Source organism: Myripristis murdjan, chromosome 22 (genome assembly GCF_902150065.1).
Source record: "Myripristis murdjan chromosome 22, fMyrMur1.1, whole genome shotgun sequence".
Classification (NCBI taxonomy): domain Eukaryota; kingdom Metazoa; phylum Chordata; class Actinopteri; order Holocentriformes; family Holocentridae; genus Myripristis; species Myripristis murdjan.
In genome coordinates this window covers 5,452,043-5,524,131 of record NC_044001.1, presented here as the reverse complement: position 1 = coordinate 5,524,131, position 72,089 = coordinate 5,452,043, and positions in this window count along the sequence as shown.

The following is a 72,089-nucleotide window of genomic DNA, read 5'->3' as shown; positions in this document are numbered from 1 at the left end:
AATGTACAACCTATGTGCAATATACAACAATATACTGAAGATGCGACTAAATGACTTGTATAAAATGTCAATGATTAAGAAAGAAAGAAAGACAAAGAAAACTCCCGGTTAAAGAGTTGCTTTGGATAAACGATGAGAAAATGCCTAAAATGGATTGTGAGTCATGATATCTCTCTCTTCAAATCCCAAAACACATTTTTCATGATGCGCTTTGAAGACGAAAAGCATTAAAACACCAAAAACACATTTGCTTTTCGGTCGACGATTTCACATCAGCTCAGGGTGAAAAATCCGGCCCTTCGCTGCGTGATTTTTTGTCCGGGTGACGGTGAGATTCGGATCTCAAGCGTTTTTTTCGGCGGAGGCAGACGGGAAGAGGGGTTAAATGCCTGCGCGCTGCTGTTTAATTCAGCCTTGGATGAATATTTCATATTTTTCTGTGGTGCTGCGGCGTGAGGGTCTGTGTGCAGCCGAGGCAGAGGTGGAGACTCCACCAACGCTCCCGTTTGATGGGAGTTCAGCTCGCTTTCATCGCGATGAATCATGCATTTGTCACGACCCTGCAGCACGGAGCACATACTATGGCGAAGATAATGTCAGAGATATAGTGAATTTTTTTTTTTTTTGCACGTTTTTAACCGATGCTCTGATTTACAGCGACGTCAACAAGATCAACGCGCTTCGCTTCCCTTCAGCTGCAGTCCAAGCGTCAAGCGTCATCAGCAAGTGTTGGAGACGAGCCGCGGCGTTGGCGATGTGACGCTCAAACCCAATTACGTCACCGTGTCGCGGGATAAAAGCGCACGCGTCGTAGTTTCACGAGACTAATGAGGCAGTTATATCAGCCGTGACAGCGCGCCGCTAATTACCGTCCCCCCGCGAATCGACGTCTGTGTGAAGTTTGCCTTGAGAGCACGAGGCCCGTCCGGATTCATAAATTACCCGGGCATCGTTAAAGGCGCTCAGATTAATGGAGGTTAATGCGAGTGGGTGCTGGGAAGTTTGGGAGATGGATGGCAGGCTCTTACGCGGTGAGTCCGCATCAGCTCCCTGTGTGTGTGTGTGTGTTTATGTGTGTGTGTGTGTGTGTGCCGAAAATGAAAACTTGACATAAGCTTCCAGAATCCAGTTTTTAATGGTATTTCTGCTTGGCTGGAGAGCACAGCGGAGAGTGACAGGGATCACAGAGGAGAGTGAGAGGTGCATGATGGGAGTGGATGGTAAGCAGCACGGCCCGCTGAGCTGCCAGAACACCTGCCTCGCAGAAACAGAGCGCCGCAGACGCCGCAGCCGTTTCCTTTAATGAGCGAGCCGGCGTTAAAAAAAAAAAAAAAAAAACGCCGGCGCTGCAAGGAAACGGTAATCGTCCTTGAGGCCGTTGCATCCCTCCGCTCAGCTCCGGCCGGCCCACGCGCTCTGCAGCTCTCGCCGAGTGCGAGCGGCCGTGCATCAGAGCCTGCAAACGCCATGCAAACACCGATTATTCCAGGTGAGCTCCCCGCCAAAACTCAAATCGCTGTGGAGGAATCACAACCGGCAAGGATGGAACAGTTTGAGGAGAGACGACCTGCAGGAGCCTCTATAGGTGGGTTTCCATCCAAATATATTGAAATTTCTGAGCGAATTTTGTCAAAATGCGCAAAAGAAAATGCGAATTTATGCCTGTTTTCCATTAGTTTTGTTATTAACAGCTGATTAGGGACAGATTCCTGCTGAACTTGTCGGCTCTTGGGAGAAGTCTGCTTACTATTTTGGCAGCACTAACTTCGTACCAAACCATCCTAAATAAGGAATAAGAGACTAATAATAATAATAATAATAATAACTAATAATAAGACTGTAGCGTAGAAGTGTGACGTGGTATCCGGTCCAGTCATCGTTTATTCGCAAAACCTGTTTCCACAGCAAAAAGTCACATTTTCTTTTATCGATACGCTGAGAAATCCCCCCCTCCAAGCGTAAAAACTTTTTGTGACTTTTTGGCCGTTTTTCGAATTCCTGCCGTTTCCATCCAAGTTTTTTTTTTTTTTTTTCGCAATTTCTGAAAATGCGAATAGAAAAAGGTGGATGGAAACCCGGCCACTGATTCATGATGTTTTGGAAGCCACAACTGTAAAAAAAAAAAAAAAAAAAAAAAAAAAAAAAAAAAAAAGTGCGTTTTAGAAAATGAAGAATGCAAAAATGCACAGCCCAGCAAAGAAGCCGAGCAGTGACTGGAGCGATTCGTTGATATCGCCGAGTTGCAGTTGCAAGAACTACAGAAAACAAGTCGAATGAAAAAACAAGATACGCCGTTCAAATTCGGTGACCCAAAATGCTGTTTTTACTGTGAGCATGAGGTCAAAACACAGAGAGAAGGTTCAAAAAGGAAAGTTAGCCCTGCATGCATCTTTTAATGCGCCCGCCAAGCTTGTGCATGCAGCCGCTCTCGTATTAGTTTCAAGCCGTTTTCCTCGGTGGAGTGAATTTGCATTTAAGTCTAATAACATGCACACATCTGCTGTGCACAAGACCAACAAAACTGATGTCACACAGGTGAAAAAAAACAAAAAAAAAAGCTCAAGTGACCAAAAAAAAAAAACTCTCAGGATTGTGCATTCCTGAAGAGGCGAGCAGGCACAGTTGGTACTTTTGTTTTGGGAAAGAGACGCTGCATTCCAGTACACTACCTGTCAAATCTGAAAAAGAAAGAAAGGAAAAAAAAGAAAGAAAATACTGTAGTGCCAACTGATACTCTCAGATTCTCTTGTACTTAAAAAAAAAAACAAAAACAAAAAAAAACACAGATGTGCACTAGACTGTGGCACTCGAGAGGTAAAAATCTTTGAGAACCTCCAAAAGTGAGTCTTATGTTGTCAGCGCAAGAATCGAACCGACATGACATTTTTTTTTTCTTTTTCTTTTTTGTCCAAACGGTGAATGAGTCATTTTGAAACGAAGCTCTTCAGTCTCTGTCTTGTGTTGTGGGATGGAGTGGTTGGGGTGGATGGGACAGGGTGGGGTGGTGGGTGTGTGTGTGGGGGGGGGGCGAGGACACAAGGTGAAATGGAACCCACGCAAAAACCGCCGCCGAATGAAAGGAGGCGGGAGCGCCCGAGGTGGACGGCGGTTTTCCGTCCCATCACACCTGTTTACAAGAGGAAGCGGTGATGTCATCCACTTCACACTTGGGACAATGGTGGCTGGAAGAAAGCAACAGGTCACGAGGGGTGCCGGGAGGAAGGAGGGGGGGGGGGGGGGGGGGGGGTGGAGGGCGGAGGGGAGTTGCGGGTTAGCCGAGGGGGGGCCTGAAGAAGCTCTCTGTTTTATTTACCATGGATCCTATGTTTTGGCCCCCTCGCCTCGAGCACAATAACACTTACGGGTTCAAGTTCCTGCCGTCCCCCTATTCTCTCTTAATTCTGTACCAGCCCCTCGCTCTCCCTCTCATACATCATATGGCCCCGGCTCAAAGACATGAATTTCCCATCTATTGAGACTTCTCTGTAATTACCTTGAGGAGAGGAGCGGGCGAGAGGATGGTGGTGGGGAGGGGGGTGGAGCTGGTGGGGGGGGGGGGGGGCATATTAAAAGTGCCTGAAAAAGAAATACTCTGCATTCTTCTATCACTCTTCACAAATGCAATAAAAGAATGAAGAGGAGGAGGAGGGGGAGGAGGGGGAGGGGAGGGTGTGAGGGTACATAAAAATGGGGTGCGTTCCAGGATAGTCGGTCCCCGGAGGGGAATCTGAATAAATTAATCACAGCGATTGGCTTTTTTTTTTTTTTTTTTCCCTCCCTCTCTCTCTCTCTCTCTCCCCTTCTGGCAGGACGTTGGAGTCTAATTGGGCCCTGCCACCGCGCCGCGCTCCCATTGGTCGAGAGGGAATGTGAGAACCTGAAGACCCCGGCCAACCAGGCTGACAGGGGCTCAAAGGGCAACCTCTCTCCTCCCGTCTGAATGGAGAGGAGCAGGAGAGAGGGGTGGGAGGGGTTGGGGGGGGGGTCGTGGGGTGCAGGGGTGTGGGGGGCGAGGGGGGGGGGTGGCGGCACCATTATACAGCTACTAATGGAGCCGCAGATTTGGAGTGGGATAATTAAAACCAATGGAGTCGGAGGGGGGGGGGAAGGGTGTGTATGCCTCTCTCTCTCCCTCTGTGTGTGTGTGTGTGCAATGTGCAATATGCATGCATGGAAATGTGAGTGTATGTGTGTGTATGCATATGTGCGCATGTGTGAAGGAGTAAGCACGGGCGCATATAAGAAATGTGCATGTTAATGTGTGTGTTTGTCAGAGGGAGAGAAAGAACAACAAGAACAGCAAAGAAGAGAGAGAAAGAGAAAGAGAGAGAGAGAGAGAGAGAGAGAGGGAAAGCCATAGAGCCCCAGCAACAAAAGCAGAGATATGCCCACCCACCGCCCCCCCGCCCGCTGGGTGCTCCCAATAGCCAGACATCTGCCTCATTATAGCCTGCACTTCACTGCATGCTGCCCATTGTCCGCAGCCTTTCTGTTTGTGCACACCATTCTGGGCCGGCAGAAATAGCTGCACAGCCACACTGTCTCTTCATACGGAGCGAGGGCTGGCCCGGAGGAAGTGTTTTGTTTTGAAAAAGCAGCCTTGAAATCGGCCATGCCTGGGTAGAGACAGCGATACCGGGGAGGGAAATGAGCGGGGAAGCGATGCGGGTTTGTTCAGCGGACTAAAAAAAAAAAAAAACAATAAAACAATAAAACAACACAGACTTTTGTATTTTTACCTCGTGTTCAATCGCACTCAGGTTTGTCCGGGGGCGATGAGAGCTGAGAGCTGAGAGCTGAGAGCTGAGAGCGGTAAAGGTTCAAAAGTCTGTAGGTTTTCACTCCGAATGAAGACGACATCAGGGGGTTTCGCTTGGCCCATCCTCAGCCAGAGAGGTGAACTCACCTGTTGAGGTCTGTAGTTAGAAACCTGCAGGATCTCAGCTCCTCATGGCACACAGCTGAAGAGGTGTGGATTAGATGACGTGGATGAAAAATAAAAATAATTCAGCACTGTTGTCTTGTGTGATATTTGGAAATCGGAGTCTTTTTTTTTTGCAGAAAGGGGATGAAGAAAAGCCTGAATTTCAGAAAACTCACCGGCTCACTGCAGTTTGGCCTCTCTGGGAGAACCAGCATGGCAGAGGGTTGCCAGTTTGGGTTTTGTACTACCAGCAAAACCAGCTGTGGTCATCTGCATAAAAACAGACCTACATTTCGGCTTATATATAACTTTAAGTCAGACTTGCGATAGACATTTCAGTTTACCTGGTGCATAAAGCTTCCCCCTTACTTCTCTTATGACCTGCCACACAATTCACTCTGGGGAAAATAAGACACTTCTCACCAAAAAAAAAAAAAAAAGTTATTAGTCAATAATTAAGTGTTATTTACTAGTTTTAATCCACTTATAGAAATCTGAAGCGACACCAAGTGGGAGACCATAGCCAAAAAAGTAAACAGCATTGTTGCTACCTGCCTGATCGGTGCTGCACGTGCGATTCTCATTTGATCTGATAAAACCCTCAATAAAACAGTGAAAACCTAATTATTAGCTAAAAAAAAAAAAAAAAAAAATACAGCATTGCCTTTGTGTGTTTTTGCAAATCAGACGCAGGAAAATAGACTAAGTTAGCTCACGTGAGTTAACAGTTTTTCATTGTTTCACTGACACAACTATAAAACAAAGCCTTTTAATTAGTTCATATTGAATCTGTTCATCTGTAAGACTTTGTAATCTGTTGATATTGGAAGCATTGTGAACTTTTTGTTACAACAGAGTTTTTTTCCCCACTAAATTACAGAGTGACATGAGGAATTAAGACTGATTAGTCACTGATTAACTTCGTGCTTTGTTGCTCGCTCATGTGCACGCAAGCCAACAGCTATGAGTTTAAAAAACGATCAATACACCTGCGTCTTTATGTCCTGTAACTGATGTTGTAACAGGTTGTTCCCATGGCAACGGAGCTCTCACTTCAGGCTTAGCCAGGGGGAGAGGTGGCCGAGCTTCCTACCTCAAATGAAGTCAGTCTTAATCTTCATGCCACCGACAGGCTTAATTAGACGAGTCTGATGTGACGAGTGTGAGGCTGGGCCGCTGATCACACACACACACACACTGCTGTCAGGTTTATCAGGTGCACACCTCCAACTGTCCACGTGGCCATGTTTGGTGTAGAAACTAAGCTAATGTAAATACTACAGAAAACTGCACGTAGTCCTACAGGGAATATCCATGTCTCCTAAATTTGTCTTTTTGCGATTCATTTTTGACTCTTTTGCGCGAAATGTACCTTTCTGTGCTCTGTCCTGCCATGTCGGAAAAAGCAATTCGCTCACAATGCACGAGGCAGCATGTGCTTCATCTATAATCCAGATTATTCCGATTTGAACGTCAAACGCGGGAGGCGATTCATGCGGCACTCCCTGCTGGGAAACAGACAGCACTCACCAAGTTCCCGCCCATGTTAAACACAGTACAAATGAATACATCAGGAAATAAATACATTAAACATCCAACGAGTGACATAATCTTGTGTTGGCTCGTGTTTCCGAGCAGGACGTCCTGCGGAGACGAGTGCACCGAGCTCAGACATGAAGATCACACCATGCAGCGGAGCGTCTGTCAGCTGCTTATTAACGACTCCAGATTTGAAGATATAGCCCGAGCGCTCCCATTCTGTCTGCGCCGATCAGAAATGACACACCAAAGTCAGATAAACATCACTGGAAAAACATGATTAAAAAAAATAAAAAAATAAAAATCATTAATTAGGAGAATGAATAAACAAATGCACGATCTGTGCTGCGATTTAAAGGACAAGGAGTGTGGCGGAGGTTGATGAATAATCAAGCTTTTACAGCCTGGGTCCTGAGTTTTCCACACACACAAAAAAAAAAAAACGATGCACAGAATATGGAAAAGAAAATAACACTGTAAACCTATGAATGTTAATTACACTTAATTATAGAATTCCCACTTTTTCCTTCCTCGCCTCATTTCTTCACTGTTAATCCAACTGGAGATGCTATTGCATTGCAGGAAATTGCATTGCTGTTTTTTTTTTTTATTTATTTATTTTTTTTATTGGCAACCGCTGTATATAAAAGTATGGTGGGGACTATTTTGTTGGAAACACAAACTGAAGCGGTTGTGTGTTGGCGTGTGTTGCCGCTGTCACTGGTTTACAAAACCCCCTGGAAGATCTGCGGCTTTCCAATGGAGGCAGAGCTGGAAAACAGGAGGCCCTCAGTCAGCCTGTGTACACTGTTTGTGTGTGTGTGTGTGTGTGTGTGTGTGTGTGGCAATGGTATTGGGTGACAAAAACACATCTGCAAAAACACACACGGTACCCGCTCTCTCTTTCTCAACACACACACACTCATCCATGTGCATGTGGGTGCTCATCCACATGATAATGCACATGTGTTTTGGTGTGCATGCAGAGTGTGTTTATACATGGGTGTCAGCATACACACACTAAAATATCTGTCAAAGATATTAAGTATAGTAATAATGTATAGATGGATAGGTAGACAGGCTTCTTTAACTTTAGATAAATCATATTACTGTCTGTTTAAAATACAAATACTGTCAGTGTCCATATTTTTTTGCAGCTTTACCCTGAGTGCATTTAGCCTCTTTGTGCAGTCTAACATTTGGAAAACTGTGAAAGTCGGGACTCCAAATTTGAGCGTTTAGCACCGGCGCTCCAGTTCTGTGTGAATAAATCAGAATAATCAGCTTTGAAGCGACACCAAATGAGCATCGCTTGAAAAAGATGACACGTAACGTTACAAAATCATCAATATCAGGAACTTGAAAGGCATGATGCAACGCTGGCCGCACCACATGTCACACTGGTACACCATTGTTTTCTAAGAGGTTTTTTTTTTTTTAATTGTTGGATATTAGATTCCCGTTGCACTGTGGGCAGCTGTCGGTGGAAATGCGTCTGCCGTGTGTGTGTTAGTGGGCACTGGCAGCTTGTTTTTTAAGGAAGGGGCTAAACGTTTGGGTCGATGTTCACTTTTCCAGAAAGACCTGGAGGCTCGGCTGCACTGGTGGTCTGTGCTGCAAATGTAAGGCAGCGTCCTCAGCACCACAGCTGGACTCGGCTCCGTTCACACTGCCGCTCACACTGCCACCGTTAGTTTTTGACTTGCTTGTATTGTACTGTTGTGTTGTTGTAATGTTTGTTTATTTGTTTGTTTGTTTGTTTGTTTGTTTTGTAGTGATTTTCTCTTGTGATTTTAACTCTTTCTGTCGTGTCTCTGTCTGTAACTTTGTGTTTTTGCTGCTGACCGTCTTGGCCAGGTCTCTCTTGAAAAAGAGATTTTTAATCTCAATGGGATTTACCTGGTTAAATAAAGGTTAATAATAATAATAATAATAATAATAATAATAATAATTCTCTCTGTCTCCCACTTGACACATTTGATGTTTTCTATCAATCAATACGATCAGCAAAAAGTTGCATGCAGCTCCACAGCTCCAATCCAGACTCCTGCTTTCGGTCATGTAGTTTATGTACACTACCAATCAAAAGTTTGGACACACCTTCTCATTTAATGTTTTTTCATGACTATTTACATTGTAGATTCTCACTGAAGGCATCAAAACGATGAATGAACACATAAGGAATCATGCAGTAAACAAAAAAGTGTGAAATAACTCAAAACATGTTTTATATTTTAGATTCTTCAAAATAGCCACCCTTTGCTTTGATCACTGCTTTGCACACTCATTCTCTTTACTTAGCGGATTGGTTCTTGCCATAATATGAATTCTAACAGTTGTCAAATAGGGCTGTGTACCAACCTGACTTCTGCACAACACAACCGATGTGTCCAACCCCATGAAGAAGGCAAGAAACTCCACAAAGGCACACCTGTGAAGTGAAAACCATGAGAGAAGGCCGAGGGTCTGCAGCGCTGTCAGCAGAACAAAGGGTGGCTGCTTTGAGGAATCTAAAATATAAAACATGTTTAGAGTTATTTAACAATTTTTTCTTTGCTATATAATTCCATATATCTTGCTTCATATATCTGATGTCTTCATTATGTATCTACAATGTAGAAAGTAGGAAAAATAAAGAAAAAACATTGAATGAGAAGGTGTGTCCAAACTTTTGCCTGGTAGTGTACATATATGCTCAAACTGGAATTTGGTCTGTGTTGCCATGACAACATGTAAATCTTGCAGAGATAATTGCCATAATTTCACTGGCCTTTGGCAGCTTGGCTGAGCAGCATCAACATGGAAGACGGTGAGACACAACAGTGGAGGGGAGCCAAGCGGTGGGAAGACGCCGCAAACTCAAAGACGCGACCTGAGGAAGATGCTGCTGTCGTGACTCTGCTCTCACGTCACTGTCAGGGTTTGGAATTGGATTCGGGCTGCATCCTCTAACAGATATGAACAGCCATCCAAACACATTAGAAATCACCAGCAATTTAGAAATCAGCGTGAAGGTCTGCAATGTAGACATCGCCTCCGGCCAGTCGAACGCACCGCTCAGCCACAAGCGGCACACACACAGCAGGAGCGCAGGGCGAGCGGGGACCGTCTAATTGTTCTTGTTTCCATGCAACACAAAATGTGAGACGCCCGCGTGCTTTCTAATTACGGGTACACTGCAAAAAGTCAAAATCTTACCAAGATTATTTGTCTTATTTCAAGTCAAAAATGTCTTATTACTAGTCAAAATATCTCATTACACTTAAAATAAGACATGATCACCTCAGAAGTAACTTGTTTTTAGACAATTTTCACTCGTTTTAAGTGAAATTTTACTTGAAACGAGTGAAAATTTGCTTGTTTCATTGGCAAAATTTTCCAGTGGAAAAAGTGAAAATTCACTTGAAATAAGTGAAAATTAGCTAGAAACAAGCAACAAATTTTGCCAATGAAACAAGCAAATTTTCACTTGTTTCAAGCAAATTTTCACTTGAAACAAGAGGCAATTGTCTAGAAACAAGTTACTTCTGAGGTGATCATGTCTTATTTTAAGTGTAATGAGATATTTTGACTAGTATTAAGACATTTTTGACTTGAAATAAGACAAATAATCTTGGTAAGATTTTGACTTTTTGCAGTGTAGCTAGCTCACCTGAAGAGAAATAAAAACAGACAAGAGAGAGAGCGGCTGCTGTGCTCTGCTGCCCCCGAACAAAACTGAGAGGAGCCGCGAAAAAACTCCATCTAAACAAGCGACTCAGGCTCATGTTCGATCTTAAAATCTGCCCGTGGGATGAGATGATCCCTCCTGTTTCCGATGTGGTTTCACTTGTTTTCTGGCAACAGGAATAAATCTCTTAACCCTATAAAGCCATTTGTATCATATATGATAGACATGTTCAATTCCGTTTTTCGTTTTCAGTATAATCAATACTTGACCAAAATACTGTTGTATACCTTTGAACACTTCCCCTGTTCACCCTGGACCACACCATTGGCACTTCAAGTACATATCATATATCATACACCAGAAAGGTCGTGTAATAACATATTTTTTGAATTTTCTTTTTTTTATATATATATTTTGTTATAGGACTAAATAAAGGGTTCAGTTTCAAAAAATTGGAATTTTCTGCCAATTCTTTCATAGTTCAGGCTTTATAGGGTTAACAAGGCAGAATAAGATCAGCCACTAGGAACAAGGAAATGACACTCGATACAAGACAATGAGAGTTTTCACTTTTTTTTAGGAAAACAAATGGAAAAAAAAAACAAGTTCTGAACACTGAATATGAGACGAAACAACTCGAGAACAACTTGATTTTGCAGTAAAGCAGCTGCCGACTTCGATTTCTGCTGCGTTTGTTCTTTGACCTTGGCAAAATGTGTGGCTTGGGACAAATGCACACCTGCTGCATCGCTGAAAATAACAGGCAAAAAAAAAAAAAAAAAAAAACTCATCCACAGCCCAAATCTCTGCTTCACGCTCTCTCTGGAAGCTCACAAAGTCGTGCACTCTCAAATGAGCGAAGCGCTTTATTCCGGGTTGTGCCGCAGTCTGTGGGATTTGGTCAAGAAAAGGGATTTTAATATCTTACTGTAAACTCTAATGTTCTTAACAAGCCGCGACAAGATAATCTGACTGTCTCTGTTAATAATTCTTCCCACTAATTAGATTTTCTGGGTTTGTGTGTTAAAGGTGTTAATGCATTTGGTTAATTAATCACCGCAGACGAGTCCCATGCTGCCTGCTCGGCTGCACACCCACGAAAGAGAGAGAGAGAGAGGGAGAGAGAGAGGGTATTACTTTCTTCGCAGTCCTTTTTTAACCTTTTATTTCGCTCCTCATCTTAAGGGCCTGTGAGGACGGGGCGAGCTGAGGAGAAACAGAGGGCCGCTGTTCGCCCCTTTGATGTTTTGGGCTGATGAACAAAACAGGCCGACCTCAGAGAGCTGAGCTTTTAATGTGAATTTTTAAACAAGTGAAAACCTTGGCCAATCATTTTTTTTTTTCACCGCCTCTCTGTATGTCTTTTTTTTTTTTTCATCCTTGTTATCCTTGATACACTTTTTTTTTTTTTTATGTTTTTTTTTAATCTATCTATCTACCTTTCTATCTATCTGTCTATTCATGGCCCGAACCTGTCAAGTCCTTTGAGCCACATCTTGATTTGTGAGGAATGCCTGAGTGTTTCGCAAAAACACACACTCACACACACACACTGACAGGACAGCCCTCACCCGCCCGCCCGCCCGCCTGCCTGCACATACCAAACGGGCACTTAGTTTCAAAGTAATGCAGCTCACCATCGCCTGCATAGTTTCATATACCGTGCCGCCTTTCTGCTCGGGGCCTGAGGTGAATGTGGCTTTTGAAAGTGGAGGGAAAGCAAACATGTAGCCGGCAGCTCTCGCCTGGGAAAAGAACATCCAAACGGAGTGGGCTGTCTGCAGAGCGACAGCCTGAGCAAACAACATGAGAGGGCTGCAGGAGAGGAGAGGTGGGGTGGGGTGGAGGGTCGGGGCTGGAGGGGGGCTGCTAGGCGACTGAGGGCCTTCATGGCACCAGCCGGGGGTCTTATCCCGCACGTATCCTTTAACGGGGATGACAGGTTTTGCAAAATTTGAACTTAAAATACGCAGAAATCCTGTAAGGCGATGTGAGTCATGGCTGGTCCGTCCTGCTTTAGAGCAAAAAGACATGAGGGAGAGGAAAAGTCCAATATTGGTGAGTTCACCGCTCGCTGGACGGAGCTGCTCGCTGCTGTTTAGGAGACGGATTGGTTTTTGTTTTTAGCTCTCCGTTGATCGCGTCCTGCGGGCAGAGACGCGGCCCGCCACCGGAATTTCATTTAGGCAGAGCGGGAACGTTCGGTCCTGGAAGCGAATGTGCCCAGCCGGTCGCGTCCGTCCGTCTTAACATGTTTCTCATCGCCGGTACGGGCCGCAGAAATCGCATTCTGAGGACTTACACGTCCAATCAGCCCTCAGCGTCGCAGGCTGCCGTATCAGATTCATCCGAGCAGCTCAGAGGAGTTTGAGTTTTGCGGAGAGGGGCTCCAAACACGACTGCAAATCTTAAAACATCGCAATTTTGAAACCAATTAAACATTTAATGAGCCCAGATTTCTCCTCACATCACACGGGATAATCCAGGAGCCATTCTGCTTTCAAAACTGCACTGGATTATGTCAGTTCTCTATTAGATATGAAGGAGCACGACTGTGGAACAGTTACATCCAAGTTGCACTCCAGTCTACATCTCTAAGAAACTATAAATGTCGACTAAGAACATGTCTGATGAACCAAACTTTAACTTAACTTTAACTTACTTTGGTTTGGTTTGGTCTTCTTGTTTCGTATTTTGCCCGTCACACACTCGTATTCATATTCACATTCATACATAAACATGTACACTCACACACGTACACATGCTCACATAGGTCTATACACTCTTTTTTAAACACCTTTACACACATTTACTGCATTGACTTAATGTATATTTGCTCTTTTTTGTTGGTTTGTTGACTCACCTGCACAATCTATTGTTACTTCATTCTTGTTCTGATGTTTTGCTTTTATTGTGCAAAAAAAAACAAAAAAAAAAACAGGGAATAACTTATTACATTTACTCACATTACTGTAATGAAGTCGCTTTTTGGAGGACTTGAGTATTTTAAAAAGCAAGTATCGTACCTCGCTCCATTTCAAATCACATCCGGTGCAGACTGCAGACTGCACATGCTCCCTGTGAGCGTCAGGAACCAGACCTTCACTAACTGACCGACTGTTTCGGCCTGCCACTCGAACCAGCCAGCCAAGATTGACCTGTCTTTGAAATTTAATTAATTTAAATAATTTCCAGTTAGAAGAATCCCGTTTGAACTTTGTCCTCTCGTCCTTTTAGATTTTCATCGGTAAAAATCCCATCCAACAAAGTTACTGTCTCTAAAAAGTAACTTTTGAGTCCATCTCAAATGAGACACTTTTCACTTTTACTGAGGTAGATTTTCACAGTAGTACTTTTACTGCCACTTAAGTTAACGATCATCACAGTGACAGTATTTATACTTATACAATATTATACTTGAACACAGCCGCTCTCAGCTCACGGTAGTTTGTGTTGGTCCAGTATTGTGTTTTTCTCACTGGACTTTTCTGCAGGCCGCCAGCCGGCCAACAATCACATACCCACTTTCTCCACTGTGATTCAGCTTGACGAGATATTTTATTGAATTATATATCCATATATACATTTATAAGTTGAATTACATATATTATAAAAATGTATTCCATAAGTCTGACGGTCTCTGCCACTCAGTACCGGGACAGCCACATGGAAATTATATTATAAATTATACATGATAATTATACATCTGTTGTATATACACAGATTCAGTTCCATAGATGTCTTGCAGATATATTTCATTATACATTATAGTCAATCCATTGGTTCAAAGGTGAAAAGTCTATGGAGAGTCAATAGATATATTTTATTATATTTTACTTTTTATTACTCTTAGAGGGTATGCAAAGGCTCCAGTGGGTGGTGGGGTGGAGCTGCTGTATTTATTTTGTTATTTGTTGTCTATTTGTCTATCGGTCGGTGTATTTTATGAAACCCCTGCCTAGTGGAGCTGTAAAGACAGTAGGCAACTCAAGTTTTCTGCTGTAAAAATTGAAAAACTTGGAGTAAATATTTTTATTTTCTTTCCTAAACTGGATTTTTGAGCATTTTGGGAAAGCGCTCCTCATGTCTTCTCGCTTGCTGTGGGCAGAGACTCCTAAGATGTTTAAAATGAGATGTTTCTCTTGTCAAATGGGGACACACTGGACGTGGGTGAGAACCTCCTCTTTTGTCCTCCTTTAGCTTTAGGGGGAAAATCGCACGCTGGCAAAGCAAAACAGCCAGGGAAACTTGTGTGGTGGACACAGACAGGTCCATAAAAATAGTGAAATAAAAAATGTGGAGCCGGAGCAGGCAGTGTTCAGCCGTGTCAGTCCTCATTTTGAGGAGGGTCCCATGTGGGTGCGAGCGGTGGGACAGGGAGTGTTAGTGGTGTGTTTATCCAGTGTCCCCCAAGTCGTGACTACTGTTCACAGAGCCAGGATCAGAGCCGAGAGATCAGGGCTTTGAGTGTTTAGCCTGTGGATTAACTATTGTGCCAACTCGCCAACCCCCCCCGCATACCCGACTCCCCCCTTCCACCACCAGCCCCACCGTGGGCACCCAACACTGAGGGGGGTCCAAAGCCCGGATTCAATAAGCACCTAAGAATAGGCGTGCAGATTCGGGATCAGTCCGTGTCTTCAATCACACTCGCTGCATTGCTGCTGCTGCTCCGCCCCCCAGGAGAATCTGGTTGGAAAACACCGCCTGGCCCATTCAGCAGCCACGCAAGGTCGGCCACTTCTCATACTGAAGTATCAGATGAACAGCACTAAGTTAGGGCTGTGAGAAAAAAAACTGTGTGATACAGAATTTAATTCGTTTATACCAAACTTAACGTCTCAAAAGTCTCCAAAAAGTCTCAAAGTCATGTTTTGGCTCTTAAAGGCTCATTTCAGCTTAAAACAAATGGGAAATCTGTGACTTGGGTGAGATAATTTCACTTTTTTCCAACTTCAAGTGTCAGTATCTTGGTTGTATGAGCCTTATGTTGCCTTGTTTTTAGAAAAGTACAGATTAAAATGGAATTATCTCATGTCTGTGGCAGAATATTGGACTTGGATGATGGACACTTTTTGCAGTGTATTCATATTTTGGCCCGCAGCCCATGACCCATGTTAAATTTTGGCCTGTGGCCCTCTGTGCCAAAGGTTTACCCACCTCTTTAATACACAGCAGTATATTAGTGGTTCTTATTTTGAGCTTCCTGTACCCGGCCGCCACCGGTTTGCCTCCCTCCTCGTCGTTTCCCACCGCTCAGAGCTGCCGCTGATGCCACATCGCTGCCCTGCGAGGTGACGGGCCGCCGGAGCGCCGGGGGCAAACAGATGGTCGACAACAGCCCGGGCGAGATGTCTTTGACCGGGCGGCAGCGCTCAGAGCTGCCAACAAAAAGCTCTCCAGTCCAGGGTCTGGGGAGCGAACAATGGGCCAAATACAGAGTGAGTCACTCCTCATTCACTCAGCAGCTGGCTGCCAACCAACAGGTCCACACACACACACACACACACACACACACACACACAAAACAAGAGGAGAACCGACCAACAAGGCAGAGACAGAGAGCTGGTCATCGTGCTCCCAGCAGAGAGGGAGGACAAACCTGCGACGTCTCTGTGGAGCGTCTGTTTGTCACCTGAGCGCTTTCTGTGGCTTTTATTCAATCCCTTGTTTTGGTTTCCCTCGGCATGCGCCAATCCGTTTTTTTTAAAGTTATTTTTTGGGGCATTTTTGCTTTATTAGACAGGCAGAGTGGAGAGAGATGGGACAGAGAGAGGGGATGACATGCAGCAAAGGGCCACCCATTTTTTCCAAAAACCAAAGCAATCAACTATTTTTCTAGATTATTGCCAATTGCATGCACTTTTTTGACTTTTTGACTTTTTCAAACAAGCAGTTTACAAAGTCCAAAAGAGAGGGGGAAAAAAATCAAAAGTAGAAAGATTACCCACACCACGTGACAAATATCACAAGCCTGGCCATGAGCAGGCTGCGCACCGACATAAAAAAACCCCGACATGTCACATGCTGCGTGCCGCTCGTATCAAACGTGTGAAACCCATAAGAAATTTGCAGATTGTGGAACAAATCTGAGGACTTTTGGAAGCGCCGGCTCGATCGGCTATTTGTGTCGGTGTCACTCAAATGTTCGCCGGCCATCTGTTAAAATATATTTCTGTTACACGGCAGAAAATTTGTTTTAGGATCATAATCAGCAAGCTTATGCTTAAAAAAAAAAGACAATCAGGTGGGTAAAGAAAATAAAACAATGGCACTGATGCATGCCTGCACTGCAAAAAATCTCAGATTTAGTCTCATATTCAGTCTGAAAATCTTGAGGGATTAGATAATCCCACTGGTTTCTGATGCAGTTTCCTTTGTTTCAGGAATTTTGACAGGAACAGGAATAAATCTGTTGAAACAAGGCAAAATAAGGCAGGAGACAAGTGAGATTATCTCATCCCACTAGCATTTTTTTTTTTTTACCTTATTTGAAAAAAAAAAAAATTTTAAGACTGAATATGAGAGTAAAAGACTTGAGATGAAGTTTTTTTTGTGCGTGCCGCTTGCTCTCCTCCTCTGCTGTATTGTACTTGTTCAAGGAGCTTGCACACTTGAGGCTGACGGTGATATGGACTTGATTTTGAAGTGCAAAAGCCCAGCCATTTCATATATCCCATCAAAAAAAAAAAAAAAAAAAAATCTGAAATGCTTCAAATCACAGCGAGGCCAGATCTTTTGCTATTTTTATTTCTCCACATCACCCCGACTAACTGAGCAATCAGACAATTTTTTAGCAAATCCTGCATCGGTTCATTTAAATGTGAGCCGCATTAGAGCTGAACCCTCACAGGGCATGTAAGAGCCTTCTCTCCTGCTTTAATTCATTCAGATTTTGATCCATTATTTTTTTCGGGAGGGGGGGAAAGGAAACTGCTCACAGAAAAGTGTTAGAGCGAGGATTTTATTTCAGATGTGCCTGCATTGCAACCCTCAACCACAACTCTTAAATATGCCAACGTTTACAAGGCATAGACACCCCAGCCAGCGGAATGGCACATCCCACCCCGGCCTCGACGTTTAACAGGGACCGTGGAGAGATATATGCCTCACAATGCGACATCCTCTCCCTGCCTGTCTTCCCGCACGCCTGCCTGTCTAACTGCCTGTCTGGTTGTCCGCCCACCAGTCTGTCTGCCTCACACTCTGCGAGACAGAGCGGCCTGACTGAGCCCCGTTAAAGTTAATAGGCCTCCACAAGCAGAGAGGCCCGGGCAGGCCAACACTAATAAAACCCAAGCAAATTATATCACAGGCTAAGAGGCAGAAAAAGGAGCCATTCTGTTACTGGGTTCATCGTTCCTCGGCGGGTGAGAGGGGATCCTGCGTCACAGAAACAGGGATGGATTTCGAAGGTTGCGGCGGCCGGAGCCGGTGGCGTCTCCGGGCTGAGACGTTAGTGGGATTTCCAGCCAAAGTTTGTGCAAACTGTGAAGTTGTGCATGAGAAAAAAAAAAATGATGGAAGCACTGGAAGTCAAATAAGACAAATAAACTGGCATTTCCACAAGGAGTAAGTGTGATAAAGGCTGACAGAAGCATTTAGTCGATGAAACAGTGACGCAGCAGCTTAATAATGACGAACACGCAGGCCGGCAGGAGTGCACGTTTCATCTGGATGGACGGCAGCTACACTCACACACTTTTCGACAGAATTTGCATAATTGACAGAACTGTGCATCGTGCATTGATGAGAGTTTTTGAAAATGCACTTAAAAGCCAAAGCCAATTTGCATGGAAACACAGCTCACAGCCACGGTGGAAGCCTGGCATCAACACGCTGAGAGGGTGACAAATGTCTCGGAAAAATCCTGTCCTTTTAGCCTCTGTCCTGCACAGTGTCCTGTGGCAGCCTGCCATTTTCAAACGCCTGCTCTGCTGCTTTCCATAAAGACGAGATTTAGAAAATCATCAGAATAGAAAGAGGAACCAAAATCATTCAGTATAAGGCAGTATAGCAGTATGTTATAATAAACCAGTGTAATATAGAAGCACTGTCACTTCTCTCAGGCTGAAAACATTGTGTTTGTGGTGTAAATCTGTTTTTCAGATGCAGCAGCTGCAGCGACACTGGAGTGAAATGGTGAGCTCTCCCTCTTCCACGCTGGATTTCTCCCTGTATGTTTCTTCAGCATCGTCTCCAAAAAAACCCCTTTGCTCTTTTAAATTTCGCGGCTGACGTGACATGATGTCGCTGTGCGGAGAAAATCTCTCAGTGATGTAACTGGTTTCACTTTTAGTCACAAAAAAAAAACAAACAGCAAACAGCAAAATGGCACCAAAAACACAACTTGTATCACCGGTCTAACATTTTAAATAATATTAATGTGATTTTGTGGCTGGTTTAATGTTTCAAATATGATCTAAATGCTTCAATTATAGCTTAACTTGTTGTTTTGAGTCCGCTATATCTATTTTATTGTCTGCACTGCAAAAATGCAAAATCTTACCAAGATTATTTGTCTTATTTCAAGTCAAAAATGTCTTATTCCTAGTCAAAATATCTCATTACACTTAAAATAAGACATGATCACCTCAGAAGTAACTTGTTTTTAGACAATTTGCCAGTGGAAAAAGTGAAACTCACTTGAAATAAGTGAAAATTAGCTCGAAACAAGAAACAAATTTTGCCAATGAAACAAGCAAATTTTCACTTGAAACGAGAGACAATGAGTTTTTGCAGTTTGAGTTTTTGCAGTGTGCTTAAACTGGTGCATGTACACAGATGTTTACATTCACAAAATATTCCGTTTTTTGCCCTTATTCCAAAAAAAAAAAAAAAAAAAAAGACAATATTCCCACTCAGCTGTTTACATGGCTGATAAAAATAACTTTTCCCTCTAATATTCCTGTTTACATGCAGCCGTGCATACTCAGATCTGTTCGACACAGCCTCCCTCGTTCATTCATTCAACAGCTTATTAATGTCATAATGCTTGAAAAGTAGGTTTGTTTCTCCCTCCCGACCAGAAATGTGGGCTTTTAATTGTGAACACATCTCTAACCGAGCTTTGCAAACTGCCGGCTAGCTGGTTAGTTTACAACACGCAGGCAGCCGGGTGTCGCAAACCGCGGGGAAAACCCCAGCCGAGATGCATTTGCGCGGCATGTGCATGGTATAAATGTCCAAAGAACGCTCCTGAAATAAATAATAATAAATAATATCAACATATCCCACATGTCTCCCATTGGAAAATACTACAGGTGGAAAAAAGGTGTTATTAGGAATATCGAAAGGGAAAATTGTGTTTACTTGCCATGTATCAAAGTCATTGTCATATTCAAATAGTGGAAAATTAGAAGGTATGTAAATTTATTTATTTACACAAAGTTTGGCTCAGCATCTGTGTGTGTGTGTGTGTGTGTGTGTGTGTGTGTGTGTGTGTTTGCATACGTGACACAGACTGGCTCGAAGACTGTTTCCAAATTCTGCCCATGGTTTGTTTTAAACTCCTGAGCAGCCAGATGGGCGGAGTCGGCTCCATAATGCAATTAACCGGGAGCGACGAGAGTGTTTAGACGAGCAGAGAAAAAAGTATCCGAGAGCCAACTGAGGGTGCTTTTCGGCGACCGATCCCGATAGTGTCATACGCGCTATCGGGATCGATCTGATGCAGCCGACCCCACCCACCTGGCACGCCTCGTGGGGTTAAAACAAGCGCTGTGAATTATTTGCGCCTGCTGTTTGACCCTGGTTTCTGTGTAACGGGAGCTCTCTGCGCACCCAGACCCAAATACCTGGGCACTGCCTCTGCCAAACATGTAAATATTTAGGGTCACCCGTCGCACAATGGAAAATGAAAGCCTTGACTTTCACTGTGTGTGTGTGAGTGTGTGTGTGAGAGAGTGTATAGGTAGTGCACAAGCGTATTTGTGTCTCCGCTCAGGCATTCTTATGTGAATGTGTGTTCGTGCAGTGCATGTCTGAGTGTGTCGCCGTGACAGTCCATATCCGTGTGTGAGTGAGTGTGCGGCCGTGCATGCATGTGTGTGTGTGTGTGTGTATGTGGTGCACAAATGCATTTAGGCCTCCGTGGATGGAAGCCAGTGGCACATACCTGCAAGTGTTTGTGTGAAAACCCACATTCCCTTTTTTACTTGCAGTTCTTCCCCCCCGGCTGGGACTTTGACAGGAGGCAGAAAACCGTTATCTGTCTGATGTGGAGGCCGTGGCATTCAGGGCACCACATTAATCACCGCCCTGGAAAAGGCTCTCGGCTCAACATAAACAGTGCGCTCCAGAAACGCGGCACACACAGAGTGAACCGGCGCACGGCCCTGTCCCGCCGTCGCTCTGCCAGGCGGCCCGGTCGCCCGTCTCGCTCTCCTAACTTTCATTTACCTTTTAAAATGTGCGTTTGTTGGCGCTCGGCTGACGTGCTTATCCAGAGGAACTTACACAGAGTCCAGCGGTGAAATAAACTTTAAAGATCACCGACGTTACGAGTAAATAAAAGTAAGGAGTGAAAGCAACAGAGCTACACACTGCAAAAAAAACATCTTCCGCTTCATAAGTCTGTTACTGGTTAAAAAATGTCCAAATCTTGTTTTTCTGATAGAGATAATCCCACTTTTATCCAAAGCAGTTTCACTTGTTTCAGGATTTTAAATATAAATATGTTGAAACAAGGAATAATAAGGCAGATCAGCCCACTAGGATCAAGAAAATACACTTTATTTAAGAAAATTCTGGATAAAAACGTTGATTAGCATTGGAAACAAGTGGGATTATCTCATCCCACTGGCAGATTATTTCACTTGTTTGAAGAAAAACAAGATTTTAACAGAGATATACAAGACTAAATGACTTTTTAAGATAGGGTTTTTTTTCAGTATCTTGCTTAGAATTTGACCATACGGATTTTTGAGGCATTATAATGCAGACTGGAGCGACCAAAAGTTGATATATTTAATATTCATCGCTGTATTTTAACATTTCCATGCCAAAAAAAAAAAAAAAAAAAAAAAAAAATCTTCAGTATCTTTCCCCCCAGGGGTTTTATTCATGTCAGAGTAGAAAAGCCTGTCCAAGAGAATTGGAACCATCAAACCAAAAGTTTTTTTTTTTTTTTTCAAAATGTTCATTCCTGTATCTTTGAATATGACCATTTTCACACTGACAAAAATGATACGTCTTCATCATCTTTTTCCACTAAAATTTTATTCATGTCAGCGTCGAAAAGCCTGTCAAACTTCAACTTAAACCATCACGGGACACTAAAACTCCCCATTAAAACCCAAACTAATGAGATTCTTCCAAAGGTCATCAGCTTTTAATTTGAGGCTGATGCACCACAGCTGTTCCACGGTATACAGTTTGCCTTTAAATGAAGATTTAACTCACAAAAAAAAATAACCAAACAGCTAAACAGACACCGATATTTAATAAGAGGAAAAAGACTGATCTGATATCCTTTGGAAAACACGCTGATTAGTACCCAAAAACCTCCCAAAAAGTACCCGACTGAATCGAGCCGGGGTGATGCCGAGGTGCACAGAGAGTGAATTAAGGCCTGAGGCGAAAAGAGTTGAGAGGTTTATTATATCAGAGGGCACAGCGCAGGAATATGTATGTGAGAGGGGTGTGTGATTCGAGGGAGAGAGTGAGGGAATGAGGGGGGGGGGGTGCCTTCGAAATAAAAAAGAAATCCTGTGTTATTAGGGAGCACGGCTACACTGGGAGCATTTACAGGCCCTTTGAAAAGAGCCTCAGAGACCCCGCGACGAAAGGAAACTCGCTGGAGACACGGGGGGATAAATATAACTTTGTGTGTGTGGCCTGTGGTGGATATTCTGCTGGGGAATATATAGCCTACACACCATCGCTGGCTCGCACACAACACCCAGCCCTGCCCTCACAAGACGCCACGGCGGCCCCCGGAGCCCGCCGACTCGTAACGTTATCATCACTCGCCGTTTTTACAAGAGCTCGGACAAGGTTGCGGTCCGGCGTCCGATGCGTCCCCCGAAACTGAATAAATAAACGAATGAATAAATATCTGTGTTTGTGACCCTGAAAGGCCTGTATTCATGCCGCTCGCTGACAGGGGGGCCCTTGTGTTCGCCGGCCTCGACACACCCAGATAAACTCGCCCTGTGGTGACCTGCGCCGCGCACAAACAGAGGTGGAAAGTACCCGCTTGCTCTTATAGGACAGGGATTGTACCTGTGCAGAAACACAGAGGCTGCACTTTTTACTTCTGCTTGACTTTTTTTTTTACCCAAATAAAACTGAAGATAGTCGTGTTTGAGATGCTTTTTTCACAGCGGCTGTTTGCATTTTATCTCATTTTGCAGTTACTTTATCTTTAATTCCATTTATGTATTTATTTATTTATCTATTTTAAAGCTAAAGTTGCAACGATCATAATTGCAGGCCAACGTTATTCAAGGGGACATGAGGAGTCTGGAGGCTGTACGGGAGGCATTTGTTGTTGCAGTTCTCAATCGTCACCAATAGAGGTCAGTAAAGGTCATAGCTTGCTTAATACCACTTTAAGTCTTACAGGAATACTCCGTTTTTGGGCAAAAGTTGGTTTTTCCGACTTCCCCAGACTGAGAAAAGATATTGGACACCATTTCCACATCTGTACGTCCACTGGTTTGGTTCTTATAGGTAGCATTTTGTGTTAGCTTAGCATAAAGACCTGAGGTCTATGAGAATCGCTAGCCTAGCTCCGTCAAAGTTAAAAAAAATAAACCTTACAGAAACTCCAAAGCTGTCTTATTTACACTGTCTACCATGTGGATTTGTAATTCATGTCTTAGAATTTAAAAAAAGACGAGTTGTTTTAGGAGAAAGCTAACGACTCCCATAGACTTCAAGTCTTTATGCTAAGCTAACATGAAATGCTACACTGAGGAAAAAAGGAACTGAACTGCTAACATCTTGTCTCATTCTGTGGAAATCAGAAAAAGGAGATTTTGCCCAAAACGGAGTGTTCCTTTAAGACTTAAAGTGGTATTAAGTGAGCTACGAGCTTTACTGACCTCTACAGGTGAACACTGGGAACTGCAACAACAAAGATCAAACCGTCTGATACACGACTCCCAGCCTCCTCCTGTCTCCTTAAATAACGGTGGCCTGTAAGTGACACCAAGAATAAAGCTCCAGTCTCACAACAGAGACGAACTCGCTAATTAGAGCAGAGATCCAGCAGAGATGTCTGCTGGGAAGGTGATGCATCATCACGCTAAACACCCGAGTGATGATACTGCTGTGTCATTCGCTTTTTTGGCCTGAAAATGAGGCTTTCTGGGTTTTGCAGCTGACAGGCCGATAATGACCCACTGAATCATTTGCACGGACTCATGAGATTTGTTTTTTAACTAATTAGTGGGGTATTTTTGGCAGCCAGCTGATTACTTTTCACTTTTAATTTGAATGTTACATGTTAATACAAATAATTATCGCACCGACTTGAGTGCAATCCATCTTGCACTGCCTCACCCTCGTTTCTCTTTTCCATCTCTGATGATAAATAACTCAATTTTCGGGGATTTCCTGGATGTTCAGCCCACTGAAACGCTTATTTATTTGCATCCAGATACAGTTCGTGACCCGTTCTCTCTCTCTCTCTCTCTTTCTCTCTCTTGCATTTTTCCTGCCTCTCCCCGTTGTGCTGTATATCATCTTAAAAAAAAAAAAAAAGCTGAAATGGCATGAAAATAATCTCTAATCTCCCCCAAAAATTTCTTTGAACCGTTCAAATGCTGAAGTTGTCATTCGGCACAGCTGCCAGACAACTTTCATTGATCTGAGGGAGCCGATGAGAACAACCATGATGTAAATATTTCACTCCCCGCTCCTAAATTGGAGACGGATGGGGATGAATTTGTCATGAGTTTAGCAGATTCAGCCGTAATTAGGCCGTTCCTCTTCATTTTAACAGATCAGAGGGGAAATCCTGCATCTCCGTCTTTGTTAGTGCGGCCCGACTGAGCTGTAAAAGATGGCTGATGTGACGTGTGAAAAATCTAGTTTGGCCGACTCCTTTTATCCACTTGGATTCAGAAATTCACCAGAGCATGAGCAGGTGAATTACTGTGGTAATCTGCAAGATTATTGGAGATTTTGCTCCATGGATTTGGCCATGGATCTGTTGGTTTTCTGTAAAGCGCCTTGAGATAACTTTTGTTATGATTTGCACAAATCAAATTGAACTGAATTGAACTGAATTTTGGTGCTGTCTTGGGACGGCCTCATGCAGTGTCAAATCTAGGAAACGAACATGTAACACTTTATAATAAGCATCATTAATAAACTGTAATATGATAGCTAATTCAACTTTAGTTAATCCTTATTCCACAGTTTTACAAATAAATAAATTCTAATTAACAATGTTTACTTATTACACATTAAGTTTATTGTTGCACACATAAGATTTTATATTCTTTATTAAATATTTGTCAAAAAAAAAAAAAAAGGATTTGTAAACCTTTAAGAACTCACTGGTAAAACATCCACAAACAAGACACTGATAGACGGATCAGATATTTGCAACACGTTATTAATGAGTAATAATCAGTTTGTAAACCATCTATAAACATCATTTGTTTTATGAACTATAAATTTACCATTAAGAAATGATGGTTATTATTATTAAGTGTCACCAATATATTCCACTATACCGGAGAAATGTCCTATATGTTACAAATCTAATGAACCAAACACACACACACCCCAGATATGGTGATTTATGTACATGTGTAACTTCTGTATGTGCATGAATGAAAACAACATATTGTCCTTATATGGTCATACATGTGACTTTGTAATTTATGCTCGACATATGTGCCAAATCCGAATACATTTCATATATGGGCTTGTATGGAACTCACCTGTATGCACTTACATTATATTTCCATGTTTATTACACACACCTGTAGCTGCTGGATACATCACTTCCTGTGCACCAGAGGGTTTTCCATCAGCTGCAACCGACAGCATAAAAAAACCCACAGAAATTTCGCACCAAACTCCTGTTTACCGTCGCACACGCTGTGATAAATTAGTCCGCTCGGAGTGCAGGACGGCCGGGATCTGCACTGCTGGGTCGATCTCATCAGCTCTCAGGTGGCAGGCGAGATCAATGGACCCCAGGTGGACCCGGAGAAAGTGGATCCATTCGAAACAGTAATAGTGCTTCGACCTGCATCGCCCCCTTGATACAGAGCTAATCTCCGCCGCGTCCTCCACGGGATTTGTCCAGCAGACAGCATTTGTGGATAATTCCTGTGTTTTGCTGTAAACAGTGTTGGAGCAGCAGATAGGTGAGGTTTATAGATTAGCAGCCGCACCACAGAATGACCTAATATATCTGTGAAGGGGTTTATGGAGTTGTTGATCAGTACCAGTGACTCAACGATTTGTGCAAACTCACTTTAAGGCCCGCTCTGTTTTGGAGGAAAAACGAACCCTATCAAATGGAATTTCAATTGGATTACGGGCTTTCACATGGTAAATTCCCCAACAGTTCATAACAAATGTGTTACGTCTGTCATGGTCCTGAGTTTTCCCAGGACTTTTTGTGTTTTTCGACTTTCTGTTTGCACTCTGCTCTCTGTTTCTCCCTGTGTTTCCTGGTGTTTTTGGTGTCTTGGGCCCGATCCCAACATCCACAGTCATGCACTCAGCAGACTTGGAGGCGCGTCCCCGGTAGAAATCTGCGAGGGCTCAGGGCCGTCCCGCGGTCAAATCGCCATGTGCACGACGGCTCTCGCGGACGTTTTCATGCACACTTTACTTAGAGTTTACCTGAGGGAGTTACCTGGAGTTCATAGCGTTGTGACGTGAAACAGGGGGTTAACATCTTCTAGGGGACGCCCAGAAGTGTTCAAACGAAAAAAGAAAGAAGAAAGAACAACAGTGACCAAACAAGCATGGAAGGAGCAACCAGCTCTGATGTTAATGTTAGAAGAAAAAAGAGGTTTTCATGTAAATATAAGCACATAGCTCACTGATACCGTCCCATTCCTATTGATACCATTAATCAATCACTTACCAGCCCTGCGTTCCAAATCACATACTTGCACTTTTTACTTTAAGTATGTACTGCAGCTGCCCTTACAAAGTATGTAGTTTAGTATGCAGTATGCATGCGCATGCATACTATTGGGACACACTACATACATCGTCCCTGAAGTCCGACCCTCTTGCTCACTTCGTCCGTAGCACCACATTTGAATGTTGTTGTGAAAATGGCGGTGCTGTTTCATACTGCGCTGTCCTCTGTCATATTTTTTGTGGGTCAGAATGGCCAGAGCAGCATGCTGAAATCCATACTGTGAAATCTGACCGGATGTAGTAGAACATCCTGGTACTCTTGGCATACTGCATCTGACATACTATGTATTGGGACATACTAATTCTTTTTTTTTCCCTACTAAATAGTATGGTAGTATGGGTATTGGAACGCAGGGCAGGTGACATCAGGTAAGTCAGTAAGGGTTCAGGGCTTAGGGGTCAGCTGGACTCATTACCTCTGGCTGCCCTGTTTCTTTCAGCCAATCCTCTGTTTTCACCAGGTTTGTGTCCCCGCCCCTTCCCCAGGTGTGTCTTGTTTTTCCTCAGTGGTCTCAGGTGTATTTCACTCTCGTGTTTTCAGTCCGGTCTCCGTCTGGTCCTTGCTCTTTCCACGAGTTTCTCCTTGAGCTCCTCAGTTTCTAGCTTTAGTTAATAAATAAATACTGTGTGTTCTTTCACGCAGCCTCCCTCCTGTGCTCCTGTGTTTGGGTTTACCTCCCCGCCCACACGTGACATGTCTCTGTTATGTAAGCGTATTGTGAAGCACGCGTCAGGTGGAGCCTGTCAGACAGGAACATAAACCTGTGCAGGTTTAAGTCTACAGGTGATGGTGCTGGAAGTTAGCTGGTTTTAGCTCATTACTCTTACTAATGGCCTACTTAGGCATACTCCACTAATTTGACGCAGGCATACTGGAGAAATAAAATCACATTGATATGGAGTGTAGCTAAATATGTTTCCAGTAAAGGGTGGCCATTCATTCAGGAGTATGATTATATTTTATTTTTCACGGATATATATTTTGCTTCACTTTTACCTATCATTTCGTCCTGTAAATAGGTTAAACTACATTAGAAATATCACAAGGCTAATTTATTATGTGTGTAATCAACATTTTGCACAGATTAGATGTACAAAATGGTGTTTGGCAGCTACTGTGTGTCTTTACAGTCCCATGGCCTTTCCTCATGTCTGAATGCAGCTGCCTCAGTAGCAGCACTACCAGGCCCCTTTTTGTGGTATTACAAATTTAACTCTTACTATGTTTTCCTATGGTTAGATCAGAATATGGCTTGCCAACATGTTGGGCCAATACTGTCCTTTGAAAAAAAAAAAAAAAGGTTTTGGAGAACATCCAGTCAGTTTTCCACTCCCTGATGAAAGTGAGGATCTAGTTTTACAGTTTTTAATAGTGAACTCAACAATGAGACCTGCCTCGTCCTGCCTTAAAGAGCCGCTGACTGCTTAAGGAATCCATCAGTTTGGGTTTCACTGACAGTTTAAGTGACCTGTGATGTTTTTTTTCACCCCGACAAGCAGACTATTATGAGGGAAACATTTAATCCTTGGGAATTTTTTTGTGCATATTTTCGCATGTAAAATGCTGGAATTTAAATGAATAAAATATTGGATATTAGCGGTTTCTATTGTTAGTGGTATCGGCCTTTAAAAAAAACAAAAAAACAGCACAAACCCTAATTTTTTACCCTGCTTCAGACAGCCTGGTCAACATCTTTTGGTTCACCAAGATCTAAAAATACATGTTTTGAATGAGATTCTACTGGTGTACCCCTCTAATGTGCTCTTTCATGTTTTGTTTTTTTTCTCCTCTCTCTCTCTCTCTCTCTCTCTCTCTCTGTGTGTGTGTGTGTGTGTGTGTGTGTGTGTGCAGATGCTGCCACTCCAGCGGCCTTCAGGAATCTAAAGTTAGTGTGTTTTTCTGTTCTTCGGCAGCAGAGGTCTTTCACTCTCTCTAAGTTTTACTCTCTGGAAGCACACTATATAATTTTCTCTAAGCCAGCCGAGTCTCTATTTTTTTCCAACCACTAATTAATTATAATTCAGCACAGTTTGATGCAGTCAGGCCAAAGGAATGCTGGAGCCTGCAAGTCGAGTTTAGAGAGGAGGAGGCTGACAGAGGGAGCGAGGGAAGGCGAGCGGGAGGGGCTCGGCGCAGAGAGCTTGTGGTTTCTCTCCAGCTCATAGGCCGGGCCCATTCAAGGGATTTAATCACTTGTATGACCAAAGTCTCGGAGGCAGAGATGCAACACGTTGCTGACTGCCGAGGTGTGACTGATCACGCCATGGACAATTACTGAGGGAGTTGTCAAACCTCTAACAGTTTATCGCTGCACTCCCGTGTTAGTGCAAGGAAAAATGAAGAGCCGAGGGAGAGCGGTGACTTGGAGAAGTGGTTAGAGAGACGCCGTCCTGCAACAAAAAGGCGGCAGGTTTCATCCCTGCACCTCCTGTGTCTTCGGGCAAGGCACTGAGAGCCACAGATAGTAGATTTCAAATGGCATTTGAGCTGTTGCATGCATAAAATGAGTAAATTATCATCTACAAAGCTGCGCGTGCAAGGACTGTGTGAGAAAATGCAGAAATAATGAACGATCCGACAATATTACACCATGAAAAAAAAGCGTAAATGCAATAACTTTTAGTCATGTAGTGGCCATTTGCATAAAAATTCATACCGCTGTTCAAAGCCAGGATTGATGAAGCTGAATTTGTATTTTGCGGCGTGGAAACGGCGGCGTGCAAAATGGAGGATGAGATTACCGAGATGGATCACTCCCACTGATTCTACTGAAGTAAAATGTGTGTGAATAGCACTTACCACTGAGGGATCCTGACATCCCAACTGCTTACCAGGAGGAAAAAAAAACAAAAAAAAACATGACTGCCATGCTGAGAGGACCAACAGGCAGAGATGGGATGCTTCATTTGGGTTTGACTTTCTTTCAAAAGTGAGAGCGTGAGATTATTGATCAGAAATCGATTATTACTGTTTGATTGGGAGGAGGGGAGCTCAGGCATTTTCACTGTAAATTTTAATTAATTTGAATTGATTGCCTAATGCTGCATTCAATTCTGCTCAGAAGTCGGAAAGTTCTGAGTCAGTACTGTCAACTTGTCACGTAAATGGGCTTCCCAAAGGCACAAGACTTAAGACATAAGACATAAATCATAAAACATGAGCGTCCGAGTCGTGTGCTCGTGCAGGGAAAAGACATGGACGCCTGCATGGACGTCCAACCAGGATTTGACTGATAAGTGCTCCAGTTTGGCAAACATGAAGAGGATCAGTAGTGCAGTGCTGCTGGCAAAAACAAAGGGCATATTAGGTCTTATATAAAAAAAAAAATAATAATAATAAGGTTCGACATCTGTGCAATGCGTATGTCAAGTAAAAAAATCCCTCGGCACACTTGCACCCAAAAATATTTTTCGAGTGGGTGCGCTGGCAAAAAAAACCCACACAGCTAATGAAGAGAAGTCCTGCACGCTAACCGGGTTTCCATCCACCTATTTTTATTCGCATTTTCAGAAATTGCGAAAAAAAAAAAAAAAAAAAAAAAAAACTTGGATGGAAATGCCAGAAATTCGAAAAACGGCCGAAAATTCGCAAAAAAGTTTTTACACTTGGAGGGGGTGGATTTCTCCGCGTATCGATAAAAGAAAATGCGACTTTTTGCTGTGGAAACAGGTTTTGCGAATAAACGATGACTGGACCGGATACCACGTCACACTTCTACACTACAGTCTTATTATTAGTTATTATTATTATTATTATTATTATTAGTCTCTTATTCCTTATTTAGGATGGTTCGGTATGAAGTTAGTGCTGCCAAAATAGTAAGCAGACTTCAGTTCAGCAGGAATCTGTCCCTGATCAGCTGTTGAGTGTCAGCTGAGTGTGTGTTGTTGTTCAGTCGACACACAGACGCTATCTTATGACGTCATCTCACGGCGCACTCTTCTCCCAATAATCGCAAAACAAAACGAATGGAAAACAGGCATAAATTCGCATTTTCTTTTGCGCATTTTGACAAAATTTGCTCAAAAATGTCAATATATTTGGATGGAAACCTGAATACTGTCTCAACTCGCAGTGAGAACTTTACTGAAGTAGACAAGGGGTCAGGAACTTCCTCGGCTCTTCCTCTTCCGGACAGAAACGACTGTGTCAATACAATTTTAGCTGTAAGTGATGACATTTTGCAGGATTTCTCTTCATTACCTAACAGCCCGTGATTAAAAACGTGGTGGTGCCAAGCTCTGGAGTGAATATTTGGCAGTTTTGTAAAGTTGCATAAATCTGATGTCAGCAGACTCGGTGTGTGATGCTGATGTGGCATCATGTGACAAACTCAGACTCCATCAGTCTTGCCAGTTTAATTCTTCTGGCCGTTCTCTTGGACATTTTTCCAAGCAGGAGCCGTTTGTTTCCGACTTCTGAGCGCAGCTGAAAGCTAAACATCTCTTAGTCAACACAGCCCTGCGTCCGTCTGAATGATAAAACCAACAAGTGAAAGCCTGAAAAGTGAAAAGTTCATGTAACTTCAAACATTTTAAAAGTCAACTGGGCAGCGCTGCCTGTCTTTCAGAGGTTATGAAAAAATGCTTAATCAATCACTCAGGACGTCAAAAGGCTGTCAATTTGCAGCTTCACGCTTCGGGACGTGTCGACAGAAAATAAGCTTTTCACGAGTCTCTCCTCTTCGGCGTGGGCAGAAAATAGACGTCTGTCATGTTCCGGTGTTTACCGCCAAGCCAATCTGAGCAGAAACTTTTTGAAACTTCAAAGCGGCTCAAAACTCCTCTCGCTTTAAATACGTAGCTGCGCTGCACTCTGTCATTTCAGCAGAAACGCAGTGAATCACTTTGGAGGATATAAAAAAAAAAAAAAAAAAAAAAAAAAAATGCCCCCATTTCCCATGTTTAAGATTTTTGTGGTGATGCTCCTCTATTGTTTGTGCCGTTTAAAAGCTGCTCGGTACAAGAGAGCGGCCTCAGCTCCTCCGTCTGCAGCATCAGAGCGCTCGCTGACGTCGTCCCGTGTGGGTGGTCCCACTGCTCTGTCATACGGGCCTACTTGTTCTGCAGGGGCGACGATGTCATCACGACTGTGTCTGTATCAAATCCACACACACACACACACACACACACGCAAACACACACACAGAGGCTGAGGGTTTGGAGGAGGGCGGGCTGATTTATGGATAGTTTAAAATATGTTCCAGACAAGCTTTTTATTTTGTTTTTCACAGTGAGAAACATCACGGCTGCAGCGGCTGTGGTGCGTTCAGGGCTCGCCGTGCCACATCATTCATCCTCGGTCTGCCTCCTCCGAGAGAGAGAGAGAGAGAGAGAGAGACGGACACCGGCAACCGGAGCTCAGCCACGGGGCTTCTTTGGTCGCGACGCCGCAGACGTCAAATTGAGCAGAAGATTCTGTTATGCAAATATTTTGCAATGCTAAAGTGCGCTTTAACGAGAAGCCCGGAGAGCCGTGCCTCTGCCAGGCGGTGTGCCGTCCCAGAGGCTAAAAAAAGGGGGTGGGAGGAGCACAGAAACCGAGGAGACGGCAGATGTGGCCGAGCGTCCCTGCAGGAATGCGCCGGGCACTTAGAGTTTGACTGGATAGACCGGGAACTCCTGATAGAAATCAATATTCCTGAAGGGTCATCGGGCGAGACGGCTGCCATAAAATATCCGATCATGTCGAGGCAATTACGGCGGCCGAGGACTCAGGAAACTGATGTGCTGCCACGAAGAAAAAGCCTCGTCTCAGCAGATTTTCTTAGCACCGGTTGTCTTGAACGTCCCATCTCTCATCAATCTCACACACTGTCCGGAAAAGGAAAATAATTTACATGGCAACAGTGTGAAATCTGTTTCCCCAACAGGAAAGCGAGAAGCAATTAGAAACAGGCAAGACTTTGACAGTGAAGGAGTTTGGTGGCACGCGAGGTTTTAAGGGGGCAGAGATGCAGATTTATTGACCTTCAGCTCTGCCTCACAGCCACCGTCGGCTTTAGTTTCCATTAAGACTCTGGGTTCAGACCAGCTGGCTGCAGCAGCTGATTGGATCAACCATTCTCTAGCTTATTATCAGCGAACTCGTCCAATCAGGCAAGCAGATGCTGAGAGTGAGCTGGCACTTCAGGAGGGATGGCCAGTCGGCATGTCAGGATAAAATTCTCGCCATTTTTCTGAGGAAAATCGACACCAGCGATGTCAGAAATATGAGCACATCTGGCCCCATAAAGAAAAAAAAAAAAAAAAAAAACATTTTAAAATCAAAATACATCCATTTTTATGCATCCAATTATTATCAACTATGTATAAAAAGCAAAATAAGAGGTTTCTGTGATAAATTGATCGATGATTAATGATAAACTATGATCATTTTAGCACAATCAGCTCTTTTGGTTTAGTGAAGATACATGAAAGGTTGACATGGAATATAGATTTTTTTAAGAAAGATGTAATTAGCTGTATTTCACTCTGGGAGGTAAATGGCAAACCTGTCTGCTGTAGGCTATATTAGTCTCTTCTGCTTTATGTAATTCTACATTATGTGTTATTTTCATAAGCCAGTCGTTGATTGGTCGGCTTCAAATTGATTGATTTTGATATAATGAATCAGAAAGGAGTCTAAAATGGCCATGTGTCGACTTGCTGACGTTACCGAAAGTTAATCTGTGATATGAGTCTGTTCTACATTATTCTAACAGGTTAACTTCTTCAAGAGCAGCCGTAGTTTTAGATTCTGTTTTTGTGATCTCGCACGATCGGCTGCCTGAGCGAGGCTACGACTCGTTTCCCCGACTCGTGCCAAGATGTTTTTCACGGAGGTTTTCCTGTTTTAGAGCTTTTTCTTCTTCCGCCGTGACCAAAACCTTAGCCTAACCTTTGTTTTAGTCGCTTCATCTTCACCATATTAGTCGCCTAAACCGATAAACCCATAAAAACAGCGTGTCCGGCTCGCGCTCTTGTCACGTCATCCTGTTGCGGCGGGGCAGTGTAATCTTCACATTGTTCGCGACCGCAACGTGTAATCTGCGTTTCGAGCGTTTGTGCCCATTCCCAATTGCAATTTTACGAGGCTGTGCTGCTGGAAAACACTTTAAAACATCCGTCGTCGCTGTTCCAAGTGTGTTTACCGCGCTAAATCATGCTGTGCCCTGTCTATCGCCTCTAATTCTATGGCGGGGTGGCAATACGAGTGCGGTGAGTCCAGTCAAGCCGAGCCAATGTTTTGGTCGGAGGTTACGGTAAGGAGCGCTCTGAATTGCTGTCCAGTTATAGCTCATCAAACCAGAATAACACGCTGCCCACACACCCCAGCGTACACACACACACACACACACACACACACAGGCTTGTGCAAAACACATGGTTAGCATCCTGAATAAGAGCTATATACTTTATCCGAGAACCAACGCAAGCTGTTTTACCCTCCCATTTTGGGGAACAGCAGCTGTGCCCTGGGTGTCTTCACCGCAGGCCTGTTGTTTGCACAGACCAGTTTGGGCCTGTTTGTCTCCCATCCTCGCCCCAGCCGTCCCTCCGGCCCCCGGGGCTGGGAGAGCCTCCGTCCCATCGCTAAACCTTCATAATCTGCTCCTCTTTCATAATAAAACGGCAAGACGAAAAAAAAAAAAATCCATCCAAACACGTCATTTTGTCTCCTCTTCAGTGTTCAAATCTTGTTTTGCTTCAAAGACGTGAAAAAAAAATCTGCCGGTGGGATGAGATAATCCCACTTGCCAATCAACTTTTATCCAGAATGTTCCTCACAGTGGTAGGCTGATCTGCCCCGTTTTGCCCTGTTTCAGGATATTTATACCGTTTTGCTCCAAGAAAAAAAAAATGCCTCTGCGTTGGAAACAAGGTGGATTATCTCACCCCTCTGGCAGATTTTCCGACTTGTCTGAAGAAAAGACACGTTTTTAAGACCAAATATGAGGCAAATGACTTGTTAAGACAAAGATTTTTTTTTTTTTTTTTTGCAGTGAAACACAGCGCTCGAGTGTTTGATATCCCACTTTAAAATTACACGAGCACGCCAACCGTGTGATTTCAGCTCTTGGAGTGAACGGCAAGAATAGGATTTATTGTATTTGTCTTCTGCTCGCAAAAAAAAAGGAGCCGTGGCAGACTTGCTTCGAGATGAAGTGCAAGAAGCAGATTTCCAATGGCTCCTCTGTCCAGAAGAGCACTTCAGGGGTGTGCATTTGTTTTTTTCAGACCGTCTGGAGCGAGGACTCTGCCACGGCTGCCCATTTATTTTAATTGATCATTTTCGGAACGCACATGTGTACATTCGTCTGCGCTGCAAAACTTGCACGGGCCTCTGAGTCCTCCCTCTGTTTCTTTTATAGATATAAATACACACCCAGTTAGTCTGCAGTAAACCTCCTTTTATTGGGATGTAAAACTTTTTTTTTTTTTCCATCAACACCACGCAACTGCTGCTGCACACAGGAGCATTCAGGAGGTTTATACTGAAATACCTCGACGCTGGCACCGGAGGAATCTGTCCATCACAAATGCACTGCATTCACTGAATCACAGCCTCTCATTGTTTTTTTTTTTCTTTTTCTTTTTCTTTTCTTTTCCTGACTGCTGCTCTGTGCTTATCTGCGCCCGGGACCTTTCGCTCCGCTTTCCGTCGCAATCAAAAGTTTTGCACCGTTGCAACCTTTTGCCCTTGCCGCGTAATCGCTTCACCTCTGAGAAATCTATCCTCGAGGAAAATGGTGGCAAAATAGCGCCCTGGCACAGAATTTGAGGTGCATCAAAGAGGCGGTAGCATGGCTGTGGGCAAAACGAGGCGCGGCAGCTCGAGTGCAGGATTAACAAGTGCCATAAATAGGTCCAATTTTAGCTCTTGATTGCTAAAAGTGGATCACATGGGAACATGCCAAAGTCGTCTCCCAATAGACAGCTTTAAAAATATTTTTTTTCCCCCTCGAGCCATCAATCTACTGTAATCCATGACCTTTTCACTGACAGGCCGACGGTCGTGTTGATTGGAGGAGGAGGAGGAGGGGGGGAGGATAGGAAAACAGTTGTGAGTACGCTGCAAGAAGTCAAGCTGGCCTCTTGTGTAAATACGAACCGCAAAGTTCGCATTCGCTTTTCAAATGCATTTACATCAGATTCATCACTCCACACCTCACAAGTACAGATGATACCATTTTGATGCTAAAAAAAAATATTTAAAAAAATACTGGAATGTAGCTGGCATCGATCCCAAACTAGCAAATAACTTATCTTGCAATAATGTTTAACTTTCTCTCAAAACCAGTTATTTCACATCAGTAATCATTTTTAGTGGGTGCCACTTTATGAAACGGTGGCATTTGTGAGTTAAGACACTTCATACATATATACATACATATATATATGTGTCATGCAGTTATTCTGTGTGTAAGGAGCAGTGGCTGGTCATCAGTCATCGCCACGCAGGACCAAAACAAGATCAGAAGATAACTAGGAAGGTTTTTTTTGCTCTTGATAAATTAATAAAATGAGATTTATTTGTCGTAAACTGACCCGCCTGACCTTCTCTGGCCTTATGAGCCAACACCTCTGTCGTGAGAGTTTTCCTTTTCTGCTAATTTCTCTTTATTGGGTTGCAGTTTTGATCTACACCGCAGATGTCACACATATTTTTCTTCAAAACACAGGATGAAGAAAGATCGCCTTTAGTCTGTCAGGTCTATCCAAACAAAAGTGATATGTGAGTATCTGAATAAATTAGAGGAGGCTGTATTTAACGGTGCACTGCCCCTTTTAAGACAGGAGGTTATAATAAAGAATGAGTGTGCTGTTGAAGCTTGAAAAAAAGGAGGAAGGCTGAGATGACCTCTGAACAGAAACTTTAAAAAAAAGGTTTGCAAAACGGAAGATTGACATTCATTTTAAAGGAATACTCCACCATTTTGGGCCAAATCCCCTTTTTCCGACTTCCCCAGACTGAGACCAGATGTTGGACACCATTTTCACCTCCAGTGGTTCGGCTCCTTTGGCTAGCATTTTTTGTTAGCTTAGCATAAAGACTTGAAGTCTATAGGAGTCGTTAGCCTAGCTCCGTCAAAGTGAAAAAATAAACTTTACAGCCACTTCAAAGCTTGTTTTAGTTACTCAGTGTATCATGTGGATTTCAAATACAGGTCTTGATTTTTTATTTATTTTTTTTTTTTTTAAATGAGAGTCATTTTAGGAGAAGTTAGAGCTGGAACTATAACACATTTATCCTTCCGCCTGTTGCATTGAAGGTATAGAAAGAAATGACCTTTTCCTAAAATGACTCTTTTGTTTTCTTTTTTTTAATATATGATTTCCAAGGCATGTATCTCAAATATATATCACATATAATGTAAATGAGACAGCTTTGGAGTTGCTGTAAGGTTTATTTTTCTCAGTTTGACGGAGCCACGCTAACGACTCCCATAGACTTCAAGTCATTATGCTAAGCTAACACAAAATGCTACCCATGAGAACTGAACCAGCCTGTAGTTGGTGCACTGTCCGGACTCCAGCTGTGTGTGAGGACCATATATCGTGTCTGTATGTGGCGTGGTGTGGCGTGGCGTGAGCGTGAGCGGGCGACGAGGCTCATTTGGGTGAGCCTCGTCGGCGTCCCGGATGACGTGAGGAGCGTAGGCTGAACCCCCAACAGACCTGGCCTAGATTAACCCCTGACTACCAGGATCAATCTCCAAAAAAAAAAAAAGCACTGCACATGATTAGTTATTCAGTTAAGTGGGTGTTTTTCCATTTCCATTTCCATAACATTTGCATTTTAGACATTTAGCCGGCGCTTTCATCCCAGGCGATTTACAACGGTAGAATAATCCTCCATTTCTACATCATTAGTACAAGCAGCCAGTAGTAAGGAGGTCAGAGGTCAAAGGCACAGCCTCCTGATGTAACAAGATAATAGCTGCAATATCCCTGGAGTGATCATGTCTTTTTTTTTTTTGTATTTGTCCCCAGGGTAGGAGCGATTTCAGCTGAGTCTTGTGCTGCGACTGAGGCGTTAGTGTGGAATTACAATCTGAGTCACACAGCGGCTGACTCATGTCTTGCCATGCAAAAGGGATTATCCCAGACGGGCACACACACACACACACTCACACACTGGCACGCCGACGCATGACGAGGCCTCCTGAGGGAATTAACGGACTTGACAGAGTTGAACGGCACCCAAGTCCATGACTTCCTGATATCAGGACACTTCTGAGTGCATCATCACACCGGTGCCGTGGCCGCTCGCCAGCAACGGAAAAAAAAAAAAAACATCATCAATTTACGCAGCAATGTGCTTTGAAAACATAATTTTTCTGCCCTGATTTTTGTTCATGTCACAGTAAAACCCCTAACTACCAGAATGAATCTAAAAAAAAAATAATAATAATAAAATCACTGCAAAAGATTAGTTATTCACTTTCTGTTGCTACCGAGCTGTTAGCAACAGAAATGCTAACAGCTCATTCGGCTAACGTTATTCAACTTGAGCTACGGCGTTCCTGGCCTTGTGAATTGCCAAAATTTATTAAACATGACACATTTCTACACAAAAATAATGGCTCAGCTCGTCGATGTTAACATCACTGAAGAAAAAATACAATAGTTTTGAGGCGTTCGGGATTTTAAAAACGAAATTAAGTGTGTCAGCTAACAATTAACAGTATTAAACACAACTAGCTAGTATAGCCGTTGGTTTGTTCTTGTAGTGCGTGAATGTTAGTCAACAATGTTACAGAACAATATGAAAAAATTAATATTAATAGACACAACAACGGGCTTTGTAAATCGCATTTTTCTGCTCTTATTTTTGAAAGCGTCATGCTAATATCTGGAGCAGCCGAGCAACAGAAATGCATTGTGAATTTGGCAAAATTAATTGAACGCGGCACATTTCTACACAAAAAAAGACTCAGCGAGCTCAGAGTCGATGTTAATATTACACTAGTGTTAACAGCTGGAGAAAAAAGACATTACTTTTGAAGAAATCAGGATTTAAAAAGAAGAAAAAGGGCGGCAGCTAAAATGACTATCATCATTAAACGTAACTAGCAGGTACAGCTGTTAGTTTATTGTTGAAATGATTGAATGTTAGTGAACATTAAAGCAGAACGGTGGATAAATCTGTTGACAGCAACACGTTTGAGGTGTTTTAATATGCGGCTTTAACGGACGCCCTCCAGCCAATCAGATTCAAGTATTCACAGTTTGGTTAGAAATGTGTTTCTCCCTCTTCTTTCTCTCTCTCTCTTCTTTTTTTCTGTCCCTGTCCTCCACTTGTCCTCTCACTTGTGGATCCTTTTCCTTATTAACCCCCCGAAACCTCCTCTTCCTCCTCCTCTCTCACCTCCTCACCCCTCTCTCTCTCTCTGCCTCTCCTTCGTCTCTCCCTCTCCTCTTCCTCTCCTCCCTCTCTCCTCATCAGCTGCTGCAGCCGGAGACAGAGGCAGACGGGGTTTTCAGATATTTGCGGTGCCAGGCAGACATAATAAAAAATAAAACCGGAGGGGTGGATAGGAAAATCTATTAAAGAGACTTATTCACATCTAATGTTGCAAATATTGCTTTTGGGATCCCTGAATAGCATCGTTATTAGTCGGGCACAAAACGTAAGCCAGAGACACATTTTAACGGGCAGGAAACAAGAGGAGACATTTACACTGCTGAAGCCCATCCACCATACAAATAGCAGTCTGCTGCATAAAAATGAGACTTACTAATAATTGCATTGGTTCACATTCACATGTGTTGTTGCACGCTGCTTTAGGGAGCCAAAGTGTTGGGGAACGCTGCTTTTAAAAGTCACTTTTTACATGAAAGTGTTAAATTTACAGTATTTACTGACAAAAAATTCATGTGTTTGAAACTTTACCATAACCAACAATATTAAGCCTTTTCCAGCGGTGGAAACCCAGAGGGGCATTGGCTCATATTTCAAGGTAAAAGAGCGTATTTGGTGATTTTTTTAGCTACTTTTGGCGAATCGTAATCTCAGCGTTCAGCCACATCCTGGACGCCGCATAAAAACATCACACAGATATACGACTGGAGGGGTGTAATTTAAAATGCATGCTAACCCTATGGCTTTGTAGCCTCACAACATGTAATTTCCATGACTTTACAATCATTTAAAAAAAAAAAAAAAGTGGAGAGAAAAAATCCTATTTTATTAGTTTGTGAGATTTTGGTTGTAACTCTGGGTTTAAGGGTTGCAGAATCGCCTTTTTATGGATTTTTTTTTTTCACTGAACTATGTAGCTATTCAGATAATACTCACAATGTGTAATCTAAAGATGTAATTATTATTATTTTTTGTTAGGAGTGTCAATTTGAGACATTACTATGTATTTAATCAGAATTTATATGGACATGCGTTGATCAGGATGGTGGAAAAACCTTGTATCGACTGGAAAAAAAATTGAAAAGGGCAGGAGGGGTCAAAATCTCGGCTCCACAACAGGAGAAGCTGTGAAAACCCGGAGTTTATGTTGATCCACGGAGCAGCCGGGTTTCCTGTTCGCTCACTCAGGTGGACACACCTGCTCGCTGCATCCAGTTTTGAGTCTATTTTGAGTTATTAGTCAAGAAGATACTGGACAAGACAAGTGTGGAGGATTTGGTGCCACACCTGCCCTGCAGAGCTCAAACGACGCGACATGACAAGAAATAGAGCCAACAAAGTAGAGGCAGCTTCCTCTTCTCATCTTCGCCGACTGTGCTTTTATTGTGAAAGGTTCCAAAATCTGCTCTCTGAAATGGATCTGATGTAAAATGTAATGAAGGGCAAAACTCAAGCAAAAATGGACTTGAGTAAAGGTAAAACATGCCTCTCGATTGCAGTGACGTGAGTAAATGCAGTTATTTACTCATTATTATTTACTTATTGTTTACTCCACCTCTGCTGAAAGGTCACAGGTTCGATCCCCGCAGGTCGTTCCGCATGAGGTATCATTTAAATAGTCAAACACGTGCATGGAGTCGACACTTGATGAATCCCGTCGTTCTGCCGTGTCCGCTGCCATCGAGGTTTTATTAGTCAAGGCGGCCGTGTCTCAGCTTGTCAGCGTCGACAGGTTTGTTTTTGTTGTTATTTTGTTGTTTGTTCTTCGATGGCGCGTCTTCATCAGCCCCCGGGGGGAGAGGAGGATGATGGAGGGAACAGGAGGAGGAGGAGGAGGCGGAGGAGGGGGGGTTGTTTATCTCATCTGCACAGATTATTGATTGAATCTCTTTCCCTTTGTTTTTGTAATCATTGCATTTCATCTGCGTGTGTGTGTGTCTCTGTATATGTGTGTGTGTGTGTGTGTGTGATCACTCTGCTTCTGCGCTGTAATCACAATGCAAACCTCATAACCCGGCGCGCTCGCTTGCGTTTCACCTTGAGCCTGCGTGCACAAAGCCGGCTCGGCGCTCTCTTTGTATTCTGCTCGCCGTGTGAAGGCGGTGACGGCGCCGGCGGTGGCCGCGGAGGTGACGGGATTTTAATTTGCCTCGCTCAGCCCGCTGTCTGGCGGCGCGCGTTAATCGCCTCGACGCCACTCTTAACGATTTAACAATAATAACGGACCTGTTTAATTGAAATGAATTGCCGTCGTCATGCAGCGCCGGCCTGCCAATCCCAGCGCCGGCAGGCAGGGAGCGGAGGGGGTCAGCGGCTCGCTCCTCGCGCCTCGCCTCTGCGCTGAAGTGATAAGTGCCACCGCTGGGCGTCTGAGGAGCCTCACTAATGTGGCTGCAGTGACTGGCAGCTGTCATGAAAAATACATGTAACTGCAATTTAAAACAAAAAACACCCAGCTTCTCGCTTTTTCATTGAAACGTCTCGTGGTTTATGGGTTGAGTTCGTCTCATAACCGCCTCCTGCCCTGCAAACCTGCCCCGTGATCTGAGTTCAAAGGCCACGTTCACACTGCAGGTTGAAAGCCTCCCAAATTAGACTTTTTTTTTTTTTTTTTTTTTAAGTCTCGTTTTTCATTTCGTACGAGGAGCAAAAATCGATCCCGAGGCGCGCGGCCTGCGTTTGAACACGGGGATCAAATTGGTCTGTGTTGCCATGACAATAACTAAGTTCTCCGTCATCCACCTGAGACTTTTTTTTTTTTTTTTTTTTTTTTTTTAAATTTTGGCACCAGCAGTGACAACACACAGCAATGGAGAGGAAGCCAAACTGCTGACTCGACTGGTATTTAGTCAACGCCGGAAACAAGGCGTCGATATTCAAAAAAAAAAAAAAAAAAAAGAAAAGATCTGAAGTCTTTTGCTGTTGTTAATCTTTTCAACGCTGATGTGGGGAGCTTCCTAGAATAGATATGAGGAATCATCCAGGAAAATTACATGAGTAGCAGTTCAGGCCTGCAGGGTGAACTTTGCCTGAGGCGCAGGGGTGTCAGTGAGAGAATAACCATTCTTTTCCTCATTCCCGGGGAATAAAAACAACAACAACAACACTTTTTTTTTTTTTTTTTTGCAGATATGTTGTTTTGTCTGCGGCGCGCTACTCTGTGTCGGCTGGATAACAATGACTGGAGAGCTTCCAGCACCTTTCTCCGGCGAGCAGTAAGTAGGCTCGCGTGCCTGCCTGTTTATGGCTTCCCACCCGGGCCAGGCAGGCATTGTTTTATTGTTGCTTTGCACAATGCGAGTCGTTACGAGCATGAGAATGAAGCAGCATTGCATCAGCGAGCATCTCGAGTGGGGAAGAATGGGTTCGGCTGCGTATCGATGAAGGATTTAAAATGCGGAGGATCCGTTTTTGGAAAAGCGTCAGAGTGGATTTTGGGGGAAAAAACAAGAACTGAAGCGGAGCCGGCGTGTGTTTTCGGTTGTTTTCAAATGTTGGCGTCCCACGTTGGACCGGAGCACATCACATCCACCGACCTCCTTCTTCTTCCTCTACTATATTTGCAGCCTTTCTTTGCATTGAGATTACCCGCCGACTGACAGCAAAAACAAGAGGATAAACTTTTGCGCTTCATAGTTCATTTCGGTGAAGCGATCTCAGCTGTAATGCAGTCACCACTGTGCTCAGACTCCCTCAGCATCTCAAAAATACCTCAAAAAAAAAAAATAAAATAAAACAGGAGGGTGAAGAGACTGCCGGTAAATGAGAGACCAGTTCTGTCTGTTTCCCAGCTACGAATCTGGGAGACGTCGCATCCAATAAAAGCGTCTATATAAACAAGGTAGTATGCAGCCGAGCCTCTTTAGATAGCAGAGGTGAGAGATTTTATTTTCGTCATCTCTCAGGTATGCATCCAGGTTGTCGGAACAGGTTTGTGCTGTGGTGCTTGGCAGCTCGGCGCTCTCTGCCGAGCCGCTGGAGATTAATGAGCTGTCACGGGGGAGGGAGGTATTAAAAGACAGCCTTCTCCCGGTCAAAAAAAAAAAGATAATTACTGTTGATCACTTGTGCTGTAACAGTAATAACTACCTGCCTGTCTCTCTGCCGAGGCTACCTGTCTGTCTTCCTCTGCCTGCCTGCCTGCCTCCCTGCTCGCCTGCCTGTGTGTGTGTGTTTGCCCTCCTGCCTTTTAGCCAGGGTTGCCAGGTCTGAGAGACAAAACCCGCCCAACCTGGTATAAAAAAGGCCCAAAAATCAGCCCAATACCAGAACTCAAAATATGCCCATAAAAATCCATATATGTTGCTTTTAAAGTCCAACAGCATTGCTATAATTGCAAAATGCACTATAATATCTATAAAATAACACCATAAACATTAAAGGCAATTTCCCGAAACAGTTCTTTCACCTATTTAATTTACAGTATATCAGAACTTAAAATATAATATGGGACACCTTACTTCAGCTGAGAGGTGCTGATGATGTGATTGGTCATGTGCTGAGTGGCCTCACACAGCATTGGCATATTATTTGTCTGTGGAGCAGGTGACATATGTGGATAGTTTATATGCTGATCTGGCCTGGAGTCAGTTTGACAAGATTTGGTTATAAACATTGGTCATTCAAAATATGAATCTTTATTCATGTCAGCCCAAGCCCAACCCTCGGACAAAATTTGTTACCCGCGGCAACACTTAAAAAGTAGCCCAATTTGGCGGAAAAAACGCGGGCTTGGCAACCCTGCTTTTAACCCGTCGAGCAGATCCATTTTCTGGATCTGCCGGCTGCTCCTCTTGTATTGGGGGACATTTTTCAAAGCCGAGGTGCCGCCGTTTCATGGCTGCACCGTTAAACAGAAAACGCCTCAAAGTCTTGTGCATCATTTTACTCTACATGTCTCCCTGTGATTCAGCAGGACATGTTTGATATCTTCGGAAATCTCAGGATCTCTGCTGGAACAAATGTAAAACAAAGATGTATAACAGTTAAAGGTGTAAATTTATGGAATAATTTAGAAATAAAAATGAAATTATGTAATACGCTTAATAGATTTAAAAAGCTATTTAAAAATAATATTATTAGTAAATATAAAACAAAATTATGAACACTAGTGTACTTATGGACTGCCTTGGGACCCTTTGTATATATACACATACAGTGGTCCCTCGTTAATAGGCGAAATCCGCGAAGTAGTCAGCTTTATTTTTTTTACAATTATTATAGATGTTTTAAGGCTGTAAAACCCCTCACTACACACTTTATACACTTTTCTCAGACAGGTGTTAACATTTTCTCACTTTTCTCTCTTGTTTAAACTCTCAAAGTTCAAACCTTCGTAGAAAAATAAGTCCAGTAAAAAAAAAAAAAAGCATGCAAAATTGCACAAAAAAAAATCCACGAAACTGCGAAAGGTGAACTGCGTTATAGCGAGGGACAACTGTATTTTTTTGTGTGTGTCTTCCATTTACTTTATTTTATTATCTAAGTGAGCTGACAAAATCTTAGCAATGTAAGAAGGATAGGCAAAATAAGCTAAGGCTTCAGCCTATACCCTTTCGGTCAGTGTTTATTAGTATATATAATATATTTGTTTTGGTTTTCCACTGAAAGGAAATGAAATATTATTTATTGTTTAAATATTTGTGCATAAGATATTGTCTATTCATTGGTGTGTTTGATTTCTGCCGCTTGAAAATGACCGAAATAAAACATTCATTCAAATAAAAGCGGCGTGGGTTTTGAACGGCAGCACGGAGTTGAAGAGTTTAATCCGTCTATTTGGAATTTAAAGAGCTCACATTGGACGAACGCGTTTTCAGTCATCACGAGACGCCGTTCAGTTCAGTTCCTCGCTGCTGAATAATGTAGAAAGGAAGTTAAAAGCCCTGGTGACGGGTTTGCGCAAAAAAAGTGCCGACAGCAAGCGAACTCCGCTGAAACTCAGGAGAGTTGAAGCCTGCGGGAAACCTTAAGTTAGCGGGACGTTTGTCTCCTAATGCGCAGCCTCTCAGGAGAAAAACGGCCTTACAGCTCTGTAGTGCTGCGGCGCGGATGCTTCACATTATCCGACGCAGCGTAGCAGCCGGATTCATCGCCGATCCATACTGGAAGACAAATTGGTCGCTTACTGGAAGTGTCAAGTCATTTATTTTACAAATGGGCCCAACTTGGTGGTGAAAAATACACACATCGCCTTTCCGAAGCCCGCCTGCCTTCGTCTGTTTCGGCGCAGGTCAGTGAAAATAGGGCCTGATTCCGTTTGGAGTGCTTTTTCACTGCCCTACTTACAGCCGCTGCTTTTAAAAGATTCATGTTTTTTTTTTTCTTCCATAGTAATATTTCTCAGTCTTTTCATGTCTTTCCTCTCAGGTAATGGCAGCAAGTTTCCCCCGCGTTCGGCGCAGGAATATGAATGTAACATGCAGCAGAATGGGGGGGGGGGAGCAAAGAGAGGGGTTTATATGGGAGCAGCGTATTCATTTTGTGCACAATTGATATGTCAGGGCTACACGTCAAAATGTGAAGTGATAAAAAAAGATATTTGAAAACACTGGTTGAGTATGACTTCAAAGGCGGTGTGGTTTTTTTTTCTTCTTTTTTAGCTCTTACACACTCTGCTTCTGCTCTGTCTCCCACTATATATATACATACAGATATTTATATTCCTATGATTCGTTCTCTCGCTCTCTCTCTTTCCTCTTGTCTTATATACAGTGGTGGAAAAAAGTTTTCGGACACCCTTAAAATTTTACACAATCTCACAATCTCAAATATTATCATGAAATATTTGTGGAAAAATCTTTTTTTGTGTTTCAAAAGGTGTGGCTGCATTAGACAGATACAAACAAATACAAATTATATTTTTTTTTTGGTTTATTGTTTACAAGAAAAACTAACTAAACTAAATTGTTGACAGTTGAATCTTTATCTTCAGGCGTGTTTCCTGCGTTCGGTTCCTTGTTTTAGCCATTTTTGTGTCTGAAGAGCTTTCAGATGTGCTGGCTTTATATAGACACCAAGCTTGGCAACAAAAATTGTGTCTTTTAATAAAAAGAACTACCTTCATCACTGGTACCAAAATAGATAGATAGATAGATAGATAGATAGATAGATAGATAGATAGATTTTATTGTCATTGCACAATCATATACGTATAATAATGCAACGAAATTAGGGCTCAGTCCTTTCGGTGCAGCGGAGAATAGAAAGCATCGTGTGTCCTGCTAGTTGAATAGCCAAGTCCAGTAATAGATGGCTGCAGCTATGTCTCTGATATCAGAAAAAATTCAACAGTCACGGAAACACTTGTTGGATGTGCAAGCACAGTTCGTCATCCCGTGTTCGCCATGGACCTGGCGCTGGAAAAAGCTGGGAGGCGGCGGCCCAAAGGGCTGTCCTTTCAGCCGTGTCAACGCGCCGGCCCTGCAGCCTCGGCGTCCTCCGGAATGTCCCGGCAGCGACGAAAGTCCGGTGAAATTGGCATCCCGCAGCGCAATCCCAAGCTCAAAAGGTCCTGATAACTGTTGTTTCCTTTGCTTGTTTACGTTTCCTCCTGGACTTGTCGCTGGGAAGAACTATCCGCGGAGACCCCGGTGTTCTAACGGCGTCCTCCGGAATGTCCTGGTAGCGATGAAAGTCCGGCGAAATTGGTACCTCGCAGCGTAATCCCAAGCTCAAAAGGTGCTGACGACTGTACGCGTACATTGCCCAACATAAGGTGGTGTTTTAAGCGAAAAACACAACCGTTCACACATACAAAAACATAGAATACGGCACCGAGAGTGGAGAGCTGTAGCCGCTGCGTCTATGCGCGCCGCCATGGCAACCAATTTGACCCAATACTCAAAATTTCTTATGTATTTTTATGGAACCAATCAATTTGAAGTTTTTAATTACTTTTTTTCGGATTTGTTTAGTATTTTGGCTGTGACTGTACTAAAACAAATTGCACTTGAAGACCTAAGAGTGATTCTTAATTCAATATTTCACAAATGCATGGGGTGTCTGAAAACTTTTTTCCACCACTGTATATATATATATATCTCGCTCTCTTTCTCTGTGTGTGTTGCTCCATATCTACTCGATTCTGCCCGGTCCACATTCATAAATCCACATTCAGGCCTTTACGTCGCACGGCTGCTTGTGGGCGATTTTAAAGAGCCGGTACTTTCCATATATCAGCCTATATGAATCATGGCGTTGACGGCAGGCTGCCTCAGTGTAATGGCCTCTCTTCATGTGGCTTCTTCAGAGCAGAGCCCGGTGCCTCGGTGCACATACAGATGCAATTACTGCAAAGACGACAGGCCTCTCATGTGGCGCGGGCTTCCAGCGGATTGATTTACTTCATCTTTTAATTGGACCATTATCAATTCTGATGTTCTCAAAAGGCCGCGCGCTCCGAGGAGGCCTGGAGTTGTAAACGGATCGCGCCGATGTGCTGCAGTCGCTTGGAGCTGCGATAAAATGTGTGTGTGTGTGTGTGTGTGTGTGAGGGGATTTTCGTCCCAGTGTGAGATACTGTATCTGCTCCATGTATGAATAAGGTGAGGTGAATGTTTAGCGAACGGTGGAAAGCAGAAAAATCAACACTTCTGCAACTCGGGGGCTCGACAGACTTAAGTGATTAAGCGGACTTGCTCGTGTTTTGTATCTGCACACACACACACACACACACACACACACACACACACACACACACAGAGACACGTGGCAGATTGAGAACCCTTTACATGTATGCATGAGTAGCAAAACTCCCACCTGCGTACTCAGTCATATCCCTGCACATCAGCTACCACTTGTCAAGTCCTGTTCACGTCCACACACACACACACACACACGCACACACACACACACACAGCCGGGCTCATTTGCATAGCCAGCAGGGGGTCGGTGTCGTTGTTCTCCTCTGTCCTTAAGAAATAAATTCTCGCTCACACTTTTTCACCCCGGCGTTGATTTATTCAGGGGAGTCTGGCGATGCCTCTGCAGCTCTCCAGACGTCAGGACCTTTCTTCTTTGGAATCGGAAGTTGGGATTTTTTGGGACTTTTTGTTTATTCCCCGCACGGCCCAAGAGAGACAGAGCAAGCGGTGTAAGTGTGTGTGTGTGTGTGTGTGTGTGTGTGTGTTGAGAAATAAATTCCCACCGGACTTAGGGCCCTATATTCCCTCTATTTGAATCTAATTTTCCTTTCTCGCTGTGCTGATTAAATTACAAATACAACAAACGTGGAATAAGCACATAATATATGATCAGCGCCTGATGACGACTGTGAGTCTGGATCGCTCTCACTTACATCGAATCTCCTGGGTTTTGATTATCGCAGTTTTTAAGGTTCCGGGTTAAAGTTTTGTTCACGGCGAAATTAAAAATCACTTGAGCTGAAAACGAAAACTTCACCAAAAAAAAAAAAAAAAAAAAAAAACACCTTTACGTGCCTCCAATCATGTCTTTTTCACATAATTTATAATTATAGTATAACATAATTATACTGTAAATTTGCACATTGCCCATATCTATGCACATATGCACACGTGTTTTTTGCACATTGGATACTTAGATCTCTGGTGTCATCTTTTATTCTTTATTTTTTATTTATTTAATCTGTAATCTGTGGATACTGTTGAAAACTGTGAATTTCCTTCGGGATGAATAAAGTATCTATCTATCTATCTATCTATCTATCTATCTATCTAATTGTCATCATAAATGTGTTTCTCACTCTCTGCACAGTAGCTGGAATACGTTACTTGCATTTTAAGCCACTGCAGTCACTTTATGATATTTGATGCCGTGGTCGATGAAACGGTCACACCTTGCATTAACGAATATGATCTTCCAAACCGAATGATGAGCTTTGGGTGATTATTTCCTCACCAAAACAGATTGAAGACGCTGAAACACGTCGGGCGCTCGGATTTATAATAACTTGTGGTCATGATGGCGTCAGGAAAGTTGCCAGTCACACAAAAACGCGCTGACTTCGGTAACGCTTTCCATCGGGTTGCGCAAATTTGACGTTCCCTAATTGGACCATCTGGTATCACATGCAGGATAAACAAACACAAAGACGTATTTGCCACAACCACGTGAACTATGTGCAATCAGCCGACCCACGAGGAGCCGCTGCATCATTTGTGGTGAGTTATCAGACGATGTGCCACTGCAAAAATAAGCATGGAGGTTTTGTATCGCATGAGCTACATTTAAATAAACATACCACGAATATCTCTCGCATGGAAACCAGACGAAAGAACTGCAATGACACCTTTGGTTTTTGGGTGCATTTATTGTGACGTATATTTATGAGCCGCTTTTTCTTCACCTGCTCAGTTTTTTTTTTTTTCAGGTCTTACTATTCATGTGATTAATTCATGACTTGTCAAATAAATGCGAGTCTCCTGGTTTCAAACTGGTTTCCTGCCAGAATAAGTCAAAGTGACGCCTACATGGCTCCGGTCAGTGTTGTATTCTCTTTAATGTGATTAAATGAACACCAAATGTCATACATTTTGTGGCTTTTTTTTTTAAACTACGTGTCCAGAAAAGGTTTCTCTGGTCATGGACGCTCTATTTCAGCAAAATCCTGCCTCCAATTTGTTTCCACATCGACGCCACGTCCTCCACGGCGTCTTCAACATTTGAAACATGGGCTTGCTACCGCCCGAAATGAGATGCAGCAAATTCCTCTGCCGGGCTGTAATAAGATGAGGAGGTGTCGGGGTTTATATTGAAGCAACCTCTCAAAAAATGTCCTGTCAGTCCGCCTGGAAGAGGAACGGCCAAACATCAAGCCGAGTCAAAGCTAAAAGCCTGACACAAACAGAGGTCCGCCCTGATGTACGATCCAACGCGGGGATGGAGGAGCGCTCTGCTTTCTTTCATTTCACTCTCTCCGTGACCTCGTGCTGTTTCTTTTGAACGGCGGGTCATCAGTTCAACACATGCCTCCGAAATTGGCTCTGGGCGCCAGCCTGCATTATTAACTTTGGGGTTGGAGGCAATATGCATCTTCCTCACCGCGGGCTTCTGCGGGTGACGGCGAGCTCCTCAGCTGCTGGAGTCATATCCAAACATTAGCTCCTCTAATTAAGGACGGCATTGAAAGTGCAGAATAATTAGTCACTGTGAGAGTCTGGGAGAGCGAGGCGCGCAGCTCCATACCTCCAGGCTGAGAAAGGAGGGGAAGATCTGAAGCGACGCGGCTCCAGAAAAGCACAGTTCCTCCAGAGCAATATTTGCTCCTCATGGCTTGTCTTCCATTAATGCCAATATATACTTTATGAATTAAACATCCTCCCTCCCCTCCCCCATCTCGCTCTTTACTACGGTTTTATCCCGGCAATTAAATTTGTTCTGGTTGTGCAAAGGAGCGCTAATTACCCGGAGAGAATTATCTGAGAAAGGAATCAAAGGGCGTCACGTTTATGAGTGTTTGCCTGCCGACAACAAACGCGAACAGCGCTTTCATTGATTTCTGATGACCCGAAGGCTCTTGAGCAACCTCAGATCTCGGGAGCGAGTCGATAACGGCTGACCGGTGGAAGCAGATGCTGGAAGAGCGGCTGCCAGCCCGCGTGAAATCTGCAAGCGGCGAATCCGGCTTTCCTGCAAACTCCCAGAGAAATGAGATGTCGTGGAGCTAAAACGAGGGTGGGGACCGCTGGGTGTTGTCTGGGTGGGTGAATATACTTGTGTGTGTGTGTGTGTGTGTGAGTGTAGTTTCACTGTTCCTCAACAGTATTTTATTGTCTGGGTTCAAACAAAATAGTTGGCATCAAAGTAAGCGGCTTTAAAGGGGAAAAACACACAGCCATACAAGATGTAATTAGCAAGTTATCTTGTTTAACAGCAAGCGCTTTACATAAGTATTTGGTTATTGGGGAAAAAAAAAAAAAAAAAAAAAAAAAAAAACAACTCCAGCTCGCTGTGGGAAAACAAGTCAATTTTTGCCCAGACATTTCGCCTTAAGGAGAAATTGGCATTCAATCTTTTGCTGAATAAACAGGCAGACTAATGGCCTGAAAGAGCGAAATATCTTATATCTTATGCAAGGTTCATATAGACGCATATATCCATGACAATATACACTATTTTTTTTTTCTTTTTTTCTTGCCTTTACATAAGTGTTTGGTGTCAGGGTGGTGTGGGTGAGAGGAGGCCTGAGTGGGTGTAAATGGATTCTGGGATATCGGGATTTACGGAGCTGAGCCTGCTAGATGCCGTGGGATTGGTGCAATGAAACATCTGTGATGGGATCTGACCACCTGATCGCCCCAGTCGCACCCCCACTGTCGTCACACACACACACACACACACACACATACATCTGATCCCGCATGTCATGTTGGTCGCTGGGAATATTTTCATTTCGCCAAACGAGAAATCTGCCTGTTGGGAAAAGGTGACGCCCCGTTCTCAGGAATCGATCGACTGCACACAAACAAAACAAGTCGCTTCTTGAATGATGGCACACGGTTTACAGGCCGGGTTGACAAAATGATTTGACTGAGTAACGATTTGTTTTGAAAATGGACTTTGGTTCACTCTGAAAATGAACCAACAGGCTGTGAGATTGTGTCTTCTCCTCGATAATGTCAACATTTTTACTGCACAAATAAATAGGCATATGTATCTATATATACATATGGAGCCTGAGCAACACTTGGTCTTTGAGGTCAATACTGATATTGATATTTGTGAGTAAAAAAATAATGATTGCAATACACGGGCTGGTATTTTTAATACATAAAAACACATTTGAAGCAAAGAATCATCAGAACTGGTAGTCACATTGTTATTATGAAGACACACCGCTGAAAAATTAACCGATTAACACAATCCACACTGAGATACACTGCTCTGCTATACAAAACACTGCAAACGATGAGTCTGCTGGACGTGATAATGCTGTTTTTAAAGGAATACTCCAACATTTTGGGCGAAATGTCCCTTTTTCCGACGTCCCCAGACTGAGACCAGATGTTGGACACCGTTTTCTCCTCTGTATGTCCAGCTGTTAAGTCCTTATGGGTAGAATTTTGTCTTAGCTTAGCATAAAGACTCAAAGTCTATGGGAGTCATTAGCCTAGCTCTGTCAAAGTGAAACAAATAAACCTTACAGCAACCTCCAAGCTGTATGCATGTAATGTGTCATGCATGAAAAGGGGTATTTTACCCAAAATGTATTTCTTTAAATTAGGTTTAGTGCTTATTCCTGCACCAAGAAGTGTATTTTTGTGGGGTTTTTTGTTTTGTACTTTGCAAATCAGCCAAAATTAATTCTGATATCAGTGCTGATTGCATGCTAAGTCAATATTGACCAGTTGTTTGTACATTGTATTTGCAGGGGGGCTATAGGTCGCCTGTCTAAGCCCACTGGAAGCTGATGACAGACGCTGTGGTGCAGATTAACCAACATTTTGACACATTTCAGCTACAAAAGCTATAATGCGCCGTCAAGCCAGTAAGCCAGTGACAGAGCAGTATTTATAATTGCACTACTTAGCGCGGTGATATATTGTCTTTTCCCTAAATCTGCTGTAATTAGCCATCTCACTCCTCCCTGTTGCGAAAGCACGACTTCAGGGCAGAGACTTGCGTGGGCAGAGGTAAGTTGTTAAAAAATTCAGCTGTTTTCCAATAGAGGGTCAATGAAGATCATGTATTATTAATGCAACCTTTTATAAACTGTCGACTAAACTAACCCTAACACTAAAGTGAGCTAAAGTCAGGAGGCAGAGGGTCCTGAAACACAAGCCCATCAGAGGTTACCGTGCTTCACTGCTCTGTTAATTATTTCTCACCGCTGGTATTTCACACCTGCCTGGGAGTGTCGGCGCAGGCCCGGCAGCCGGCAGCTGAGCCGGAGCATGATTGATATCTGTGGTTATTTCGCTTGGTCCCCTCGCCCGAAGGCGTGGCTCAACAATGAGCCGCTTCTTCTTCTGCTGTCTCCAACACGTGTTGCTGTAATTCTTCTTCACTGATCGCGTCGGTGCACCTTGAAGGCTGGGAGGGAGAGAGGATTGGGGGATTGATGGGAGGGTAACAGGGTATTGGAGTGTGTGTGTATGTGTGTGTGAGAGAGAGAGAGAGGGAGAGAGAGAGAGTGCACAGGTGGGTATGAAAATGTAGGGTGTGTGCATGTTTTTGTGTGTGTGTGTGTGTGTGTGTGTGTGTGTTGCATGATTTGCACCAAACACATGCACGCACATGCACAACAGGTGGCCCAACACACACACACAAACACAAACTGTGGTGCAAGTCTGTGTTGCATGCATGTACACACACTTACGCTGTGCTAAAATAACATGACGAACACCTGCTTTTCCCATTAAACCGATCAGCGCGGTGATGCCAAGTGAAAGCTGTGATTTTTATCTGTTGGATCCTCCTTCAGTCATAAAAAGGAGATGAAGACGGAGAGATGAAGAAGAGGAGGCTGGCGAGAGAGGGGTTATTAGACAAAAATACGTCCTGTTACAGGGGCTGAACCTCAGCATCGGGCTGCGTTTGCAATGTTTTGTCCTGTAGGGGAAAAAAAAAATCAGTGGTTATGAAACACGCCGCAACAGAAAATCCCCGTCTTTAACAAGTCATTTGGTCTCATATTGAGCCTAAAAATCTTGTTTTTCTTCAAACAAGGCAAAAACCCAGCCAGCGGGATGAGCTAATCTCACTGATTATGAGACTAAATAACTTGTGAAGATGGAGATGATGACTTGTGTGCCCGTACAGCTTGTCCATGACATATAAAACCATTAGTAACCAGTTTTCTGGGATATAGACGAGCTTATTGACTGATTTTATTTTTTTATTCTTGATGACTTTCCTTCGGTCTGCATATCGATGATGTCAGAGCCCATTAGCTCTCAGTATCCCTGTCAGCTGTTTCTCACTAAGGATAACCCCTTTGCATGGCAGCTCTTGTCACAAAATATGAAAATATTCCATCGGAGCGGGTAGCACTGGTAGCACCAATGCCAAGCGGGGCAATCCAAAGCCAAAACCCGATAACCAAAAGCAGATCAGAAACTTTTTAGTGCATGATTCATTGACAGGTTGGCGCTTGTTTCCAAATTTGAAGAACAACTTGTGAAATTTCTGCCCACATAATTAAACACGGAGGTGTGGAATTAACCAAAATGAGGGGAACGCCGTGTGTCTTGCACATGCAGTCGTGCACTCGGTGTAATGAAATGTGGCTCAGAAATATAAAGTTTACTGTGTGCAGCCGCTCCCGAGCTCCACCGCCTTGCAGTCCACTAACCTGTGCCCTCCACCGCACAATAACCCGCCGCCGGCTGATCTATAATTTGTAGAGGGCTTGGGGCAGCAGCCTTCGAGGCGAATGGACAGACATGAGCAGAAGGATAAAAAAAAAAGCAAAAAAAGGCCCCTTTCATAGAGGCTCTCTGCTCTGGAGAAGCCGTGGCATGCGGCTGAGTGTTAACAGGAGCAGGATCACGATTCTGGAATATTCTGCCGCAGTAATCTTCTGGCTCAGGACGAAGTGAAACTTGCCGGGGTGCGACTCACATGACAATCGAACTGTGACTTTGTTTGGCGACGGTCTCCTCAGTTTAGCTCTTTTGATGAATGAGACACATCTTTCTGAGTCCAAAAGACACCAGAAAACCATTTTTTCTCTTGTGAACATGTGGAATATTGATCTAATTTTAATAGAGGGTCATTCCAGGGCCAAAACCACCATTTCAGCATTGGGGGGGACAGACATTTTGGGAATGCCTGAACATTGAATTGCTAATATATTCCAGCAATATTTTGGGGGGGGACATTTTGGAGTGCCTGAACATTGGGGGGGACTTGTACCTCTCAATGTATATGGGCATTTGGGCCTTGATTCCATGTGATTTCAACAAATGGCCCACGCACTTGGCTCTCAAAAAATTCTGAAAAATTCACCAGTTGAAAATGTTGATGTTTTGACACATAAATGCATTTCTGATGCAATGGTCATTATATTTTAGGGTTAATAATGAACAAATCATAAACAATAAATGAATATAAGACACAAAAGCAAGCTACAATGGTCTAATATTGAGGAAAATATTCGCAAGTGGTGAAATAGCCCCATATTTGGGATCAAAAATAAAAGCATAAAGAAAAATTGTTTTATACCCCAAGAAAGAGCAAGCTTTGAACTTTAAATTAAAACAGAGATCAGATTTTTTTTAAGACATTCCCACATGCAGTTATGGGCCAATGAAAATCTGACACGAACACTTTTTTTTGGATTTGGAGAGGCTGCCATCCAGAAACCAATGCATATATCTGACTAACCATTAATGCTTTGAACAGTCCATGTATGTATCTCAAAGCTCTGAAAAAATCAAGAAGCTGGGGCAATTACAAAGTTGTTTTCTGAAGGCCCAAACATGGCCGACCACGAAACCCACGTAATTTTTTTTCCATTTTTGAGGGGCTGGCATGCCTACAAGTTATGATGTATGACAGATGTTTTTGTACATTCTGAGAGAGAAGGTGGAGGTGTATTATCGTACCAAATTTCAGTTTCCTATGTGTTGTAGTTCCTGAGATACTGACACCTGAAAATAGAGGAAAAATAAGGACGCGCCAAATTCGACACATACCCCTCTCACTAAATTGGCCGTATCTCAAAAAGTATCCATCCGAGCAAACTGAAATTTTACAGTGCACCTATTGGATAAATAAGGAACAACTGGTGAATTTTTCAGAATTTTTTGAGACCCAAGTGTGTGGGATGCCCTGAAAATTTGGTGAAATAACATGGAATGACCCTAGATTGATTTGAATAATGAATTTTAATACATAACAGAATATTGATGTAATTATTTAGAGCCCTTGCCTGACCCTGAGTGCTCACGTGGACTTGAGTATGATTATGAAGCTTATCCCAGTTTTGATCATATTTGGGTTATGGCGTTTACACTGAACACAGAGATTTCATATTCATATCCCTGTATGCACGGTAAATATTAGTTACTAGCTGCTGCCTGTGATGTTTACAACACCAACAGGCAATTTTGAAACCATTAAGCTGATATGACTTAACTCTATTAAATGCCAACATTGTGTTGTGGATTTGGGCTTATCCACCTTATTGCCGGCAATGGCAACAGGAAATATTAAATATGTCCTCCACTCTGACCGGCGTCAGGCTGTCCAGCGAGGAGGACGAGGCAGCAGAGGATGAAGGTCCGCAGCCATGACGGGCGAGGCGGCATCGCCATGATGGACTTCAGTGATTCTGAACGGAGAGAACATTTTAAAAATTACAGTTTTTAATACAAAGTTGCTGCACTGCAAAAACGCAAAATCTTACCAAGATTATTTGTCTTATTTCAAGTCAAAAATGTCTTATTTCTAGTCAAAATATCTCATTACACTTGAAATAAGACATGATCAAATTGTTTTTAGACATTTTTCACTTGTTTCAAGTGAAAATTCACTTGAAACAAGTGAAATTTTGCTTGTTTCATTGGCAAAATTTGCCAGTGGAAAAAGTGAAAATTCACTTGAAATAAGTGAAAATTAGCTAGAAACAAGAAACAAATTTTGCCAATGAAACAAGCAAATTTTCACTTGAAACAAGAGACAATTGTGTAAAAACAAGTTACTTCTGAGGTGATCATGTCTTATTTTAAGTGTAATGAGATATTTTGACTAGTAATAATTTGACATTTTTGACTTGAAATAAGACAAATAATCTTGGTAAGATTTTGAGTGTTTGCAGTGTGGATCAGAGCCACTTCTTCTATTTTGATGTTTGTGTTTCTTTTGTTGTTCTTTGTTTTCTCCACCGTGACCTGACTTGGCTCCACTGTGCATGCTGGGAAACCGGCGTCCTGCAGCCTGTTTACTCCAGACTTGAGCAGGTCAGCGTTTGGATGCTTTCTCATCTAAACTACTAAAAGACAAAACTCCGTTTCACCATTGCTCCAGAGGTGAGACGCCCTCGTTGTCGCCGTTGTTTGTGTTTCTGTTTCGTCATTTAGCTGAAGCCGCGCCTGCACAGGAAGTCAGCTGCGTCCAGAAACCGAGATAAGGGCTCATCAAGGTGTCTGAAATCACGATTTGATGTTAACATGCACAAAAACAAAAAGGGGACCCGATCATAAACAGGATACTCAAGTCAAGTTAGATTTTATTTTGCACAGTGGTGTTTTTAATGTGCTTTCTAACTCCTGTTCTGTGCTCGATATGTCCGTTCCACCTGCCCTCCTCCCCTCACCTGACGTTGTTATAGCGTGTGTGATCGAACACACACAGGGAAATGTTCCGGGAATATGTTGTGTGTGCAAAAGCGGGAATCTCAACCCTTTCTGGAAAAGTTAACAATGTACCAGGATCTGTGTGTGTGTGTGTGTGTGTGTGTGTGTGTGTGTGTGTGTGTGTGTGTGTGTGTGTAAAGCGTCTAAACTGATGAGTGACGTTTCTCCTCTCCTGCCAAGGCGGCCCTTGATCGAGGGACTCCACCGCCGCGCCGTTTCTCCCGCGGAGCCGCTCCGTGGTCGGCAGCGGAGGATTGTGGGCGCCCGGCAGCCACCAGGTGTGCATGTGCACAGCTGGAACGAATGCAAAGCGGGACGCTGCAGAAAAGGAGCATGCACACTCAGCAAACCCTGCCCAGATAAACGTTAAAGCTAAATAAAGACGCAGGGAGAGGAAAGACAGGTTAAAGGAGGGGGGCGCGGCTCGAGGTCTATCTTTGAACAGCAGTTATTCAGTCGCTCCTGTAAATCCACCGGGATTGAAACATAATACTTGGGCGGGAGGGAGGACTGGGGGGGGGGGGCTGACACTAACACCCCCTCCTGAAAGATTCTTTTTGTCTTGAGCGCTCGGCGGCGGACAGGCCGGGCGAACAGGCAGCTCCTCGCGCTTAGCCAAGCAGTTGTGAAAACACACGGACCCCGGCGCCAGGGATCTCAGTGCGCTTTCTCACCAAAAACCGAGAAGCTGCGGCTGGGATTGAGAGGTGGGGGGGTGGAGGCGGGAGCGGGGGGGTCCGGGGTGATGATGAGGGGGTGGAAATTGAGGAAGATTATTGTCCAAGGCTTTAATCGGGTTTCTGAGGCAAGGCTCAGTGCCCTTGGAGGGAGGAGGGGGGGGTCTGGAGTCAAGTAATACTCTGACCGTCTGGAGTGTGGAACTGCTGTCAAAACAATGGCCTATCGTGAGAATGCGAGGCCTGGCGAGGGAAGGGCACGGGAGGGGGGGGAGAGGGAAAAAAATGCAACCCACAAGTCGAAAAGAGTTAGTTTATATGAAACACAATTTCACAGAAGATGGAATTCAAATTGAAGCCGCTAAAAATGTCCAATAAAAAGAATAGCAGGGGGACGAGGGGTGAAAGTTTACAGTGGTCCAGTTCAAGTGAATCAAGCAGCCGTTTAACTTATTGTGTCTTAATGTGCTAACCTTATATAACCTCATATCTGTGTGAATACTCGGTGTCGCTCCTAATGGCTCTGCTGCATTTTCCGGTGTGTTCATCGGTGGAAAATGATGCATTAGGATGTCATAAAAAAAAAATGCACTCTTGCACGTGTTTGCATTTGCATTGTGGCGGTGCATTCAAGGAGAGAGGGGAGGGCAGATTTACGGTTACACTGCAAAAAAAAAAAGCAAAAAAAAAAAAAAAAATCACGCTAACGACGTCATTTAGTCTCCTATTCAGTTTTACAATCTTGTGTTTCTTAAAAAAAAAAAAAAAAAAAAAAAAAAAAAAAAAAAAATCAGCAGGATGAGATAATGCCCCTTGTTTCCAATGCTAATCAACCCCTTCAATCAAGTACAATCAGTCAACAAAAGCAAGATTTGAACACTGAACAAGCAAATGAGTGTTTATACGCTTGTAAGTGTTTGTCAAGTCGTTTGAAATATCAGTTTACACAATCAGATAAAAATATGACTTAAATAGATAATGGGAGGTGTTTTTTTAAATATCAGAATTTACTCCAAATCTAAAAATCTAAAGCGCTGTGCCCCCGGTGTCTCACACACCGCCTGCTCTCAGAGCTCTTTCTATTACCGAGGGTTATTTGTGGTCTTCTATTTTGGATGCGACCTATTTAAAAAGCGATGTGTGTGTGTGTGTTTACGCAGGCCCTTTCGCCCCCCACAGAAACACTCAGGTTACTATGCTGCGGTAATTACATTCTCTGCTTTTAGCTGTCATAACACAAAATGTTTGGGCTCGGGGAAAACAGTCGACGTCGTCCCGCTGAACAAAACCACTAACCAGACATAGTAACTTGTGTTTAACTGCGAGCTGCAATATATATACGATCGCTGACAGCAGCTGGAGGGAGCATGAAAAAAGTGGGCAACCGTCCGCTCATGCAAAACAGCGAACGAGCAAGAAAGAAAAAGGCGAAGAAGGGGAGGAAGAGATATATATATATAAATGTAGAGAGAGAGGGAAGGATTGGGAGATGGAGAGGGAGGGGTGGACCGGCTCTCCTTTGAACTCGCTCTCAAAGAATGCTTTTGAAAGTTGTTTATTGTTGTTTTTTATATATATGTGTATGTATTTTCAGAGGCAGACAAAGAAAGGGAAAGGCAGTGAGAGAGACGGTTCGACACAAAAAGCAGAGGAAAAAGTCGAGACGGAGCGAGGGAGACAAATCCAGAGACAGAGACAGCAGGGTTTCTCTGCCAGGAGCCGAGCGCAGAAACACAGGAGCACTAGTCCTTCTGATCAGTGTAACCCCGAGTCCAGCCAGATCCCACTTTATCCAGGCGATCGAGCCGGGTCCGCTGAGGTGTTATTACCTCGTCTGGGCAGGCCGGGCTGCTCGCACATGATGGATGATGCTGCCGAGGCCTCGGTTCTGACCCGGCTCTGAGGCGACGGCGCTGTGCCGTGTGTGTGTGTGTGTGTGTGTGTGTGTACGCCGTCAGAATAATGAAGAAAAACCACGCAGCTGCACGTTTACACTCACTTATCTAGTGAGTGCGTCGGATCTCTGGCCCCTGAAAACTGTTAAAAATCGTCGAGTTTCACCAGAAACTTGGACATCAATGAAAAAAATTGATTTTTTTTTTTCTCTCTTTACTTTGTGGTTTATGTCACAAGACCTTCACTAAGGCCCTGTTCACATTCAGTTTGGAGGACGTTCAAGGAGGGAAAAGCAGGACTTTGGGGGGTGTTAGCAGGTGTGGTGACACATTTTGTTGAGGATTGCTGGAAGGTCAGCGTCAGAAATTTTAAATGTAGAGCCGGCACCAAAGATGGAGTGCAAATATTATTCTGTGAAGGAAATGAAAGCTGCGGCGTTGGAGGGATCTGTCTGTCCATCTGTCGGCAGGGGAGCTCAAAAGGCACTGGGTGGATTTGCCTGATGGGAGGCTTGTTTATGGGCCAGCAAAGAACTTATATCTTTTTGGAGATGTGGCAAATGGGCTTAGGGACTTAGCACAGACACCAAACCCGGTGGGGAGGCTGGTCATGAATCAAAAAAGTCTGTGTCACAAACTGCAAATGCGACCTTGGCGGACATCTGTGCTATCCACAATGCCATCTTGTTTGTATCATTCACTCACCCTGAGTTCTCTTGAATATCAGGCAAAAAAGCGTTAACCGTATGCCTTAAGGAGAGCGATGGTCCTGAGATGTGAACATGTGTAGAACAAAAAATGGAGAGCAGTTCTAAAACTCCACTCCAACATGGCTCTGCGGTTCTCCAAGGAGCAGGCGATTAAAGACTTCATTTTGTCAGACATTCAAGAAAACCGGGGGAGAGTGAATGATACAAAATATATGACAGATTTTAGGCATCTATAGGAAGAAAACCAATATTATTTTATTGTTTTGGGGGGTATTTTTGCGTTATTAGACCGTCACAATGAAGAGAGACAGTCTCTCCTCTTCTGCCTTTCCTGTCTCTCTCTACTAGGGATGCACTTGAACGCGAATCCATATTCAGCAAGTAATGAATAAGGGCTTTCTGCCAAATAAATGACCCTCCCAACCATTTTTCTTCAAGTTAGGATTTGGATTATACATGTCATTTCATCACAATCTGTGTTTACTTTCAAAGGCTAACACTACTTTGACTGTTTTTGACATCCAGCCCTTTAATTTGAGGCAGAGTTTACCTCAGAAGCTACATCTCATCCTGCACATATCCTGCAGATGGACACTGACCAGAAGAATAGATAGTTTTAGTAACTTAATTCCCAAATCCAAATCTGAATTATTTTCTACAAATACAAAACAGTGGTGCTTCATCACACCCCTACTCCCACTGTCACGATCGAATAAAGCACGGCGCTGTTAGTGGACCCTCGGCGTCACCCCACACCGTCCCAGCCGCCGGATTCAAACCAGCAACCCTCCCGGCCCTCCGAGCTCCTCTCACCTCCAGGCCCCTGCAGCTCCTATAATAAAATAAGGGGATTTTGAGTTAATGTGAGCGGTTCTGCCTGGATCCCCTGTGCCTTCGATATTGATTTAATTTACCACGGTGCATTCCAGTGCTTTAGTACATTTCATCTAATAGGCCGCACCAGCCGGCGTCGAACCCTCTGAAAAGCGCCGCAGTGCACGAAAACATTCAGCATGCAAAGAAAAAGGAGCTCTTCTGGCGATTGTCTCGTTGCACAAAGACGAGGTGATCAGATCTGTCAGCTCCCTCAGCTGATTTGTCCACGAACAGGAAGGGCATGCAGAGAGGAATTTAGCTGCACTTTATATTGTATTATAGTTTTTATAGTTTTTTCATATGTCACTGTTTGTCTTCACCTACACAGACAGACAGACAGATAGATAGACAGATAGATAGATAGATCCAATCCAATCCAATCCACTTTATTTATATAGCACAATTTTAACAAACACAAGGTTTTCCAAAGTGCTGCACAGCAAGATAAAACACCACAAGATAACACAATAGAAGCAGAATAAAAAGGTAAAAAACACAGTAGGATAACACGATAAAATAAGGTAAGATCAGTTAAAAAATAATAATAGTAATAATAGTAATAATAATAAAAAATAATAAAACAAAATAGGACAGAATAAATAAAATATATAAAAATATTAAAATAAAATAATAAAATAAAATAAAATAAAATAAAATAATAATACAATTATAATTTTAATAGAATAAAATAATGTAAAATGCACTGCCCGCACAGCATAGATAGATAGATAGATAGATAGATAGATAGATGGAGGGCTTCAAAAGATGATCTCCGGCCTTGCCCTCCACAGTGATTGTCTTTTTTTCCCTCTTTAAAGCACATTAAAGCCCAATATCCGCCCCGCTAGAGGACCATCCTCTGCTGTTTCCATGGCAACTGCCGTCCCACTGAACCTCACCCACAATGCAACGTAAACATCCTGTACATGCTCACATATGGATTTCCTGTTGAGATTACCCGCCGCCGTTGCCGCTGATACCATCGTTAATCACGGCGTGGCCCTCGGGACCGCCGCCCTCGACCGTCTGGGAAGCGAATTATGAGTTTTTACAGTTCATCATATCTGGATTGATGTATTGATACGGCTGTTATTATCCGCTAATGAAGCCAACTTGTTTGTGCAAGCGAAATTAGCAGCTTAATTATTTTTTTCTGTACTGTATTGATATGTTATTTGCATCGTAAACCACTTCGTCAATGCTGCATCTTTCAGCCGCACTGAATTCAATCTAGTGGCGTTTTGTTTTATTGTTCAGGCTTATTTTGGTTATTTTTGTTTAGAGGCAAGCGTCTCCGCACAGCACGCCGTTTGATCTTAAACTTGGGAGGTTGTCGCTAATATGACATAACACTCCTCTCTGAACCTGTAAAGTGTCTCGGTGCTGGCCGCGCACCCACTGGAGTGCAGACGGTGTGGGTGTTTTGAAGTGAGCAGGCCGTCTCTCTCTCCCCCCACCCCGCCCCGAGGCAGAAAGACAGGTACCTAACGCACAAAGAATCTAAAGACTGTCACATATCCGGTCCGAGCGCCGAGCTGCTGTCCACCTCCACTTAGCGCTGCATATCTCGGATTCTTCACCCCGCTCGCTCGCTCGCTCGATCTCGGGTTGAGGTTGAGTTTGTTTTTACGTATGAATCATAAAAACAGCGGCGGGGGAGAAATGACACCGTGTGCGAGTGTGGAATTTTTTTAAAATGGAAACCGTGTGGGAAGAGCGTTCGTCCACCTCTGACCCCAAAATCTGCTCCGAGGAGTCGAGCCTGGCTCTCTCAGCGCCGGCCCTCCGAGGCTCAAACTCTCTGCGGTCTCACTGATGCCATGGGACCAAATCAAGTCGGATAGTCGCCGAATCCCAGTACCGGGCGTCGGGTTCTGCCACTTGGTTTCCTGGTTCCATGGTGTCAAGCTTACCCTGTGCCATACCATCTACTATCTGTATTTTTCATTTTTCATATTTATTATTTTCATCAGTATATCTTACATTTCTTACATTTCAAGACTTAAACATCTCATATTCTCAGGCTACTTTATTGTATATACTTATTATCTTATTATCTTTAGTGTATATATTTCGCATATTTAGTCTCTATTGTATATACTTTTAATTTTAATTTTTAATTTTTTGTTTTTATTGACGTGTGAATTTCCCAGTCTGGGATCAATAAAGTATACCTATCTATCTATATCTATCTATCTTAACAAATTTACCTTCCAGACGGATTTCAGGTGACGCCTTGGTGGCCACATTGAAGGCAACCGGGCATCAACAGCTTAATTTTTTTTTTTTTTTTTTTTTTTTTTTTGCCTCTGTTGAATATGATGCATATTTTATTTATTTATTTAATGAGCTGAGGCCGTATCGCCGTGCAGGCTGCAGATTATTCCACCGAGCAGATCTGCCAACATGCAAAACGACTCATGTGGAATTACGCAATGGCGTGTAACTGGAAAAGACCGTTAACATTTTCACATGCACTTCCACACTTATCAATTACTGCAAATTACCATCATCCCCCAGTTTCTTCCAGACCAAAGAAGAGAGACCCAAGCTTTATGTGTGTGTGTGTGTGTGTGTGTGTGTGGGTGGGTGGGTGGTTGAGACGGAGAAACCCTGTGGAGCTTTTACAGGGTTACTGGGAGTCCAGGTTTGAAGGTTCATCCCAAAGACAAACTGCCCATACATATCAGAACAGCACACTGCTTTTCATCTTCATCTCCACAGCATGCATAATGTATCACATTGATTTCCATCCCGCTTTGAAAGTTGCACATAAAAGGTTATGTGATACATGAATGCAGAAGTGAAAGCTGCTTTATGGAGAATTTGTCTTATTATTGCTCCCCACTGCTCTGCGGTTGCTGTGACAATCATTACCGAGGCTCAGGCGGCGGATTTGGCTCGCGCGGTCCCTGTAGGTCGAAATCTGCCCGTTACCGCTCGATGTCCTTGTTGCCATGAAAACAGAAAAAAAAGTCCACGTGCCCGGACTTTGGAGCGTCCACACGGCGTTACGATGTCTGCTGTTAGTTAGTGCACACAAGCTTTGACGTGTGAGCGGAGTTTGAGGGGTAAAAACTGGGGTTACGCTGCAGTGACCCCCCCTGCCGTGAGGTGTTTTTGGAGGGACTTTGGGGGTTTAAAGGGCTTCATACCTCGGGGCGACCCGGTGGCTCACCGGATTGGAGCGTGCACCACTTGTTAAGGCTGAGTCCTGATCGCAGCGTCCGTGGGTTCAAATCCGACCGCAGGGCATTTCCTGCATGTCGTCCTCTCTCTCTCTCTCTCTCCCCTGTTTTTCTCTACTGTGACACTCAAATAAAGCAGAATAGTCTTTAAAGGGTTTCACACCTTGGGGCAGCAGTAGCTCACAGTTTAGTGACTTGAATCCTGGACTGCTGAAAAAGAGCAATTGATAAATAAAGGTAAAGAAACACACGTGCATTATATTTAACGCATATATTTTCATTGGCAGTTTTACCTTGGGCAGAACATGGCTTTGCCGCCGGGACAGGATGAGTGTGATTAAAATGTAATGAGTAACAACAAAATGTGAATGCAAAATAGTTGTTCATGAAATTATGTGTTCTTCACTGCAAATCGTTGCCCACATGTCACAGACCTAAAGTAATAATCGTGCATGTTTTTAGATAAAGAAGTCCATTTTTTTTTAGTCTTATTGACACAATGATGCCTGTAGTGAAGTAATCAAACTTTATTCAGGTCATGAAAGGTCATCTGGTCGCTCTTTTCCTTGGAAAATCCAAAGAGCAAGATGTCACAGTCCCGCCCTCACAGTTTGATTGACAGGTGATCTGTGGGAAGGGCGGTGCAGAAACACAACAGTGATGGGCGCTTAGCACAAAAGATGGAGACTATATAAAAATGTACATAAAAAGCAAAGAAAAAAGAAAAAAAAGATCTCACAGATTACCACTTTAAAATGACTGGTGGGAATTCAACAAGAAGATTTATCATCTGTGTGCTTATGGGCATTATTACCATATTAATAGCATTATATATACATATATTCCCATTGTGAAGCTTTGAATTTCATCGTGCTGATTCCTATAGGATATTCTGTAGTTACGTGTCAACATGAGACTGGGGACGCCTTTGTTCTTGCCCTAATGAGGCCAATTTCAAACCTTGATCTGTCAAAGCAAACTAAAAATGTATGAAAATCCCCCAGTATAGCTGCATAAATAATGTCATGCTTATTGAGGAAACACGACTGTGTGCATATCTATGTAAATCAAACAGGTAAACACCGCATATATGTGTGTTTTACCTGCAGTTCTCTGCAAAACGAGTCGTGCCGGTAGTTCACCGCTGCACACACTTTCCCACAAGTTAGCCCATAAAGTGGAGAATGTGCCTAATCCCGCGCAGAGTTATGACATATGGTCAGTGGCTTAAGCGATCTGGAGCCATCTTAAGATGTAAGAGGAATGCTGCTTCCAAAGGGGAGCGGGAAAGGTAAATAGAGCAGACAATGCCGCCGCAGATATGGGAAAATATTGACACGGCTGACCTCGCCGCTTAACCGATTAAGGCCGGTAACATCTCACAGCTGTTTACCTAAGAGCTACCGGTGTAATTTGAAAATGTGAGCCCTGCTCCAAAACGCCAGGCACACTACACTTTTTTTTTTGTGTGTGTGTTAGGGGAGGTCATTACCTGAAATTCATCATGCTATCTCTCTAAAATATAGAGGATCCAGTCTTGAAAAATGTAATCATTTTCTCAGCCAAGGTTTTCATTATAATGCAAATGCAAAATGAATGAACGTATACTTTAGGTTCTTTTTTTTTTTTTTTTTTTTTTGCTTTTTTTTTTTGCTCCCCCATCAGTCCATTTGCAAGATTAGTTTTTACTTTTTTTTCAGATGGTGGGTTGTTTTAAAGCTGCACTCGTCAAATATGTATGAAAAATACACACGTCTGAGCAGTTTACATCAAAACGTGAGTTAGGTGTACGCTTGGGCAATATCCATAATTTAATATTGTGATATTGTCTCATCAAAATATCACATTAAAAGTACTGTATTTTATTCCAATTTTTTTTAATGTAATTAAACTAAAATTAAATATTTTATGTCAGCTTTCAATACATGAAATGACCACGTTCACCAACTTTCTTTCTTTCTTTCTTTCTTTCTTTTTTAAGAGATGTGATGAATTGTTGCATTACAGAATATTTGTACGATGTGACCTGTGATATAGAACAGGTATATTCCTTCCATTCCGACTAAAATCGTGAATCATATGGCCATTGCAGTATTTGTAAAATTAATTGAAATCTGATTTTTTTTTTTTTGCCATATCGTTCAGCTTCTCATTGCATCTCTGAGTCTCTGGTGGAAAGCATGCGAAAACGAAACAGAAGGGAGTGTTTTGATAAAATAATCCTGTTTTTCTCTCTTCTGGTCAAAGCAGCAGCGTTTCTCGTTTGTGGCTCTGAAAAGGCTGAGGCGAGGGATAACGGCGGCCGTGCGGGGATTTGAGCCCGCGGGGCCCGACGCTCAGAAACCCAACAGTTTCCATTAGTTTCTCCCGTCCTGATCTCGCGGGCCGCCGAGCTGCACTGCAGAGCCTCCGCCATAATCGATGAAGATCAATACTCAATATCTGCTCTGCCCACGGCGGACTCTGAAGGACACACACAACCTGAGGAGGAAATGTGGACAAGAGCCGATGACCAAAACAACAAGATTGACCAAAACAACAAGATCCATACGGACAGCACAGAAAACACATGTATTTACCGTCAACAGAAACAAAAGTCATTACTGCTGAAGCTGCCAGACTTTCCTCACTCCTGTTGGTTGTTTTCTCAGATTTTTCAGTAGAAGCAACCAAAAAAGTAACATTTGACTAAAAAACAAGTCCATATTTTGAAACTGGTGAAACTGGTCAATAACAACAATGTGGTGTGTCAGGATGTGAGGTGACGTGTCGAATAACAAGCGACAAAAATCTCCTGACAGGACTTTGGATTGGATTGGATTGGAGTTTGGATGTTTTGTTTCGTTCATTTATGCGTGCTTATTATTGTAACCATGGCGACAAAGGTGCTCCAACCTTAACCTCGACCTTACCCTTACCCTAACCTCAACCAAGTATTTTTGCCGCTCAAACATGTGCACCGTGGTTTATGGCATATATCCTTCTGCCAGTAGGGGGCGCCAATTTAAGAAACACTCCTGTTGATCGGATTAAATCGGCGCCCAATATTTATGTGTGTGTGTGTGTGTGTGTGTGTGTGTGTGTGTGTGTGTGTGTGTGTTCATGATCATCCCTGCTTCTGCATTGGTGGAATAGCGATGGATGCATTCAGGAATAGTTTACACTGCATCTTTATGTCTTTATTTAACCGATATAGACACCGATCTTTCTTTTTCTTTTTCTTTCTTTCTTTCTTTCTTTCTTTCTGTCTTTCTTTTCAAGTAACTAAGAAAAACAAATGTTAGTTGTAGACAGTGGGGAGAAGCGACAGCATATTGTAGCTATACACAGCATACTGGAAGTGTCTTCTTCGTCAAAAACGTTTACAGTTGTCCCTCGCTGTAACGCGGTTCACCTTTCGCAGCCTCGCAGTTTCACGAATTTTTTTTTGCGCAATTTTGCATGATTTTTTTTTTTTTTTTTTACTGGACTTATTTTTCTACGAAGGTTTGAACTTTGAGAGTGTTTAAACGAGAGAGAAAAGTGAGAAAATGTTAATGCCTGTCTGAGAAAAGTGTATAAAGTGTGTAGTGAGGGGTTTAACAGCCTTAAAACATCTAGAATAATTGTAAAATATAAAGTTGACTACTTCGCGGATTTCGCGGACTGTATATATCTTCTAAATTTGCACATTGACTTACATCTATGCACATTTTATACACCTATGCACACGGTTTTTTTTGCACATTGCTTGTTGCACACTGTTGTACCTAGATCTCCAGATATGTTGTACTTAGATCTTATTCTTTATTTTTTATTTATTTAATCTGTAATCTGTGGATACTGCTGAAAAACTGCGAATTTCCTTCAGGATGAATAAAGTATCTATCTATCTATCTATCTATCTAAAATCCTTGTTGAAATCGACTTGTTGGTCACCAGCTTTACCCCGCAAGAGGCTCTGCTCGCTCTTTTTGCGCGAGTTGCTGCAAACACATCATCCTGCATTGGTTTGTCGCTCACTGTTATGTGTTATGCAGCGGCTTCTCTGTCGTTTTTCTACGCCAGGAAACAAGCGATGATCGCCTCGTTTCCAGCTAACTATCGCGTTTAAAGTCTTCCCTATCTCCGTTGTCGAGCGGCTGCGTGAGATTACGCACCACCGTCGTGTGGAAATGTGTGGCGGGACGTGGCTGAGGCCCGGGAGGAACGCGGCGTGCAGCTTTAACAGAGACGTCTTGGGGCTGACAAGTCGCTCCTCCTCGTGTGTTTCACAGCTTCTTGCTCAGGGCTCCTCCGCTCTCAGCCTGTTTTCTCTGCTGGCCCCCCTGGCCTGGGACTGATAACAAAAAAGCCTCTTTAAAACACTCCACACGCCCCTCAGAACAACCCCGACACCCCCACTCTCTCTTCAGATAAACACACTCACACACACACACACACACACACAAACATTTGGTTTCACTTGCTTGCCCACACAATGACATGCATGCAGGAAAACACCCACACACAATCCTGTGCATGCATGTATACATCATACCAGAAACACAGGCACACACATGCACATATACACACACACACACACACACACACACTTTTCTGTTTCATTCCTTGTCTCTCTCTCTCTCTCTCACACACACACACACACACACACAAACACACACACACAAGCAGTCACTCACTCACTTGCAGGGAGGGAGGAGTCGGCGCTAAAAGACTTGTAATTTGTGTTTTGCCAACAAAGGCTGGCTAATCCTGCAGAGGGCTTTGTCACAGCTGCTATTGTGTGTGTGTGTGTGTGTGTGTGTGTGAGTGAGTGAGTGAGACACAGAGAGAGAGAGAGAGAGAGAGAGAGAGAGTCAGAGGGAGGAAAAAAGTAGAGAGAAATAAAAATCAGAAGGGAAAGGGGGGAAAGAGAAAGAGACGCAGAGGGAGTTGAGCTTGATTGCTGTCAAGATCTCTCTTTTTTTTTTTTTTTTTAAATCTGTGTGTGTGTGTGTGTGTGTGTGTGTGTGTGTGTGCGTGTGTGTGCACGTGCGAGTACATGCATGCATCTCCAGAAATCTTTGTCCCAGCTGTGTGTGCATATCTGTAGGGGGTGGGAGTGTGCATTAGCTGTCTCCCCCCTCCTGCAGTTTTCTGCATGACGGAGCTCATTGCAGCCCCTCTCTCTCTCTCTCTCTCTCTCTCTCTCTCTCTCTTCCCATGGCCACTCCCCTCCCGGCCCGGGACAGACCCCTGCTCCTCGGGGGCGGCCCGCGGTGCCAAGGGGTCGCGGGGTCACGGGGGGGAGGGATGCAACGCTTGTTCGAGTCGTTTAGCTTAAGACGGAGATGATCCCTCTGATATCTGCCAGGGGGTCCCGGCCGAGTCGAAATAAAGTCACCAATGTGTGACAGGTGGAAAGAGAGCGAGCTAATAGCTTTGGAGCGGCGAGAGGCTTTTCGCTCCCCCCCGCTCCCTCCCCCGTCCTCCTTCCCCCCGTCCCGTCCCATTCACGCACTTTAAAGAACCCAGTGAGTCAGACTTACCTTCCAGTGACAGAGGCAGAGGCGAAACACAGAGGCGTCCCAGCGGGGGGCTAATCAGAATTAGGCAAATTCATCAGCTGTCACCAAGTGTCTGCGGAGGGGGAAGCGCAGGTAGCGACGGGTGAGCACGCCATATTTGCCTTTTAATTTCATTTTCCAGAAACTTGCATTGTGTCTTTTCTTTTCTTTTCATTTTTTTTTTTTTTTTTTTGACAGGCTTCAGCGTTCCACCCGTGGCCTTAGGAGAGCGACTGACATGCAGCGTGCACATTTCGCTCTCTCTCTCTCTCTCTCTCTCTCTCTCTCTCTCTCTCTCCGCCGTGCTTCTGGATCGGGGTAAGTGATAAATAGCTCTTGGCAAATTCCCTCAGTCTGGAAGCATAGATCATAATCTGCATGTGGTGTACAGTATCTGTGCAACAGTGTGCTCACGCTGATGCCATGTGACGGGGCGTGCAGGTGGAGCCGCGGGCATGTGTGTGTGTCGTAAGCAGATATCCGTGCATGACGGTTTCTCAGCCGTGCGGCACACTTTGGCGGACCGACCGGACGGTCTAGTGCTCGCTTTTTGGTGATTTTGGTGCTAAATGGAAAGCGTGCGGTTTGATCATCATCGAGACGCAGGCGGAAAACACACCAGCCAACATTTGCCTCTCATTTCCCTTCCATTGAAAACCATGTGAATAACAATTTAAACAAGCGGTGAACTCTGACACTCATCTCAACTCAACTCAACTTTATTTATAGGATTCAAGGATTCAAGGATTCAAGGAACTTTATTGTCATACCAGCTCACATTTACATGCTAGTGGTACGAAATTAGCACTCAGGTCCCGGTATAAGCCTAAATAAATAAATAAATAAAGCAAGGTAAAAAAAGAAGTGTAAATATAGAATATAAGTATATATAGAATATAGAATATAAGTATAAACAGTATATATAAACAATATGTGTGAATATAAACAGTACGTATAACTGTAAACAGTATATATATAAATAAATATAAACCACGTATGTAAATATAAATAGTATATATATAATGAATATAAATAAACAGCCTATGTATATAAGTAGTATATGTATAATAAATATAAAATATATATATAAACAATAAATATAAAAATATAAAGAAAAATATAAACAGCCTATATAAATATATAAATATAAACGGTATATATATATATATATATATATATATATATATATATATATATATATATATAATATAAACAGTGTATATGAATATAAAGTGGACCAAGCCACAGAACCTGACGCCCGGTACTGGGATATATAATTATATAGCACTTTAAAACAACCACAGCTGAAACAAAGTGCTGTACACAAATGATAATAAAGCAACAAAACAGTAAGAACAGTAGAAAGAATAAAAACAATCAAACAAATTAAAACAAAGCAACGTCTGATGCTGGAATTTAAAATCAATGTGCATAAATGATCATAAAACAACAAAATAGTAAAAGCAATAAAACAGTAAAAAGGGTATAAACAAATAAAACATAGCAACGTCTCATGCTGGGTTAAAAGCCAATGAGTCAAAACACTCATGTTGGAAATACTGCGATATTTATCCACAAAATACTTTGATAACTGTCAAAGAAGTACCTAGGCTAATGGCTAATTACTGTGTATTAGCAGCTACAGTGTTAACTAGCTAAAATTTAGCACCAAACAGCTTCACAGTTGAGCTTAAGCTACATAGCTGTTAGCATGCTCCTGAAATTTCTCCAAAATGTATACGTAGTACTAAAAAAAACTTGCAAAATGCTGCTTCTCCTGTGTTCTTATCTTGATAAAAGTATCAGTGAAATGCTAACACACAAGTAGCTAATGGCTAACTAGATAGCATTAAGCATAGCAACTAGATAGCTTCCTTCATTTTGTCCAAAACTGAAATGTTGTAATGCAAATAAAACCACATGAAAATCATAGTTTTTTATGTATTATGTATTTAATTTTTTTTTATTATTATTATTATTATTATTATATTAGCAGCTACAGTGTTACTATGTGAAATTCAGCACCAAACAGCTTCACAGTTGAGTTTTAGGTAGATAGCTATTAGCATGCTCCTTAAATTTGTCCAAAATTAATATAAAAATACCTCAAAATTCAACTTCTTTTGTTTTGTTTTGTTCTTTTGTGTTGTGTTGTATTCTCGACTTAATATAGGTATCAGTGAGACACACATCAAATGTAAGGACGGTGCTACAATGCAAACATACTAATTATTATTAGTTGGCTAATCGCTAACTAGGCATGATTTAGCATTAAGCATAGCATCGCAGCTATTATTTTCAGTAGTATTAGTCAGTATGTTTAATAT